Consider the following 72,089-nt stretch of genomic DNA (forward strand, 5'->3'; position numbering starts at 1 on the left):
CCTGTTAGGAGGCCCATGCACTGCCCATGCCAGTGGCATGGGCAGTGCAGGGGCCGCCAGAGGCCCCAGGACTCCCCTTACCACCAGCCTCTTCCTGGTGGTGCAAACCGCCAGAAACAGGCTGGCGGTAGGGAAGTCATAATCCCCAGGGCAGCACTGCTTTCAGCGCTGCCCTGGTGGATTATCACCGCCGGGGCTAAAACGGCGGGAAACCGCCGGCCCCGGCGGTGCGCCCGCGGCGCTACCGCTGCAGTCGAAATATGGGTCTCCGTACCGCCAGCCTGTTGGCGGTACGGACGCCACTTTAGCCCTGGCGGTCTCAGACCGCAAGGGTCGTAATGACCACCCTAGTCTTGTGAAACCAAGTCAAAGTAAAACAATATGGCCGATCGCAATGGAATGTGAGTCAAACACAAAAAGTAGATTGGGCCTAGTTTGGCCCTTACCTTCAGACTTAGAAGAAATTTGAAGAAAAAGTCACTGAGAAGGTAGACGTTTAGTGGGGCAAGGTGGTAGGTGGTGTCCTAGGAGGAGTCTCATTGAAGAGCCACTGGAAAAAGCTGTGGTGAAGATTTTTTTGTTTGGATTGAGCCTCTTTTCTGGAACTCAAAAATCTACTGTGGGTCAAGGCTGGAGGCTGTAGTTGACAAGAGTTCCATGAGGCTGGATTATGAGTGCTCTTTGACAGAAGACCACTGAACAAGATTTGCTGCTGTGGAAAAAAAAGTAACAGGAGCTGCTGCGAAGTCAAGGCCCTCTGACAATGCACCTTGGGAGATGGACAAGCAGGTTGGTCCCAGTCATCTTTCAGAGCAGTTTTTAGCTAAAACATTTTTAAGTCCCTAGATTTGGCTTTTGCCATTCTGGGCACCTTTCACAAAGAGATCTAGGAGTGGAGTGGCACCACGTGAGGGGTTGGGACTCACTCAGGCTGGTTCCAGGTGCGGGATCAAGATGGTTGGAGCCTTTTCTGTCATTGAGGGTCTGATCAGAAAACCAGCTAACTTGCCATTGGAGTCACTCTGGTAGTTCTGGGTTCAAGAAGTGGAACAGAGTTCAAACAGCAGGACAAGCATCTGAAGGTTCAAGGCAGGCTTCAGTCAGCAAATCAGTTCTTTCAGATACAGCAAAGCAGTCTTCTGAAGTACACAGCAAGACACAGCAGCAAACCGTAATCTCTAACTGCTAAATTAACTGAAGAGTGGGTCTGGAGGTCCTGTTTTTATACCTGGTGAATTCTGTAAAGTAGGAGAAGTTTCTAGAGAATTCCCTTTGAAGTGCTTGAAGTTTCCTCTTTCTCCTGACCTGGATCCTGGCTGTCTACATGAATAATGCCAAGGCAACAAGTCATTTGTGTGAAGGTAGGGTACAGCCTATTTAGTTGTAGGTTGGGCTGCACCCAGATCCACCACACCCATTCTGACAGTTGATGGCCCATCCAGGCAAACCTAATGTGGCTGTCTGGAAGGAATAAACAAAGTCCATCTGCCAACTACACCCCGTCATGTGACCCAGGTACAGGCTGCGGGCACCAAATGGTTAGGGCAGGAAAACTCCAACTTCTTAAATGTAGCCTTTTCAAAATTGTAACTTAAAATCTGACTTTAACACTAAAGTCGACTTTTAATTACAATTACTCAGACACCAAGCAAGGAATGTTTACCTTTTCCCATTCAGAGGTTAGCACTTATAAAATGCAATAAGGCAATCCAATGTTTTCCTATGGGACTGATATGCCTCACACTATTAAAAACAAATTTAGGAGTTTTTCACTACCAGGACATGTAGAACCTAAAAGGACATGCCCAACCTTTTACATACAATGCACCCTGTCCTATGGACTCCCTAGGATCCACCTTAGCAGTGATATATATGCAATAAATGGGGAGTTTAGGACTTGGCAAGTGGTTGTATTGTCAAGTAGAATTGGAAGTTTAAAACTGCATTCAGGCTGCAATGGCAGGCCTGGGACATGTTTTAAGGGACTATTTAAGTGAGTGGGTCAATATGTGCTGCAGACCCACGAGTACCATTTAATATTTAGGCCCTTGACATAGGATATTCCACTCTACGAAGAACTTTATAAGCAAATTATATGTGTAAATCAGGTGTAAGCCAGTTTTATCATGTTTGAGGGAGCAAGCATAAGCACCTTGGCACTGGTTAGCAGTGGTAAAGTGTTCAGCGTCCTAAAGCCAATAAAAACAAATGTCAGCAAAAAGTGGAAGCTAAAGGCAAAAAGCATGGGAGAAGACCACCCCCCGGCTGGCAGGTCCAAGATTGATCATCTGTAAAAAAATATGATTCCATTAAGAAAACGTTTTTTCACTTCCATCTGTTTGGAAAGCACAGATTATGGTGAAGTTAGATATATGCTTGCAAACCTTTTGTGTGCCATGGTAATCTTGATTATGGCACAAACAGAAGGTTTCTCCAGAACAAAAGATGTGAACAAATGTCAGGTGTTTTCTGAGTTCAAAGTTTGCCATTGACATCATGGTGAAATGTGTGCAGAAAAATACTGAAGTATTCTTACATTTGCACCCTAGAACACAAATCGTCCTCGTTTTTGAGGGGCAGAACTTGCAATGTAGAGGTAACATTTTCCCTACCTACTGCAGCCAGCAGTCACAAAATCGAAGGTTTAAATGACAGCATTAAATTAAACATTAGAAATAGGTTGTATTTATACATGGTCCTACAGGTATCCACGTTTTATGTTTAACTAGAAAAGGAAAAAAAGCACGTTGGGAAACAATTTCCTCCTTTACCTACTTTTAAATGCCTTCGCAAATTGATCCTTTTTTTATACCCATTTTAAATACATTGGGTCCCAATTCACAAAGTCCTGTAAGAGTAGGTAAAAAGCACCACAGGAGTACTACGAATCCCATAATTTTAAAGAGCTGGAATTGAAACATTGCATTCTCCTGTCCAGCCATCAGTAATGTCGCCCATGTTCCACCACTGTACCAACGTTTTACACTAGTGGGGAAAAAAAACACACACTCAAACCTTCTGAAATGTGTTTTCTCTTGAGAGGGGTGATAGGATGTTGGCTGGTGGTGTTGCCAGCCATGCTTTCCAGAAACAAAACCAAGTCTTCTAGTTTGTTTATGACCTCTGGCAGAGAGATCAGTCCAGCAGGAGATAATTGTGTGAAAGTGCCACAAATACCAGTTGTGTGGCTGTTCACAGACTTCCTCGTTACACGCGTTTGCAAGCGTTTTTCTGAATTTCGAAAACACGTTGGAACAGCATTTGTTCATGCTCTGTGTGATCACAGTAAATGTAACATTTGTTTTCTCCGTCAACAAATGGGCGATTCGCATCTTTGAACATGGAAATGTTTTTGCATGTGGAGCAAGCAATTGGTTTTGCACAGCTAAGTTTTTCGAGGGATATTTGACATGCAAAGAGAGCATTGCAGTGCCTTCAAATGCGCGTAGGCTTAGTGAATTAACATAATCATGTTTAAATCTAACCTTTAGCACGTTTGCTTTTGATCAAATGCGTTTTTGACAGAAAAATGCTGATTATTAATAAATACAAATGTGGCTGGTTCACCTTTCTGAAAACACATGTCTTTTCCACACACATCTTGGATATCCTGACAATGAAAGGGACAAAGGGAATTCCGGGGTGTATACAGATTTCAAATGAGTGTATTTTTTGCACTTTTCAGATTTTTATCCATAAAAAAGTATTTTCTTGGAAAAAGTTAAGTGTCATTTTGGCCTCCAACTGTCAACCCTGGTCTGGTCAATTGACCAGTAGATGTTTTGTTACAATAGTAATAGGTTTTTTTAATTTCTCAATTTTGTTGATGACTTAGGGCCTGATTTAGAGTTTGGGGGATGGGTTACTCTTTCACAAACATGACGACTACCCTGTCTGACAAATTACAATATCCAGCTGAACCATCACAAAGCAGGAGAAATGTAAAGCATTTACCATTGATAACAAGTGATTTTTGACAGACAAGCGCACGCACAAGTGAGAGCTTTGGGCGTGAGGTGGGCATGGTTAAAAGCCTACAATTCTTAGAACAGGTCAAAAACGCTTGCGTGCTCGACCTAAAAAGGATTCATTTCAAGGCACTATGCAAAGCTTATCAGGCAGTGCATAAGAAGGGTCCCAAGATACAACACCATTTCATAAGACCTGATAGCCCCAGAAGATAGAGGATTATGATCCTCCTCCACAGCGCTACTAACAATCCCTAAGATTAGGAAAGCAATAAGTGAAAGATTATCTTTCCCCTATTTGGACCCTAAATTATGGAATGCACTACCTGTAACTCTAAGAATGTTTGACTAAGTGCATGGGTCTTTTTCTGCAAGTCTAGTTCTGGTCAACCTAGTGCTGGGAAGCCCGTTGGGTAGCAATGCACTTTAGAAATGCCAAGAGTAGAATAGAATAGAATAGAATGTTGTGAATTCTTGATTTCTTAATTTACTTTTCAATAGTGCCACCTGCCATCATGGAAAGGTAAATTAAAAACAATGCTTTCAAGATGGCCACTCTGTGTGAGCTCACATGGTCATGCATGTGCACCATCAACAACCATTATGGAATGGGTTTTGCCATTTTATAATCAATTTATGGTAAAATTACCATTATGTGCGCACTTGCATTTTACTTGTGATAGCCATCATGTGATTATTGTTTGTTATACTTTGACAAACAAATTCCAAGATGTCTGCCTCTACATCCATGGGTAAATTCACATATTGAGGAGCAACACTTTTGGTCATAGGGTATACCAAAGCAAGAAGCAATTGTAAATCTGAAATGTCAGTGACCGTATAATAGGATCAAGATCTATTTGTTTGCTGGTGATTGTGGCAGGCAGGTACCTCTCCGTGGCCAACATTTTAGTGACTGCAGCACATGCATTTCTCTGCTTCCAATGGTGACCCATTTTTGTGCTCTGTCAACATGTATCTTTTGAAGTCCTAAATGAACTCTGCTGTTTCTTAAACTAGTCCTGAGTTTACTAAAACTTGCAAACTTCATTATGCAAGTTAACCGTTTCCTGTTTTAGGGTTTTTAGGGTAACTCTATACAGCCTATGACAAAACGTTTACTTTAGTATGTTGTAAAAATATGGCATTTGGGTAGTGGACGAATTAGGGCTAGATGTACAAATCCTCTGATTTGCTAAAATGCAAGGTTTGCATCATCAAAAACCCTTTTGTATATGTACGAAACCAATTTTTCAATTAGAAACGGTTTTCTGAATTGCAAAACTGGTTTTCTAAATCTTTACAGAATTGCATTATCAAAAGGGCAGGTTAGGAGACATTCCATCTAATTTGTTATTTAGAAATCTACGCATCTGTGGTTTGCAACCGTAACCTCAGTCACAAACTATTGACCAGTTAACATCTCCCATGTTGGTGTGGTAAATTATTTGCACATGGGACGGGATCACTTTTGGACTCCTACCCCCTGGGAATCAGGGGGCAGATTCATGATGGGAAGGCAGTGGTATAGGGGACAGTGTCGTCTTTCACAGGTACATGGGTTGCTTTTAAAAGGAAAGGTTTTCTGTTCTGGAACACAATTTCAGGTATGGTGATAAACTGTTCCTTGCAGGTCACTACCCCTGTTATTGTAGTGCATCCCAACGGAACCACAGTTTGTGACTTGCTTAATGAGTTTAACTAGGCAGACCTCTCTATGATTATTTTATGAACAGACTTATTATTACTTAGGTCGTTTCACAAAATAAAATGTTGATCGCTAAAAGTTAGTGCTCAATGTGAGACCGCTTTATGTGATCAGTTTGTTAGGACATCAGAGCTCAGTTTTGCAAAACTCTTCAGTACTGAAAAGCTTCACAGGTAAACGGTTTGGCTTCCGTCTTGGTGGTTCCTGAGACTTGCAAAGTGTATGCAAGCTTGTTACTGCCTACGCACCACTCATTTTTAGAGTCAATGGCATGCCTGTTGTGTGCGTCTTTGGAGAGTGAGCGTATAAACCTGAAGTTAGGATTTTTAGTCCTCGAACCACAGAAGCCTATCCATCTTTAGCCAACAGTGCGTGATCATCTCTACGCACGCCTCACAGACGAATACTATTGCAGAGGTTAAATAATATCACCACCCAGGCCTGACTCAGATTGACCACTATGCTCAGAATTGGCATTTTGGGTTTCTGGGATTTTCAGTAGATGGAGTATGGCGAAAATCACACAAGCACAAGACCATTTGAAATTCTTAAAGTGAGCTCTGATTTTTAAAAATGTCTCACTACCATTAACTTTTTACAGTAGAAGCCATTCTAGTTTTTAAAAAGCTGAACAACACGCAGCGGTGGCACGGGCACAAATGCAACAATTAAAATGGCCCCGGTTCCTGGTTTCGTAATGAAAAATAATTTTAATTAGAGTGTAGTGGGTCCCGGTGCCACTGCACAGGCTGCACATTGATAGCCACGCACCTGGAAAGCTGTCTATTTCATTCAAAACCTTGCTCTCCCTTAGGTCTTTATTGGGAAATTTGAAAACTACTGATTAAAAGCTTTGCAGCGGCAGTCCAGACCAGGAAAAAGAACTGCAGGATATTCATCCTTAAAAAGGGGATACTGAGGTACTTACACCATGGCCCAATGTCCTTCAGGCCGTCATCTTAAGTTTCCACTGGAGGGGCCACAGGAGAGTTCGCCTGACTCTAATTAGAACGGGCGGCCCATCAGGTTGGACGAGAAGGTACGCTGCCACATTTGTCGCAGAGAAAAGTCATATTTGTGAAGAACCCTATAAAGTGGGCAGATTAGAAGCCTATGAAAATCAATCAGTATATCAATAATATGATGCTGGATAATTGCAGGAACAGTGTCTTAAACGTACTACCTAGGACACATAGCTAATAGTGGAAACTGTGTAAAAGTTGTTGCAAAGGAAGTCAATTCACCAAAACATATAGAGTAGTGCAGTTGGGAAGTTAAAGTAGTAGAAGAAGCTTGAAGGGATGTTAATAACTACATTTTGATGGTTTTAATTGATGGGGAATCAATGTCATACTGTTAAGTAACACTGGCTTGCTGTTTGATAAATATGTTAATGGTCTCCTGATCTCCATATATCCTTGTGGGCAAAGAGAGTGTGTAAGACAGATGTGGTGCCGGGGAAACCCGGGTCCTAGTGCACAAAGGACCTGGTTGCAGTGCAGTCACGCCCCTTTGATGGGAGTAGGCTCTGCAGGTGTTAAACAAGTCGTGCTTTATAAGTGCAAAAATGGTATCTGGGATGACCTTCTACTACCCTGTCACTGCCTCTTTTTTTTTGCAATTTGCAAGGGTTTGTTATGAGTGCATTGTGATTCTGATGTCTTGTCAGGGGTCTGTGGGGTTCAGTTGTACTGGCTTCAGTGATCGGTGGCCCATTGCAATAGCTATGGGTGAAAGAGGTGAATGAATGGTCAATTAGGGGCGAACCCGGCGTGGTTAGTGGTAAACTGAAATGAGGATGAAATTGTACCCACTCAAAGACTATAGGAACCCCCTACAGATTTAAGGGATGAGAGTGACATGGAGCATTACTATAAACCTATATCTGTATACCTATGCTGCACAATTTCAGGGATTACCCCATGAGCACAGTGCCACCAAAGTTGTACATTTATCACCTTGAAAGGAATATAGTAATGAAAAAATCCAGACAGTTTTATCCAGCCTCGCATATTACATTCAGAGGCACCACTGATTTTGTGCGTAAAAAGAAGTGTGAAGTAAATGTTCACATTGATTACCAAATAACCACAGAACTTACAATAAAGACTTGCTACAAAATAACTACAGAACTTACAATAAGCACTTGCTATCCTTTACCATTAATCAATGAATTATCACATTATTGCAAAAAGCTAATACATAAAAGACTAAGGGGGTCATTACGACATTGGTGGGCGGCTACCGCCGCCCGCCAAGCGGTAACCGCCGTGGGGAACCAAGTTTGCGCCCGCCGGCCCAGCGGGGATGAGGCAGCAACTTAGGAGCCGGCTCCTAATGGAGCCGGCGGTGTTGCGGCCGTGCGACGGGTGCAGTTGCACCCGTCACACTTTTCACTGTCTGCTATGCAGACAGTGAAAAGCTGGCCGGGGCCCTGTTAGGGGGCCCCAGGACACCCCTTACCGCCAGCCTCTTCCTGGCGGTGCAAACCGCCAGAAACAGGCTGGCGGTAGGGGTGTCATAATCCCCAGGGCAGCGCTACTTGCAGCGCTGCCCTGGTGGATTATCACCGCCGGGGATAAAACGTCGGGAAACCGCCGGCCCCGGCGGTGCGACCGCTGCGCTGCCGCCGTGTTCGTAATAAGGGCCTCCGTACCGCTAGCCTGTTGGCGGTACGGACGCTACATTACCCCTGGTGGTCTCCGACCGCCAGGGTCGTAATGACCCCCTAAATATTTTCCCAACACACAAGGTCAGCTTGTTGGGTTACTATCAGGGGCGAGTTAAAGAAAACTTCATCTATCTGTTTAGAAGACAATATTGCGTCTCAGGGTATTTAATCCTGTCATAGCTTTTGTAGCATGTTACTGTTCTATGATACCCTTAGTGTTTGTGGTGTATCATAAATCTGGTTACATTTATGATATTACCAAAGATAATGGATTATTATTAGCAGCTTTTCAAAGAGGTACTGTCACAGTTACATTACTAAATGTAACTTTCTATCGAGCTACAGAAATTTAAATTTAAATTTCATTCTCAATTTGGAACACATGATTGCATCAGAATTACAGACTACAGCTTGACTTTAGGCATCACTAGAGTTGTTAATGCCTTAGAAAATTAAAGCGAAACAACGTTTTTTAGAGGGGTATAATGTTTATACGAAGAAGAAAAACTGTAATAATACAATATTTGATAAGGGCATGGCCACAATGAAGATCTTTAAGTCTCGGTCACAGTCCCTACTTTGTGCTAAATCAAAAGTCAAGGAAAATTTCATTTCATATTCATCCAAATGTTATGTGCTTAAGGATTGTGAAGAGTTCATATCAATGGCAAGCAAGAAGGATGTTTATTTCCTCAAGGTTACATTTTGCATGTACCTTCTGATAACCGGCAGACTAAGGGCCTGATTACGATCTTGGCAGATGGGATACTCCGTCACAAACATGACAGATAGCCCGTCCACCATATTGCAAGTTCCATTACATCCTAGTGACACATGATTGCATCAGAATTACAGGCTACAGCGGGACATGCTAGTATTACACGGGACAGGCCAGTGAGCACGAAGCCTGAAAAAGCAGCTTTTGCTGCCTATGGCCATCTCCTGAATGTGCCTGACCTCGGAAGTGCTAAGCAGGGTCGGGCCTCGATGATCAGACCCAACCCTGCTTAGTGCTTCTGAAATCAGGCGCATTCAGGACTCTGCGGGTCACAGAACTCCCCCTCCGCAGAATTTCATAGTTCTTTTTCAACTCCGCGAAATTCCTCAGAGTTGGACTATGTGAACTCCACCCATGCCTAACTATAACCTGCCCTAAGGTAACTATAGCTTGTGCCCCCGCCATGCACTGTTTTCATCTAAAAGTTTACTGCAAATATTACATTGATATTATCAATGATGTTATCAAGGATGTCTGAGTGCCATAATTTGTGGGGTAATTAGCAGTGGATGTTGAGGGTATGAGTTATAGTTACCTTAGGGCATGAGCTAATTTGTGGGTAATTAGTAGTGCATGTTGACGGCATGAGTTATAGTTACCTTAGGGCATGAACTTGGTACTTGAGATAACTCTAACAGGTGAATTTCTATGGTTTGGTACGTTTAAAATGCGAGCTTAACTTTAAATTCCCTGTAACCTTTGGTTTTTTTTAAGTGAATTTCCATGTTTTTTAATTCTATGTCCTAGCTATAACGTCCCTGTAACCTTTGGTTTTTTTCATTGAATTTCTAAGTTTTTTTAACATAAAGTAATTTTCATTACTATAAGTTAATCCAACCACCATTTGGCATGGCTACGGTGGTTGCCCTGCGGCCCACCCTTATAACCACCCAACCCTATGCTGCACACAGCCTTTGGCAGCCTTTGGCTGTGTGCAGCAGAGGTTGGCCACAAGGCCTGTCCTAGAGCGAGGCCCTGCGGCTAATCCCTATAACTACTCAGCCCCACAACACACATAACCTTTGACATGCACATTAGTAATTGGCTGCAGGCCTGCATGCCCTCCCTCCCCAGGTGAATCTTGGACCCGGGGGGGGCATCCCCAGGGGGACAGTCTACATTATTTTTTTGGGGAGTGGGCTGTCCAGCCCAGCTCCACATGCCAATCTCAGCCCCAGGGACTCAATCGCCTGGGACCAGGCCTAAATATTCAATTTTCTTTTGCAGAGGGGGGCTGCAGTCCCCCTCCCCAGGCCAGTCTTGGCCCCAGAGACCCCATTCGCCCAGGGCTCAGCATAAATATTTAATTGTTTTTTGGTAGAGAGGGTCCATGTGGACCCCCCCTCCAGCCTAATCTAAGCAATGGGGACCCCAACCCCTGAGGCCTGGCCTAGATATTTTCTTTTGGGGGAGGGGCCAAGTGGCCCTCCTCCCCAGGCCGATCTTGACCCTAGGGACCCCATCTCCCCGGGGCCTGGTCATGTGACCTGGGTGCCCACCAGGGCACCCAGACACAATGATAAGGGCCATGGTGGGAAGCTGAAGGCCCCCATGGTCCCAGCCAGCTCCCACTTCCTGAGGGAGCAGGCATTGCTGTCACAAAGAGGGAGACTGGATGCCCCCCCGCATTGAATTACAAATATGTGCACTGGGGAAGTGGCAGTCCCCAGGGCTGCAGGGAGTCCGGGCGGCCCCCCACATTGAATTATGAATATGTGTCCCACGGAGGTGGCGGCCTGCAGGGCTGTGGCGGGGCCAGGTGGTCCCCCCATATTGATTTCAAATATGTGCCTTGGGGAGGTGGCGGTCCCCGAGGCTGTGGGCGTCCCTGATACCCCCACATTGATTTCAAATATGTGCCCCAGGGATGTGGTAGTTCCTGAGACTGCAAGTGGCGGGCAGCCACCTCAGCACCAGAGCTAATAGGTCAGTGTGCCCCTACCCTGGCCCCTTTTCTTTTTTTCATCTTTTTTTCTGGGACTCTGCTGAAGCTGAGTCCCAACAAGGCTGCCTACATTTCCTTGCTGAAGTGTTGGCAGCCAATCAGATCTCAGATTTTCTTTAATTTCTAAAAAAACACTGAACGGATTTACACCAAATAACAAAAAGGGAACTTTCTGAACTAAGAGCTACCATTCTGCCAAATTTGTTATAATTCCACCCAGTGGTTCAGGTGCTTATGCTATTTAAAATCCCTAAGGGAAAATGCACCAGGAAAAAGGTTTGGAACCCGCCCCCCCTTTTCCCAGCCCCTGTTTGACAGATCACCCTGAAACTTTCCAGATATAGGCGGAAGTGAGCGTCGTATTTCTTTTTCAGAAAGTTTTGTGACGCTTCAAACAGCTCCAAAGTTATGTTTGTGAACAGCAATGGACTTACTCTTGTGTGAGTGTGTTTTGTTTTTTGCTTGTCCCTCCTTAAACCCCTCCTTAGCCCCTCTAAACTCCTCTCATTTAGGTTCAAGTCTTCCCCAGTTTTCAACCACTCCCCCATCCCTTCCACATTTACAACTAAAACATAGACCTTTGTGTGTGGAGATCACTGCACTTGTGGTAGAGATCGCTGCAGAGAAAAGATAGGAGAGGCAGAGATCTTTGCATGTACGTTTGTGATTTGAAATGTGCAATAGCTAAGTAGTACTAGTATAATAGCACTAAACATCCTACAAAATGCAATTTGTGAACAGGCCCTCACAGTCTCAAATACAGGAATCTGCATAGAACGTTAAATTACTTTGCTGAGTGTGGCAGCAAGGGTATACATCCTTTCATATTTTTTGTTTAGTGCTCAGATACAGAGGCCATCCGATGCCAGCATTATTCCCTTAGGATGTATGACAGAGAAGAGATTTCAGGAGAGATATGAAACTCTGATCATGAGTAGTCTCCTTACCTCTCTCTAGGAAGATGACATTCTTCTTTTGATTGTAACCATTGTTTATGAGGACACCTATTTATCTCCCTTACACCATTTTCATCTATAATTATTAGATTATATTTTCTTCATTTCAGACAGAAATTAATTTATGAAGAAACCATCCATTTCTCAGTCCTAGAATAATTTGGTATGTTTCGACATTTTATAAACATTCTTCCATATGTGGGATTTAATATGGATTATGCTACTTGTTCTCACAATGAACATTTATTGGGTTGCAGATTTATAGTGCATATTTGAGTTCTAAGCACAAATAGTATGGTTTAATTTTCTTGTTTTTCATTTTAATTGATTTTTTGATTTGCATTTTCTTACATGTGTATTTCCTTTAAAATATGTCCTCTAACTTTTCTTTGCATTTCTATTCCACTAAAATTCTCTTTCTTTGAAATTGTTTTTTCCTTGACCTGATTTCTTCCAGAATAGTTTTTCTTTTGTCTTTAGTCCCCATACTCTAATGTAAAACCTGCTACAAATGTTTTCTTTACAAGTTCAGTTTCATAACCATTGCATAGGGAAAATCATTTACCTATGAACTGGTTGTGTGGGACAAAATATGGACTAAAGTTCAGGAAACCTTTAGCGCTACAACTATGAAATAAACATTATTTTTTATTTATAATAGACTATTATTTTCACCACTGCAGTTCCAAGGTACGTAAGGCCCCTAATTTTTTTTTTCGTCCTGACATACAGAATACAGTGATTTGGTGTGTGTATATTTTTGTGAGACAAGTTAGCAAATTACATAGCTTTTAGCATGCAGTCCTCATATACAGTCATGCTTCCTCAATGACCAGAAGTTCCTTGTGGCTCCCCATGCAATGTAAGCCCTTCAGTCCATCTCTCGATGGAGAGAAGGTGATGCAAAGTTCCTGATGCTGGTCCTGCGTCCCAATGTGGGTATGTGGGGGATACCATGACACCTCCCTTCTCCAGTAAAGCTATCAGTCAGGTCACACTTCTTGCAAATTCTTCTGACGCCCTCTGGGATACAGGGTCACCATACTGCCTCTTTACTAAGGCACCAATCCGATCGGCACAGCAGGTGCTTGTACGGTGCCCCCCCCCCCCAGCAAACAGGGACTCTTCACCACACTAGGGCTACAGCCCCTCCACATTGCAATCTGTCCACAGCTGCCCCTCCTGACATACAGGGTCACTGAATCCTCACTGCACATGGGCTCTAGCCTGATTGACATAGTGATAAAGATATTTCACTTTGCAGTGGTCCCTCCTGGCATACGGAGCTGTCAACAATTCTCTACCTGTGGGCTCCAGCCCGATCAGTACTTCAATATACACAGCTCTATTCATGGCAGCCCTCATTGCCATACGGGAGTTGCAGAATTCGTCCTGCACAAGGGCAACAATCCGATCAGTGCAGCTTCTGTTTCCCACACCTTGGTCGGGGAATCGATTCGAAAGAATTCCCCACTGGACCTTGCTACCTCCATACTTCCTGATTCCTTACAAGGAACACTGGTCTTGGCAAGCAGGCAGGTGCTGGTGGTCCAGGTTCCTGGGCAGGTGGTATTGGGTTCCTTGGGTGATGTCCCCTCACTCAGCAGGGAGACCAGCAAGCCTTGGACCCCAGTCCTGGTCACATGTAGAATTCTTGGAGAGCTTCTTCTTCTCCCACAGCCCAACTGGCTGCTTGACAGTTGACAATTTTGGGGGTCTCAAGCTCTCCTTCTTACAGTCCATTTGCAGTCACCAAAGGTGATTTTGAGCCTGAGTCTTGAAGTTTATCTTGTGGGTCTGCTTCCTTTTGAAGTGCCCACCCTTTTTCGTTATGAAAGCAATCTTGCACAGCAGGAGTGACTTAAGTGCTAGTAGCCTCAAATCACAGGCTACAAGAGTGACAAGAGTTCACATCTCATCTCTTTCCTGAGATGTGCCTAGGGCCCTTCTATGTGTCCTCCCTCTGAATCAAAGATCATTCTTTGAAGTGTATTGGGGAAGCCAGGCTCTCCCCTCTCCAGTGCGTCCCACCCAGCTTTCAGGAATGGATCAATACACAAATTAGCCTGGGGATTCCTCTACCTTGACATGTTTTACCATGTATGCCTGGGCCTCCTAAAATGGAATCCAAGTCTGCCATGCCCCTGCCACTCACAGTCACATATACACGTTGCACTGCACTATATCCTTTGTGTACTGTACCACTCAGAGGCTCACAAACACCCAGCATATACATTTACCATGCATGCACTGCACACCACTATATCCTTCATGTATTGTACCACTCACAGGCATACATGCATCCAGCACATGCATTTATCATGCACATACTGCCCAGTACTACATTATCCCTGTAGAATACCCTTTGCAGGCATACATACACCTGGAGCCGATACACTTCTCATGTGCTGCCCAGAACTTCACAACAAACCAATGTGAGCCAAGGACTGAGCTAAGCACACAGTAGTGGAACTTTAAAGGGGCATATTTATGATTCCCCTAGTGCCACCTTGTGCCACATTTGTGTCATTATTTTTACGTAAATGTGGCATTAATGTGGGATTTCCCATGCACCATATTTACAAAGTAGTGCAATGCAAGCATTGTGCCACTTTGTAAACCCTTGTGCCACATTATGCCTGCACCAGACATAATGCATGCAAGCGGGGGCATTCCACATAGAGAGGTCCAGAAAAATGGCATAGTGAAATTTATTAGATTTCACTGCGCCATTTTTTGCGTCATTATTGATGCTCCTATTGAAAACAATGGGCCTCCCTTTGCTTTGCTGCATTAGCACCATAATTTAGGACACTCAGTCACATTAGCACCATAAATTATGATACTAATGTGGACACGACCCCCATGGTCAATACAATATAGCGCCTACATGGTGTCATTAGGGGGTTGTAATGGGACACTATAAAAATGGCGCATCATGAATGATGCACCACTTTTCCATAAATATGCCCCTAATTGAGTGAGTCTGTAGACCTCACTTCAGTGACACAAGTTAAAGAGGTCCTGTTCACTTCTACTGAACACTACACAGTATGGTACCACCACTGAGATCATACTGCTTAACGCCCAGTAAAGGCAGTAGCCTTTCACCACTATGAGGTACCACTTTGGGCAGCCCTCCTGGTCCAAAAAGACCACAATCCATGAGACAGACCTATGACATGGTGCACACACATGATCCATGTTTGCCTATCACACCAAAAATCAGCGTTAGGGGTCCAGACATCAGTACAGTTGGGGCAGGAGTACACATCCATTACCATAAGAGGACTTTTCTGTCCCAGCATTGCCTAATGCCATTTTCACTGTTTTTATATGTGTAGTCTGAATCACTTTTTGAATGAAAAACACTCAAATCCCTTTTGCCTGAAACAAATGGCTCCTATGCCAATCATATCGCCTTCCATATGAGAAAACAATTGTTTTACTACAGAAAAGAAATGTAAAAAAAAAAGACTCTAATACATTAGATGTTGTTTTTAAAACAGTTACTTCCCATGGCAAGAAGTCAGCAGTCAAAGCAGCTGTTCCTTGAATAAAGAAAAATTAAATGTGTGACCTCCCCAGCATGTTTTGTAGAACAGCATTAAAGCGCTTCCGCATTGTACATTAAGTTGGCCTAATGATGCCCACTTGAACATCACCACCTGTCTCCTGACGAAACTCTGTTCAAGCTTCAATAGCCTCCAATGTGGATGCTGGCAAAGACGTGCGCCTTAAGCATGGCTACTGTAATGGAATGAATCAAGCCGCTATGCCAAGCCCATTGTGATAAGCCCAAACAATGGTTATGGAGGAAAGAAAAATGCTTTGTGCACACCAACGTCTTCACAAACGACAATAAAAAGCAGGGTTCATAAAGGAAAGCTTTGAAATACAGAAGGATAAAGATAGAGCTTTGGAAGACTATCTGGCCATGTTTGCCTCGATGGACCCTTACACTCGTTATGTGCTGATGTGGACAAATACTAAAATAACACTGTTTTCTGGTTTTGAGATACAATTCACTGGCGGAATTTCCTCTACCACTCGACGTGTCTCAAAATATGGCGCTTCTATCAAAAATAATAGAAATGAAAAGAAACGTCCTTTTGCCTCCAATGCTAAATCCGACCCTGAATGTTCCCATTTTCTTACTTCTGTAAGACTTGGGAAAAGGCTTGGAGTGTAGGTTTTGACCCAACAGAGTATTGGGAGAAGAAATGAGAGCATTGTACATTTATGGTGGTAGTTTATGCACACTGTTAGTATGTCCTTTCTTTGAAAGTAATCTATGAGCATGTTTAGCTCAAACAGTGGCAATAAAACTGCATACCAACTTGATTTAGATACACTAGACTGAAAGTTCACCCCACAGTGATAAAACATGAGTAAGACTATCACTGCACACAGTCCAGTCTCACACAGATGTATTGTGTATATATGTACAGTCATGGTACCATTGTGAGGCTGAGTACCGAGGCCCATATATCATATATAACAGATGTACATTAAGCCACCATGCGCTCCTCAGTAATGTATAACGTGTAGATGCGATTGCAGTGAAAATGTACTCGAGTGGGTATCCACATCACACACAAATAAGGGAATTCCCATCGGGTGAGTGTACCAGAGGATGAAGACCTCTCAGGTGCTAGGGCAAAGGGGTTTGAGAAGAAACATAGAGGTTCCAAAGGACCCACCATTGCCCCCTCAATCCCATGTTATCCTCGCAGTGCCATGCTGATGCAAACTGTGACACAGAACTAGGCAGCATGGATGGGGCTACCAAAGTGGCTCTGTCAAGAAGTGACCAATCTGAAGACTACTAAGAAACGTGTTGCAGAAAGAGACTACAATGGTGTGTACCCGTATGCTTCCCCTCAAAGACCCAGGGTGCCCTATTACAAACTAGTAAATAAACCAGAGAGTGAAAACATTCCACTCTCATGGTTGGCAGGGCTATGGGTGCACATGATCACACTGGTACAATGGTTTTCAGAAGACTAGGAGGTTGGATTAGTTGCAGTGCTGTTGGGAGAAGTGACTAGGAACAGCCACTGGAGGACTATGGGCCTGATTTATACTTTTTTAGCGCCGCATTTGCGTAATTTTTTGACGCAAAAGTGGCGCAAACTTACGAAATTCAATTATATTTTGTAAGTTTGCGCCGCTTTTGCGTCAAGAAATGACGCAAATGCGGTGCCAAAAAGTATAAATCAGGGCCTATGTCCTTTATGGAGGATTTGACTAGTGAGGTATTTAAAAGAGGGTTTAGATGTGGGAGTGTCACTTGATTTTGTGGCTGCCTTGCCATATCTGTGTTTTCTCTCCTTTATCATTTGTGTCAATAATATATTGTGATTTTCCCCTCAGGGTGGCTTTTTATCCGATGATGATTAGCTGCAAAATGATTGGCACTTGTACTTGTGGTAGCCTGAGCTGAGCCAAATCAATGCTGAAAAGCAATAAATACCAAGGGGTGGTGACGTCTGTAAGTAGGCTGGGCGTTCGCAAATTGGCCCTTCTCTGAACATGTGCTGCTGAATTAAATAATTGTTCCTGTATTTCAAACTCATTTTACCCTTATAACTCCCTTTTAGATGAATGGGCTATTCAGCTACAGAATGAGTTCTTAAACTGAGGAGGAAACCCAATGACTGGTCTCCTCCAGGGCTCATCATGCGTACTCATCAGTTTGCTTCACAAACTACTGTGCTACTACCTTTACTGCACCTTCTACTTATCGGATAACTTTTCACTTAAGGTGCCATGTCGGAAAACTCTACAACGACTCAACACTCTTTTTTATGAAAGTCATGTCATTTGATGCCATTTGAGTGCAAAAAAATGCAATCTTTATTGTTTTAAGTATGGTTGTACAGTAAAACTGTCAGATGTGTGTCTTTTCCAATGAACAGTCTCTGGAACTGCAATGTTCAGCTGAAGATAACTTTAAAATGTAAGTAAGAAGTGGATGTTTTCTTAAACTTTTAAGCTGCAACAATTTTGACTGATCTGCCCTTCTTATAATTGAATTCGCATTGGTAACGGTAGTAGTTGCACATGACTGAGTGGTGCATGTTAGAGTATTGGGATGTACAAGCCACATACAAAACAACAATTGGGCAGTCATATGTTCCTAAGACCAAAGAAAGAGAAAGGTTTATCGAGAAAATTCACAATTCATTTTCTGCAGTGGACATGCATTTACTTGCATTTGTATACAAAATGCCCAAGTTAGAAATTTTACCACATATAGTTGAGGGTGCACCCTCACAAGTGTGCCCAAAAATGCTATGACTATTTGTGAAGAAAACGTGAGCTGTGAGCATGCTTTGCACCAACATTGGTAAATCATAAACAACATAGATGTGGTGACACTGCACATCCCATGGAAGTTTACACCTGCCTCCAAAGGGAATTTGAAGTAATGCAGATCTTTGTGCAGGATCATCAGTGCAAAATCATACGTTATGACATCATCAATCAATCGATTGTTAGATTTATAAAGCGCGGCTTATCACCCTGGGGGTGGGGGGTATCCAGGCGATGTGGGTTGTCTCTGCAAATCAGTAGCTACTCCTCAAAGAGTTATGTCTTGAGCTTCCTCCTGAAGTCAAGGAGAGTGTGAGTGGTGCGCAGGTGGTGGGAAGATCGTTCCAGACCTGGTCGTGTTGTAGAAGAAGGAGCACTGCTTGCTGCAGCAAATTCTTGGGACTTGGGCGAGGGTTGTTGAACGGAGCTCCCTGGTGTACCGGTGGAAAGAAAGTCTGTGGTTGATGAAACTAGGTTCGATGCTGTGGAGGGCTCTGTATGCGATGATGCGAACTTTGAATTTGTACCTCTTATGCACAGGTAGCCAGTGGAGACTTCTGAGGTGGGGGTGATGTGGGTCCATTTGGGGAGGTCCGGAATGAGTCTTGCCACAGTGTTCTGGATGGTCTGGAGGCGGTGGAGGGGCTGGGTGGGGAGTCCAATGTAAATGGCATTTCTGTAGTCCAGTCTGCTGGTGATGATGGCTTGGGTGACAGTCTTTTTGGGTTCAATAGTAATCTATCAGAAGATTTTCAGCAGCAAGAGGAGGTTGTGGAAGCTGGAGGAGGCCACTGCATTTATCTGTTGTTTGTAGGTATGTTTGCTTGTGATAATCACGTCGAGGTTGCGGGCATGGTCAGTCGGGGTAAGGGTATGTCTAGCGTAAAGGACCACCAGGAGTCATCCAAGGGGAGGAATTGCCTCCAAAGATGATCACCTCTGTCTTGTCCATGTTCGTTTCAAGCAGTTGACTTTCTTCAGTTTGTCAACAGGTGTCATGGCGTTGCTAAAATTGTCTGTGGGGGTAGTGTGGTCTTCGGAGAAGGAGAGCATGAAAACTATATGGTGAGAATAGATACCATACTACTGTTTTGATCAAAATTATTGTGTATCTTCTATGTGTAGTGTTAAAACTGTTTCTGTGGGGACATGAAAGCTCCCAAACATCCTCACATCTTCAACAGAACCAGCAGAAGTATGTACTTCTGCACAGCAGTAACAACTGTATGGCTGTGTATTTATGGAACACATGGACTTTCAATTGAAAAGGCATTTTTGTTTACTAATAACTTTGGCAAATTCAACCGAATGTGCACACTCTTGGTTTATGCTACTGGTTTCAGATTGTAATGTTTTGTGCACATCCGTTCACGATAAGAAAAATAGAGGCAGGTCATAAAAGAAGCATTTGCTATTTCAATCCCCACAGAAAGCTCTGCTATCTACAGTAGCAAAAACCATGGAACGGAATTACTCCAAACTTTACATGAAGGTACGTCACTCACAATGCAGGCTTTTTGAGATTTGTTGTAAATCTGTTCAGTATTTAGTTTTTTGCTTTACCATTACAGAAAGGTTTTGGTGTAGTATTAAAGACTTCGATAAATCTGTCAGCTGACTTTGCATGTGTGAAGTCCACGTATTCTATCACTAAAGTTTGAATGCTTAGAGAAATGTGATTGGCTGGTCAGAAGGCATTTATGTTTTTCCTGCTTTGGCAATACTCACAAATTAGCCGCGCTGGGAAAATTTCTTGTCAGCAATGGTGAGGCATTTTGAGGAAAGTCAACGGGCAAAGGGCGAGGTATCCATTTTGTTTTGAGAAAATACATTTTTGAGATGCCAGATTTGAGAGTTGCATTGAACTCGAGTCACCGTTGTTAAATACATAATGATGTAGCCAAATTGCAGTTTTAATTGGAAGCTTTTTTTTTATTTCTGCCATTTGAAGCATCAGCACAAACTCATTAGCATGACTGAGTCACTCTTAGAATGACATGCTTTTTGCAGATCCCTGAAAGGAGGCAAACATATTTTCATTTGCAAATAATTTTGGCGCTGTGTGAATAATCTGCATGAAATTGGTAGGCAGTTATCAAGTCAAGTTAAGAAACTTTGGAGATCTGTAAAGGAAGAGGATAGCAGCAAAGTTAAAGAGGGTGGAAAACACCTGTGACTTGATAATAACTTTGGTGTTACTTGATGCTTCTCCACGAAAGATGAAATAACTGAACTGGGCATATTTTGCACAGCAGGGGGTTGTCCACATGGGAGATTGGGCATAAAGACTGGACACATTTGAGGCCTTGCAGAGAGCTCCTTCTGCACACGCCCAAACGTTTTGCAGAGTGGGGAATTTCTGTACAAGAGCTAGGGTTCAGTACCTGGCTGTAAAATGCTGATCTACTGAATAGGTGTGGGTCTTACTTCATTTGGGGGGTGGCTTGGAATCCCATGCAGAGGTGGGGGTGGCGATAGAGGATTTCCAGTTGGCCACACAGATGGTCCAGAGAAAGAGCTGGCCTGTAGATAAATCTGAGTATGACCACAGACCCTGTGCAGTGGGGCTGTGTTCAGGTCTTAGCCACAGTCCCTGTGATAAAGCCTGCAGTGCACTGCCAAAGCTGTACACGGCAAAGGCTGTCCACATGGGAGGTTGTGTACAAGGTCTGGCCTTGGTGCAACAAGAGCTGCACATAAATGAAGACTGCGTGCAGCTCGGAACTGTTGAAAATTACTCTTGAGTGTACAAAAAATGTGGTAGTCACAGGATGGATCTGGGTTAGTTTCATTATATAAAGTTTCGTACAGTTTATTTGAGGGGAGACAAAGTTGTTAGGGGTTATCTAAAAGTAGTGCTCTTATTTTAAGTTCGATAGGAGCAAAGAACATACCCTCGTGCATGAAGATAGCACTTTACTGAGCCCTTCTTGTGGTTTTGCATAAAACAATTTAGTAGTTTTCTAAATAGGTCAATTGCAAGAAGGTGACTAGAGAGGTTTAAAGGAATAATACTTTGGTACATCTGTACAATTAATTAGCAAATTATCAATGCATTTGGATCTAAATAGTCTATAAAGATGAATGTTTTGAAAAATAAGCAAATATCATTGGATTAAGGACCATTTATTTTGCGTCGGACATTTTGGTATCCATGACTGAATTTTTTTTTGCTGCTGCCAACATGCAACGCAAAAGATGTGCACTATTGCAGATCCCATGATGTGAAAATAGCATTTGGGGAGACATAATGGGGCAAAGGAAGCATAGCCAACCCCAGCGAATTTTCTGGGGGAAAGCCAAAATGCATGAACTGCACTCAAAATGAGAACAAAATATTGCTTTCCATCATAGGATTTACATATTCTGGAAAAGAGTCTTGGAAATGTATGGTCCACAATTTGTGAGGTGTCAGACCTATGAATACTAATGGACTTGACATCACACATAAACAAGGAAGGTATACGATGACGTAATGGGAATCCTCCAATACAAGTAGGATTTGGCATTTATTTAGGGATCAGGCAAGCCACAACATACCACTCAAAATAAGATTCAAAAGTTACATGTAGGTCCTGCATTTCCAAATGGGGACCAGCAGATTTAAACGAACTGTCTGGCATTGTGTGTCTATGGATGTCTTGGGGAGTCATTGTTTTTTATCAAATGATTTTATTTGTAGAAAAAAAGCAAAAGGAGCTAAAATGGGCACAGAGGGCATGAAGACCCGGCTGCCATCTGTGTTCATTAAAACAGCTCAAGGCATAGGAGATGGGTGCAGAATGTAACATATAAGGCCATTCCATTCATTCAGGGCCCACTAGATATGGTCAAAGACAATGTTCACTCTGAGGGAGGAAATGGTATTGTCCCTACAACTGGAGATTTGGAGAAAGGCAAGTTGACGTTTTTTTAAACTTATATTTATTTAGGGAGAGTGTTCTCACCGACTTTAGAATGCAGTTCTCATTTCTCCCACATAGGGCTCAAGGCTTCTGCCCATGTGGGTGCTTTAAAAAGATTCTTCTCTGCCTCTGGCAAGAGACACTTTAAAATCCTCCTTGATATTTATCAAATGAAGATGCCTCCTATCCTGTCGTATGTCCTTGAATATATTACCACCAGGAAATAGTCATGTTTAAACATATTTGAAGGTAGCCTTCTCCAAAAGATTATGGCCCTCAGTATGACTTTTGCGGTCTTTTTCATAGACCGCTGAAGCCGCTGTAGCCAACAAACCGCCAGTGCTGGCTGTCTACTGACCACCATATTAGGAGTTGTTAGAGGACTTCCACCCATTTATGGGCAGAAGTCCGACTCCGTCGGTCTGGCCAAGGAGTTGAAGAGGCAGGTGCATTGTCAGCACCGTCACAGCAGCAAGACTCCGCCCACCGTATTACAAGCCGTGATATGGCTTGGTGGAGTCTTGTTGGCGTGGTGGTGCTGGTGGTGCAAAACAGCCTGGACCCATCCCCTCCCAAATGACCAGTTCGCCGGAAAAGGTAAGGCGATCGTCTGAAATGAGTGCATGTATGTGTGTGTGAATGTAGGTGCCTGAGTGCATGTATGTGTGCGTATGTGGGTGTCTGAGTGCATGTATGTGTGTGTGAATGGGAGTGTATGAGTGTGTGGTTGTGAATGAGTGAGTGGGGGTGTCTGTGTGCAAGTCTGTGAGTGAGTGGGGGTGCATGTGTGCAAGTGTGCAGATGAGGGGGTGTGCAAGTGTGCATATGCAGAGTGGGAGTGTGTTAATGTATGCGTGCGTTGAGTGGGTGCAGGTGTGAATGATTGTGGATGGGGGTGCGTGTGTGAGCGATTGTTTGTGGATGGGGCGGGGTGAGTGAGTGTTTGTGGATGGGGAGGTGGGGTGTTTGTGGATGTGTGTGTGCCTGTGCATGTGTTTGTGTAAGTGGATGGGAAGGGGGTGCATGTTTGTGTAAGTGAACGGGGAGAGTTGGTGAGTGTATGTATGTGGTGCAGGGGGAGTGAGTGTATGTATGCAGTGCAGGGGAGGGGGTAGTGAATGTATGTATGTGGTTGAGTGGGGAGGGGAGGTGGAGGTGGGAATGTTTACGGAGGGGGTGCGTATGTGTGAGTGGGGCTGTGTGTATGTCAGTGTGACAGCGGTGGGGGTGTTTGGATGGATGTATATTGTTGGAGGGTGTTTTGGAAGTGTGTGAACAGTATTACTATCTGACTGTGGACTTTTTTTTAACTCATCTGCCTTCAACTGGAATTGTGTAAGAATTCCTTCAGGCTTACTTTTCTTGGAATGCCAGGCACAGGTACTATATCTCAGTTCTGCTTTTGCACATACTATTAATAAGTAATTTGACTTTGTTATATAACTGATATTACCTTACAGTTTGCCTATGAATTGATGATTTATATCATAAAATGGGTTGCGCCATATGACAATTTTTCTTGGTAGGTTCGGACTTAGTTGGCCAGGAACCTCATTCATATCCTTCGAGACAGTTCTCTGCGTACCTCACTATAGTGCCTATAGTTCACCCTCTTTTTTTTTTTGGCACGATATTACAATTTTTCTTTATTTGGTTTTCCAGGGCCTCTCTCTTTGTCACGACATTCAGGTGCCCACATTTTCATATACGGTGGATGCACTGTTCTTTACTCTTCCACTTGTCCATATACGGTGGAGGCACTGTTCTTTACTCTTCTCGCAGGGCTTTAATTACGGTTGGATGCCATGTCCTCAATAAACAATAAAATTTCAACTTGATTGTTTGTCACTCTTTGTACTTTACAGCCTTGAAAAAGTCACAGTAGGGATGAAACACATGTTGGCTGTTAAGGAGTAAATTGTCAACAAAGGACTGTTTTACATTAATGAAATTGTTAACAAAGGACTGTTTTACATGAGTGAAATTGTTGGTATTACAAGTGATCAATAAAGAAGAACTTATCTTCCATGAAGGACTGGTCTGGAACTTCTGCAACTTTTATTACATTTAGAGAATACTTGTTGGGACTAAGTTTGAGTACTGTGGCTCAACTTTGGTGTTTGAAATATGGCATGGTGAAAACTATTGATTTGATAGCGCTAGAAAGGTCCCCCCGGGATGAATTTGTGTGTAATTTATTGTATATATTCTTTTTAATGTTTTTTATCTTAGTACTAATTGAAAGCATCTGTAGTGCTGGTCATGTTTTTACATTTTTTCAGTTTTTGCGATATTTATAGTCTTGTCTTTTGTTGACCTTGGTTGAGGTCTAAATCAGTCAAAAAAATTGAATTTTTCTGAGAATAACAGTTGCATTTGTGGCAAGTTGCTTGAGATCATGGGCAGTGTTGTGTGGGATTTTTGGTTGAGTTGCTCAACATAAATTCCCAATTTGTGTTTGTTAGATATTGCATTGTAACCATAATTTGCCTTTAATTGTCAATAGCTATTCAGCATGTGCAATTCAGATGGTTCATTAAATAACATTTGTCTATTTTGGAGTCTAGTGAAGCACTCAATGATGTTCAGGCTGCCTTCCACCCTGGACCCTGTCTGGAGGCAGCGATCATTTCAGTATTAGATGCTCTGCATTTTGCGGCTAATGTTAACAGTGTCAATGCAATGAATATTGTGCATTCATCAATGGAATTAACACTGTTGAGTATGAATTCCTTGTTTGTTGAGCCACACAATGACTATTTATGCTCATTTGGTGCCCTTCCTTTTTCTAAGAGCCAAACAATACATCTAGCTAGTCTTTTGTCCATCAATGACCCCAGCCATTACATGAAATGTCTCTCAGTGTTGTGCACTTTCCTCACTCCTTTTAATCTCTCTGGTAAGGGACTTGCTATCCTCCTGAGCCTCCATGCCTTCCAGCTATATGCCTACACAGAAGAATCTCAACTTCTACTTAGAGGTGGCTACCACACTATCAGTGATCCTGCCCTTCTACAATGCCTTCTGAATATCAGGGCATGGAATGGGAGACAATGGCTTAAGCTTAATGCTGAGAAATGGAGTGATTGAGGTTGGTGGAAGCGCAGACCTTCAAATCCCTCTTCTTGGCTTTATTCATGTGGCCCTTGCCCTGTATCATCTTTGTTGTTTAAGAGCCTGGATGTGAAATTAGACTCATCTTCTCCGCTGGAGGTAAACGTCTCGAATGTCACATCCTCCCCACCTTTCAAATGAAAGATTTCCCACTACTTACAACGGAAGGCCATCCTTATCAATGTCACCTCTCAAAGGCTCCATTTTGGATTAGGTTGGATTGCTTACATATTAAATGCTCTCAAATGAATTCTATTCAGTTTTTACAGAACCAGTATGTTCATCTTGCTGCATCTGCTGCTCAACAGTTTCCCATTCTGAAACACATTAATTAGCGCCTGACTCAGACTAGAGTTTCATTTAAATTTCTCTGTATTGTTCAATGCTCTGTGTATGGAGCTGCCCAAAGTTGCAGTCTATTCAGAAACCTAAATATTTACATTCCTGATCCTTACCCTCCTGGAACAAAAAAAACCCATAATCTATCATTTTTAATGTGGATGTCACATCTTTTCTACTTTTGTCCTTCCTCGTGGAATTTACTGCCTGTGTATATCAGGAACATTTCTGCCCATTTTCTTCTTAGGAAGAATATTAAAGTCTAATGTTCTGTCAAAAAGTTTAACTCTGTATGCTGCAAGTCAACATTCCCATAAAGCCTTTTTTTTGTTAGCATTAGAGACCGCATGGGTAGTAAAACATTTTATAACTCTCATAGAACATAACATAACATAACGTAACATAACATAACATAACGTATTTGAAAAATCGACTAAGAACGTTCTCAAAGATGTATTCACGTAAGATTAATCTTAAAAGCCTTTGTGCAGAGTGCTAAATGGTAAAAAAAGAAATGGATGGGAGGCATTGCATTTTTCATACACTGCTACAACAAAATACACAAGCTGATTTTATCCCCAAGACAGCATCTCAGGGTTGTTTTTATGTGAAAACATTCAGTATTTTGGGAGAAAATGAAAAACGAAGTTTATCAAATGTAATGTGTATACGATCCAAGTACATTTAGGCCCTTATATCGACCCTGGGGGTGGGTGATAAAGTGTCAGTAATACCTCCCACAGGCTAGCAGTAAGTACCACCAAATTATGACCATGGAGGTGATATCTCCCATAGACAGCCAATGTACCACACCAACCGCCAGGACGGAAAAAAACAGCCACCACAGGGGAAGCGGCCTATAGCCAGGCAGAAGTCAAAGTTACGCCCACCATATTAAGACCCTGCAAACTGCCACCTTTTCCAAGGCGGTACCAACGCTATCAAAAGCCTGGCAGAAGCAGAGCACAGAAGTGAAAGGACTCACCATTGGAGACACAGGGAAGAACCACGCCGCCATGGAACCCGAACTGCATGTCTTATCGATGACCTCCTACGTTATGCTCCTCCTGGAACACAAATGAAGATGACGACGGTGAGTACATCCGCCTAGCACACAAGGGAGGGTGGGAGGAAAAAGAGAGTGACCCACACACATGCACAAAACACACCCAACACACACCATACATACAGCCAGTTGCAATACAAAAAAAATTGACCCTGAAAATTGGCAGAGTAAAGAAAGGACAACAGGAATTGTCGAAAGTGATTGTAATCAATTTAGCATCAAAATTAATAATCTGATTTGGCCATGAAACAGATATGTACACTTGTATAGAAAATAGACACAGTCCTGTCCAAAGTTCACACGGACCACATGGACACAGGGCACAGTCCAAGGGCCAACTCGAAACCTGACCACATCCGGATAGAACACTGCAGGGGCATCAGTTTGCAAATAGGCAGGCACCTCAGGGGGTGGGGGGCACCTCAGTCGGATGCGGGTACAAGCCCACTGGTTTTGGAGAGGGCAACATGCCCTGTACTATGTCCTTGGGAGTGCAAGGCCTCAGTCTCTCTAGTGGGTGACTTGCCCACTGGTTCTGCAGGGGGCAACATGCCCATTGCTCTATCCTGGTGAGAGCAAGGCCACAGTCTCTCAAGTGGGTGGCGTGCCCACTGGTTTGGAGGGGGCAGCCCGCACAGTAGCCCCTGGAGGGTGGACTACATGGCGTCCGCTAGTGGTGATGGCTGCATGCTTGTGGTGTTTGGGGGGGTTGCTCCTGGGCAGCCCTTGAACTCTGTGATGGCTGCATGCTGGCAGTGGTTGGGAGAGGCTCCTGGGCAGCCCCTGCACTCTGTGATGGCTGCATGCTGGTAGTGGTTGGGGGAGGCTCCTGGGCAGCCCCTGCACTCTGTTATGGCCACATGCTGGTGGTGGTTGGGGGAGGCTCCTGGGAAGGCCCTGCACTCTGTGATAGAAGCACATCCACGGCTGGAGGTGGGGGCCCTGTGACAGCTGTTGGTGGTGGCGGTGTTTGCCTAACAGCTTCCGCTGACGTAGAGTTCCTTTTCTGCTCCTGGTCATGGGTTGGGGATCTTACCCTTCCTGGCAGGGGTGGATGGGCTCTTTCCCTCTCTGCCTGCTGGTGCAGGCTCCTTCCCCTTTTTCCTAGCTGGTGCAAGCTCCTTCCCCTTCATTCCAGCTGGTGCAGGCTCCTTCCCCTTCTTTCCAGCTGGTGCAGGCTCCTTCCCCTTCTTCCCAGCTGGTGCAGGCTCCTTCCCCTTCATTACAGCTGGTGCTGGACTCTTCCCTTTCATTCCAGGTTGTGCTGCTTCCTTCCCCTTCAGTGTTGTTGTTCTGGTATCCCTATCACCATGAGTAGGTGGTGCTACCATTGGCCCCGTGGACTGTTTGGCTGAGGTGCTGGGTTGTGTCCTTGCTACCCTGCCATATGTGCATGATGGGGCAGGAGGGGCAGGAAAGAGGTCAAAGGAAAAGCTTTTTAGGGACTATGGGGCGGGCGAGGGAGGAGTAATGGGAGTGGAGGATGAGGGAGTGGTTGTTGGAGGTGTATGTCTGCTGGATTTGGGTGCAGGTGTATGGGCTGTATACTTGTGGTTCTAAAAATTCTGGACCCATGTAATTTACTTTGCCACAGCAGTACGATTTTAGTATCAAAAGACCGATAATGACTAGTACACTAAGCATGAGCATTTTCGCTCAATTCCAGCAGCGTTTTCACCTCGAAATCGCCATTTTCGTCCTGCACTCGTGGCTCCCATTTTATACATGGCAGCCATTTTTAAAAGTTGCCCTCACATAGGCTTATAATACAGTCAGATTTGATTCCAAGGACACGTACACCTTGATTGACTTTTCTCTGACCTGGGCAAGCTGGAACCATTGCCTCAGGCCATACCTGTTTGGTCAGTCCCTCTCCCAGTGGCCGAATCAGATAGCATCAAGGCACACCATGCCATAAAACCCTTATTATCGCTCACACACCCTGCCTAATCTTGCTCACACCTGCACCTGCTCTTTTCTTCTTCTTACTTTACGAGGGGGAGGTGCCCGTTTTTATTGGGGGTCCACACTTATCTGATGTAAAATACTAGTCCTTGCCGGGTAATTTATTATGGGTTGGATGACATGAAATATGAGGTTTCATCATGACACTGTTTTTTCCTTTGTAGTGAAAACATGTGAATGACCAACCAAAATGTCAAGAATGTTTGCCTGAAGCTTAAAAAACTGTATATAAGGAAACCTGACTTTGCATTTAAACACAGTCTCCTGAGAACATACAAACCGTGCTGTTGTACTTCTAGGACGCTTGTCACTTGGTTGCAGCCAATAAATTCGATCTTTGACTTCACCTAGAAGACTCTGAGTTTCTGTGGTCTGAATCAGGAAAGTAACCGAGGTCTTTGGGTGTACCCTGGCACCACTGGGTTACCGGATCAGTACCGGTTCTGAAAAACCCAGTACCTCAGGCTGTTGTGATATGGATGGCTGTTGGTTGTCTGAGTGCTTGCGTTTGTGTCCTTTAGGAGGGGGTGGACAGACACGGTGGGAGAGGACACAGGGGATGCGTGCATGTTTGTTGTGGAGGTGTCTGCCAGTATGGTGTGTGTTCTGCATGGTGTGGTGATGATGCTGGTAGTGGATATTGATGTAGTGCATGCAGGTGTGAGTGTGGACGTAACTGGGTGGGAGGTGAAGGAGGGGGGGGAGACAGTAGCTGTTGTCGTGCCTGCAACTGAATGGTGTTTGTGTGAGTGCCTGTGCTATGAAGTGTGGTGCTTGTGTTTGTCTGTGCCACTCTTGTTTGTTGTCTTGTGTGCATGCTCGTCTGTCTGTGTACCTGGGATGGGTTGGGGTTGAGAAGTATGGGACTGGGAATTGGAAGTTGGTGGGGGGACGGGTGAAACAGGGACAATGGCTGCCATCAGAGAGGAGGCCAGAGCCTGAATCAATCTCTGTTGGGCCGCCAATCCATTGTGAATGCCCTCCAGGAATTCATTGCATTGCTGTATCCGGGTTTGTCAGTCCCCTGGATGGCATTCACAATGGTTCATTGCCCTACAGAGATGGAACTCAGGGGGTCAATAGCCTCCTCATTCAGGGTAGCAGGGCTCACTGGGGCAGGGCCTGAGGTGTCTGGGGCAAGGGAGGTGAGGGGCTACTGGGAGGGTGGTGCTGGTACGGGACCTGCACCCCAGCTGTACCTGCAGCTGTACCTGCAACTGGGGTGGTCACAGAGGTGATGGCTCTCCTCCAGTGAGCTCCCATCAGAAGAGGTATCAGAGTCTGCGTTGTCCCCTTCAGTCCCCGCCGTGGTGCTTCCCTCGCCCTCCATCCCACTGGTTCCCTCAGCGTCAGTGGACTCTGCCAACAGGGTCCTGTCGGATGCAGCTCCCTCTGTCGCCGTTGCCTCTACTCCTCCGCCAGATGATGCTAATGCACATAAGTACATGATGATAAAACAAGAAAGAGGGTGAGAGAGACAAAGGATACACTGGGTCAATGACTGCACCAACATCAACGTAGGCGTACACAGCACACTCACACACAGGGAACAGGCCTACACACTATGCATTGCACTACCAGTGAAATGGCTAGTCACCAAGGCATGAGGAGGGGCACACGCAGCCCTGCCCAGAAGTAAATACTAACAAGCTAGGTCAGCAGTATTTTCCATTCAGCCCTTAGCCTCCAGAGGACCTACGCTGCTATGTCTGGCCTGGCCTAGGGGCACCCAATGACACACAACCACCACCCTGAAACCACCCCACCAGCCGTAAGTTGTAATTATAGCCACTGTACTCACCCCCTTGTGGCTGCTGTGATACCCTCAAGCACCCATCCACCTCAGGGTAGGCCACCGCCATTATGCGGGCCATCAGGGGGGTCAGGGTTCGACGGGCACCCCTTCCTCGTTGGGAGGCCATCCCCAGCTCGACCTCTTAGTCTTTCATGCCCAGTGTCTCAGGTCCTCCCACTGTTTGTGACAGTGGGTGCTCCACCTGCCATAGACCCACAGGGTCCACACCTCTTTGGCGCTGGCATGTCATATTCTCTTCTTTTGATGGGCACTGACCTGCAGAGGCAATACAGACAGGAGAACACCATTAGACAAACAGTCCAGCCTCTCACACAAATGGCCCACTGTACCCGTTTTCACCATTGGCACACACATAGCCCAGCGCACTACATGAACACCACCAAGAGAACATCCACCCACCCCTCTTACACCATGCCTTCACACACATCTCCATTCATTCATGCCACATGCATCGTGCCTACAGTGTACTCACCTGTTGGTCTGGAGGCCCATACAGCAGTCCGTACTGGGGTAGGACCCCATCCACCAGTCACTCCAACTCCTCTGAAGTGAGGGCTGGGGCCCTTTTCCTGGTCACACTGGCCATGGTAGGTTCCAGACACAGGTCACAGAAGCACATGCAGTGTAGTCCCTCTCCTAATGAAGGACAGGAAACAAGTGAGGAATGTGAAAAAAAATTGTGGTCAAGTCCGTGGCGGTGCATACCGTCACTCCTGGCGTAGATCCCCATTGCACATGGTACCCCATGGGGCAAAATATGAACTAATGAGTAATTGCACTGCGGTTCACGGCACACAACGTCGGTGGCATTACCTCACTTCCACCTGTCCCTCCACACAGGACGGGCAGTCGCCATTTCAGAGGGGGTGAACAGGACTATCAATAATTTCTGCGTCCCAGGATGCAAAGGCTCATACATTTTAAATTACACTGTCCCAAAACATGTTTGCATGATGTGGACTGCTGTTGTGGTATAGTTCTTCAAATTGTGACAGCCTACTCACTCTTGTGTCCCTTACATACCTACCGCTGCGGATGAATAGGAGATGGAGACACACCCCCCTGTACAGACTTCTGGTGGACCTGGCTACACTGGAGAACAGGCACATTATATTCACCTACACACTTGACAGGGCCACAATCACAGAGCTGTGTGCCCAGTTGTAACCTGACCTGGTCTCATCTATCCATCATCCCACTGGGATCCCCCCTCTTGTGCATGTTCTATCAGTGCTCCATTTCCAGGCAACTGGTTCTTTCCAAGTGACAGTGGGCTTGGCAGCAGGAATTTCACAGGCAATGTTCTCAATCATGCTAGCAAGATTCGTTTCTGCCCTGATCAAACACATGTGCAGCTACATTGCTTTCCCCCAGGGGGAGGATTTGGCCACTGTGAAGGCCAAGTTTTATGCAATGGGACATATCCCAAATATAATTGGGGCGATTGACGGAACACATATTGCATTTGTCCCTCCCTGCAAAATGAACAGGTGTTCAGGAATAGTAAGAGTTTCCACTCCATGAATGTGCAGATGGTGTGTCTGGCAGACCAGTACATCTCCCACCTCAATGCTAAGAATCCTGGGTTGGTGTATGATGCCTTTGTCCTAAGGAATAGCAGCATCCCAAATGTGATGTCCCAACTACACAGGCACAGGGTGTGGCTAATAGGTAAGCCTTGGTTACCACCCAGTACATGTTGGTGTTTGCCTATTGTTAGAAATGGGGTCTTTGGTTGACAGTCAGGTTACCCCCTGTTCAAGCAAGGACCCTCACTCTAGTCAGGATAAAAGAGAATCACCCTCAGCTAACCCCTGCTTACCCCTTTGGTAGCTTGGCACAACAGTAGGCTAAACTTCAGAGTGCTAAGTGTAAGGTATTTGTACCAACACACACAGTAACTTAATGAAAAAAACTACAAAATGATGCAACACCAGTTTAGAAAAATAGGAAATATTTATCTAACCAAAACAAGACCAAAACAACAAAAATCCACAATACACAAGTCAAGTTATTAATAAAAATGCAAAAAGAGTCTGTAAGTAGTTTTAAACACACACTAACACTGTTAGTGTGAAAAAGTACCTTGGGTGCGTCAAAAATAACCCTGCACTGGCGAATGTGCGTCAAGAAGGGCTTGCGATGCTTCAAATCCACTCACGAGTGGGACCTTGCGTTGTTTCTCCTTTCGTCAGGTCGGGGCGTGTCGTTTCTTCTCTCCACAGGAGAGCGGTGCGTCTATCCGGTCACCACCCTAAGATCCGGGCAGGCCTTGCTTTGTTTTTACACGCCCAGCGGTACTTGCGTCAGAAATCCAGCCGCACGAAGATCCGAAAACCACGCAGCGCAGGTTGCGATCTCCCAGCCTCCGTCAGCGATGCTGCATGTTGTTTCTCCAGCTCCGTGCGTCGATTCTTCGGTCGCGTTTCCGGCGAGCGGCGATTTTCAGCCACGTAGCTGGCGGCGCGTCGTTTCTTCAGCTGCAGATCGGAGTCACGTCGATCTTTTCTCTGCACAGCGCCCTGTGCGTGGATTTCCTTTTCTTTAGGCTGCCAGCTTCTCCTTTCAGGGTCCCAGGAACTGGATGGGCACCACAGGGCAGAGTAGGAGTCTCTCCAGAGACTCCAGGTGCTGGCAGAGAGAAGTCTTTGCTGTCCCTGAGACTTCAAACAACAGGAGGCAAGCTCTAAGTCAAGCCCTTGGAGATTTCTTCTCAAGATGGAAGGCACACAAAGTCCAGTCTTTGCCCTCTTACTCTGGTAGAAGCAGCAACTGCATGAAAGCTCCACAAAGCAAAGTCACAGGCAGGGCAGCTCTTCTTTGTCAGCTGTTCAGCTCTTCTCCAGGCAGAGGTTCCTCTTGTTTCCAGAAGTGTTCCTAAAGTCTGTGGTTGTGGGTGCCCTTCTTATACCCAATTTCTCCTTTGAAGTAGGCCTACTTCAAAGTAAAGTCTCTTTTGAATGTGAAATCCTGCCTTGCCAAGGCCAGGCCCTAGACACTCACCAGGGGGTTGGAGTCTGCATTGTGTGAGTGCAGGCACAGCCATTTCAGGTGTGAGGGACCAATCCTCCCCTCCCTCCTAGCACAGATGGTGCATCAGGATAGGCAGGCTATACCCCAGCTCCCTTTGTGTCACTGTCTAGTGTGAAGTGCATCCAGCCCAACTGTCAAACTGACCCAGACAGGGAATCCATAAACAGGCCGAGTCACAGAAATGGTATACGCAAGAAAATGCTTACTTTCTAAAAGTGGCATTTTGAAATACACAATCTTAAAATCAACTTTACTAAAAGATGTATTTTAAATTGTGAACTCAGAGACCCCAAAGTCCACATGTTCATCCGCTCCCAAAGGGAATCTACACTTTAATCAGATTTAAAGGTAGACCCAGTGTTAACCGATGAGAGGGACAAGCCTTGCAACAGTAAAAAAGGAATTTAGCAATATTTCACTGTCAGGACATATAAAACATACTACTATATGTCTTTCCTTAACCATACACTGCACCCTGCCCTTGGGGCTACATAGGGCCTACCTTAGGGGTGTCTGACATGTAAGAAAAGGGAAGGTTTAGGCCTGGCAAGTGGGTACAGTTGCCAAGTCGAATTTACAGTTAAAACTGCACGTACAGAGACTGCAATGGCAGGTCTGAGACATGATTACAGAGCTACCTATGTGAGTGGCACAACCATTGTTGCAGGCCCACTAGTAGCATTTGATTTACAGGCCCTTGGCACCTCTAGTGCACTGTACTAGGGACTCATTAATAAATCAAATATGCCAATCAGAGATAAGCCAATTACATACACATTTTGTAAAGGAGCACTTGCACTTTAGCACTGGTTAGCAGTGGTAAAGTGCCCAGAGTAATAAAAACAGCAAAATCAGAGTCCAGCACACATTGACAACATGGGGAACAGAGGCAAAAAGTTAAGGGAGACCACGCCAAGGATGAAAAGACTAACACCTATGCTGTTGGCCATATAGGATAGTGTGTGGCTAAATGTTGTCACTCAATATTTGCAGGTGACTCTGGTTACCCAAACCTATCATGGCTGCTGACCCCTGTGAAGAATGCCAGGACAAGGGCAGAAGAACGTTATGATGAGGCACATGAGCGAACCAGAAGGATCATTGATAGGACTTTGGCCTCCTGAAGGCCAGGTTCAGGTGCCTCTATCTGACAGTGGATCCCTGTGCTACTCCCCCGAGAAGGTCTGCCAGATAGTAGTGGCATGCTGCATGTTGCACAACCTGGCCCTGATACAGCATGTACCTTTTCTGCAGGAGGAGGAGACTGGAGATGCCCTGGTGGCAGCAGCGGACCCTGAGAACAGTGAGGATGAGGAGGCAGAGGATGTGAATGTGGACAACAGAACATTGGTTATACGTCAGTACTTTCAATGACATACAGGTGAGACAGTACTACGTCACATTTCTATGACTATTGGTGTATTTTGTGTGGCATCGGCATGCTGGCATGACCCACTTCTTTCCCGTACTTACTGTTACGTATGGATATTCATTTTACAGATGTTGGTGATATGACAACATTCTCCTGATGTGATCACAGCAGCCAGCTACAGGTCATTAATTTGATGCTCATATTATGTGCAGTTCATTAGCAATGGTTGTAGCTGTTTCAATCAGTACAAATTTGCAATACATGACATACTAGTAGTCGAGTTTTATCCGAGGGTGTTTATTGTTGTGCTAAGATATAGAGAGAAAAGTGCAATGGAATGGGGTGATGATGGAGGAAAGTCCAGGGTATTGTTCCTGTCTGTTTGTAGCACAGATGCATTGTCCATGGGGACATAGGAAGGGGAGCAATGGCAGTTCAAGGTGGACAAGGTGACTGTGTGGGACACCAGGCGGACAATCAGGAGAGTCTCATTTCCTGGCGGTGGTCTTGGCAAGTGTCTCTGGCTTCTGTCTAGTTCGCAGGGAATGTTTTCAGGGTGGTTCACCTTCTGCAGGGGAAGGGGTGCTGGTGGCATGTTGGTCCTGTGGGGGGCCTCCTGGCCACTAGTGGCAGTGGAAGTGGATGGCTGTTCAGATGACTGGCTAGTGGCAGGGGCCTGCTGGTGTGCTGTTGCCTCCCTCATGATGTTAGCCATGTCTGCCAGCACCATTGCTATGGAGATCAGGGTATTGTTGATGGCCTGCAACTCCTCCCTAATCCCCTGATACTGCCCTTTGTGCAGCTGCCTGTTCTCCTGCACGTTGTCTAGGATCTGGCCCATCGTGTCCTGGGAATGTTGGTAGGCTCCCAGGATCTTGGAGAGTGCCTCCTGGAGAGTTGTTTCCCTGCTCCTGTCCTCCCCCTTGCGCACAGCAGTCCTCTCAGTGTCCCTGCTGGCCTGTGCCTCTGTACCCTGAACGATGTGCCCACTGACCCCAGGTCTCTGATTGTCTTGTGGGTGAGGTGTGGCCTGGGGTCCCTGTATCGGTGGGAACACTGCTGATTGATGAGTCCTGGGGACAGAGGTGTGGGTACGCTGGGTGGGTGCTGTGTTGTTAGTTCCTGATGGGGAGGCTCTGTGGTGGTCTGTGAGTGGGCTTGGGTGACTGGCTGTCCAGTGGCCCCTGATGGGCCAGGTAGATTGTCCAGATCCTGAAGTCCAGAGTTACTGTCATCACTGTGGGCCTCTTCTGTTGGGGGACTGGATAGTGGTGGCACCTCCTCTCCAGTGACATTGGATTGGGTGTCTGTGGGGATGTAAATGATGTATTATGCTTCAAGTGTTTGACATTTGTACTTCTGTAGCTTCCCCTCTATGGTTGTTGTTCCCCTGCCAGCTTTTGCTTGTGTATGTTGGTGTATTGTGGGATTGTTAGTTTCCCTATGCTTTGCATGCTTTGCATGCTTTGCATGCTTTCATGATGAGTGTCCATGCAGGGCTGTGAGGGGTGTCCATGCATTGGTACAGCATGCAGGCCCTGGCATTGGGATTAGTGAGATGTGATGGTGGAGTGTGTGGGATGTGGTGGAGTGATGGGAGTTAGGGTGACGGTGTGTGATGGCATGCAGGTATGGGGGGTGATTATTGTTAAAAGTTGACTTACTAGTGTCCAGTCCTCCGCCAACTCCGACAAGTCCCTCAGGATGCAATATTGCCAATGCCTGCTCCTCCCATTCAGTGAGTTGTGGGGGTGGAGGTGGGGGTACACACCATTCATCTGTATGGCAAGCTGGTGTCTTGCTGCTGTGGAATGTACCTTCCCCCGTGGGTTGCTCCACCTCTTCCTGACATTGTCCCTTGTTCTTGGGTGCTGTACCATGGTGTTGACCCTGTCCACGATTCTCTGCCATAGCTCCATCTTCCTTGCTATTGATATTTGCTGCACCTGTGCTCCAAACAGCTGTAGCTCTACCCTGACAATTTCCTCTACCATGACCCTTAGCTCCTCCTCTGTGAAATGGGGGTGTCTTTGTGGTGCCTTGGGTGTTATGTGAGGTGTGTTGGTGAGGGTGTGTTGGGTAATGTGTTGGGGTGTGTGATGTGGAGTGCATGAGTGGTGTATGGGTGTCAGTGGCATGTGTGTCTAGTTGTCTCTGTGCTCTTCTTCTCAGTCTTCTGGTGGCAATAGTTTTTGGTAAAGGGTTGTGGGTAATGTGGGTGTGTGTTTTATAGTGGTGTGGGTGAGGTATGTGTATGAGTGTCAGGTGTGTGTTTTTTGTATTGTCCAATGTAGGGCTGTTTTGTATGTGGGTGTCCATTGTGAGTGCGGCGGTATGTACCGCCAATGGTTTACCGCTGTTGAAAGTCCGCCGTGGTGATTTGTGGGTCATAATGTGGTGGGCGTTGTTCTGTTCTGGCGTAACGGTGTGGGGTTTGGGACTGCCACTTCATGACTGACCTTTGGTCTGGCCGATTTGTGTCTGTGGCTGTATTCTATCAGATTGGTGTGTGTGTCATAATATGGTGAACGGATATTCTCCAACGCAGCAGTAAGTTGGCGGCCGTCAGCACGGTGGGATTTACCACCAATGTCATAATGAGGGCCTTAGTGTTTCTCTGGGCTCACAAACCACTTTGTGAATCATATTGTGCTGCAGCCATGTGAGGAAACTCAGGGCTACCACGAAACACCACAGAAGGGTCAGAAATGCCTTTCATTCATTGGAAGAGTCAAAATTAAGAAGCAATGTCTGTAAATAATCTATCTGATTTATGAATTATTAGTTAATTTTAATTTCTGTTTCATTTATTTTTGAAGTTTTCCATAGCGCGAACTGGGCCCAGGGGCATTTGAGAGCTTTAAAGAGAGGAGTATTAGTGAAATATATTCATAGGTCAAATACACATTCGTACAATTGAAACAATAAACAATAAACCTGTACAGAGTAATGGAAATTAGATGATGGAATATGGACAGTCATTAGCCAGAATTACTTTCCAAAAGGAAGGTTCTGTGTCCTTTTTGAGGGTAGTCAGATTGTGGGTGGAGCATGGGCAAGAGAGTTCTAAGCACCTATTGCTCTGCCAGAGAAGGATTGTTTCATGTACTGCTTCTGCGTGAAATAAAAACTCTCCAGAAGGAGGGATTCTGCATTCCTAGACTTCCCATAGGCACCTGACCTCTTCACTCACTTAGCCAGGTAGTTGGTGTAGCATCTAGCATGATTTAGAACAGAACCTTTCTCACTCCACAAGAACTCCATATCACTGTGTGATGCAATCATTATGATAGATTCTATGTCTGTTTGGTTTAGAATGCTGGAGTCTACAGGTACACACAGGGGAATTAAGGCATGTGATTTGTAGCTCTGTGTATGGCCTAGTTATTCAGTGGGCACCAGGCTGGGGAAGATGCTACAACTGTGACAAGATAGGGGATAAGTAACCTGAAGACTCAAGTGCTCTTGTGGAGAATTTGCCTTGGTCCAAGCAAACTGCTTCTGCATTTCACGTGTGCCTTCACCAAATTGTCGAGTTGATGATTGGTGTATGTGGAATCAAATCGCAAATCCAGCCGGTATGAAGCATGTGAACAGAAAGAGACCGTCATGGAAAAGTCAAGAAATCGCTGGTCAAAAAATTATGATGAAGATCATTCAAAAAGATACTGTGCTGCCACGCCAAATAAAGTTATACAAAATACGGAGTGTTAACGTAGAAGATGGATTCAACCAAGGTTACAAAGTGCCTTTAAAGACAATTATTAGATACCAAACAGGGCTGACTGACAGAACAAGTGAAAAAGAAACATACTTTTAGTACTCTTACCTGAGTTTTGATAAGTGGAACATTATGACTTCAATACCAGGCAGGGAGACCCAAGGAGAATCACTGAGGTTGTGCTTACTGGGATGCTCCATACCTGAAGCAGCATACCATCAAAGCTGTGGCTCAGAACAATTCCAGAGGTCTCCAGAAGTGGTGGGGTTCTGATGGAGGCCAAGGAGAAGGTCAAAATTTCAAAGACTGTATTGGGTGATCCAGAGACTGAAACATCATCTGGCCTTAGTGATGAGGCAGATAGGGACAGTTGACAGCGGTTTACAGAACTCAAACGGATGTCTACATGTAAAAAGAAGTTGTGCTTCAGGTGTGGATTTGCAATTTCGCACGTAGGAAAGTGTTCTGCCATTGGTCACATATGCAAAGGTTGTGGTAAGAGAGCCATTTTGTGATGATACGCAGAGTGAAGGAAACAGTTAATGTGTCATGGCGCGAAGACATGATGGCCACCAGAATGTTTATTATTTTTTTGAGGGGTTTTATGAAGCACGAACATGACCTCTAAGGGTATCAGAGTGATGTACATGAAGCAGATGAGTCAAACAGGAATTATGTTTTGAGTGTGTTGAGCATAAGGTGATTGTGGGTCACCCATTGAGGTGTTTTCAGTGAGGTTTTCAGTAAGGTGAAATTCATAGGAAATTTTCAAGTACAATTGTGTATCATGTGGCATTGAATTTGTGAATGCTTCAGAATTTCAGTAAGAGGTTCAATTTGAATAACGTGGTTGACAGCGTGGATCCTTGAGGTATTCCTATTTAGACCGGGGTAATGCCAGAGAGGGTTTTGTTGTTTTTGTTTCTTTGAGCTCTATTATGTAGGAACAATGGAAACCAGTTTATAACAGGACCAGATAGACCTACCCTATTTTCCAGGAGGTTGATCATTTTGTCATGTTTGACCATATCAAACGCAGATGAGACATCCAACAGAATAATCAGGCAAGGCTTGTTCTGGTCAAGCAATCTCAGGGCATCATCTACAATGTGAGTTTGATCTGTGTCAGTGCTATCTACCAATCTGAAGCTGAACTGGCAGTGGTTAAGGAGACAAAACTCCTCAATGTGTTTGCAGAGTTGCATGTGCACACATTTCTCTAGTAACTTTGCTAGTGTTGGGATGTTAGTAATTTGGTGTAAATTGTTAAGGTCAGAAAAGTACACATTTGTTATTTTTTTTAGGTTTCGGGTGACCTGCCCTATCTTTAAGAAAGCACAGAGAGAGAGAGATGTATTAACAATCTTAGTCCAAAGCGGGAGAATGGAAGATCTAAGCTGCTTGGATCATTAAAGTTATGAAAGGGTTTTATTGATGTTATTGTTTTGAGTATATCAGCTTCATCAGGAAGTTTGAAAGCATTCCAAGTAGCTTTAGATTTTGTAATATAACCAGAATGAGTGAATCTCTTCAGGTGCTGTACTGGGAGGAGAATGAGCTGCAAATTACGTTGTAGACGCTGGGAAGCAACTTGCCATTCTAATTCCAACGTCCTAGTTTTTTCAAAGAAATATGTGAGAAGTCATCTCCCCTAGGCAGTGATCCACAATCCCACGACTGGTGGTTAGATTTGCAGATAGTTTGTTGTTTGATGATTTCAAAAAGTTGTTTTGGTCTATTTTTTGGCATTGTCAAATTGGGCACGAAAGTATTCTGCTTTTGAGCTTCTGATGTGCTTTTTGTAAGCACTTTTTATTTACCTTAGGTGCTTGAGGTGAGCAATGGAGGGAAAGCTTCCCCATGATCTCTCAGCAAATCTCAAGTGGTGCCTTTCCTTGTTAAGGTTGCTGTTGAACCAGGGTTCAGAATGTCTACTGGGTATTCTTTTTAACTGTATCAGAGCAATTGTGTCAAGTATGCTTAACATTGATTGCAAATAATGTTCAGTAACATCATTCACATTCATCAAGTTTGTGGGAGGAAGTAGGAGGTTGTTACTCATAGAGGTTAAATTGGTTATATTAATATTTCTCATGTCTCTGGACCATTGTCTGGCCTCAGGAGGATAGCCCTGTTTAATCAACACTATTTCCAAGATGAGGAAGGAGATTAGGTGGTAATCTGACCAATCCCAGGGTGATATGGAATCCAGTTGTATGGCATTGTTCTTGGTGATGATTAGGTTGAGGGTGGAGCCTCTAGAGTGTATTGGGCCACTACATGACTGGATAAGGTTGAGGTCAGAAAGGAAGATATTGAAGATGTTAAGTAAGGGGTCATTTGAGTTAGTCCAGTAAATGTCGAAATCCACAAGGAAGATCTGGTTGGGGTGTTCTCAGAGTTAGATGAGATGGTCTCCATTAATTGTTTGATAAAAGGTAGGTTATTACCCGGGGCAGGTAAATTGCAAGGAGTTTGCACACAATCTTGCCATTATTCCATATTTCAATATCTAGTTATTCACAAGAAGTAATTGTATAAGTTTGTGCTTGTTTCAAGGTGAGCAAGGAGTGTTACATGCATGCTGTGCCATCCCAACTCTTGCATATCTAGCAAGCCTTATAATATCATAGTTCGGAAGGACTAGAGTGTCTGGAATGTGTGAGGAGGTATCATTAAGCCAAGTTTCAGTTAAGAGTAGGAGGTCAAATCCTTCTGTGAGGATGAGATCAATGATGTCCGCTGCCTGACCTGTAATTAAGAAAAACCCTCAGGTACTCAGGGACCAAGGGTCAAAGTTTTTTTTTAATGAAAGAAACAATGGTCCCTCAACTGAAAGTATATAAGTTAATGGAACATAGAAACACAACAGGGTATATGCTTAATTTCCAAATATATGGTATTGTACATTTATCTAAATTTTTAAGACATTGCAGTGAGAGAAAAAAAGACTGATAATCACAACAAGCAGTTGAGTGCTCAGGCAGTACATATGTGACAGAAATTGCATTTCAAGAGAGAAATCACAATACTCAAGTACCCATGCTCATATCAATCTAATACAAAATACAATGTATTAGTCAAGGTACTACAGTCAATTACGTTTCGATCCCTTAGTCCAATGTCCTGATCATCACCAGGGTATAAGAATATGCCTGAGATAAGGGGGTTACTAATTGCGTAACTCAATGCCTGTTTTAAATAGAAAATAATATAGGGAGAGTCAGGAGAAGCGAACAGAAGAGAAAAGAGGGAAACTTGCATTAATTAATATTCCTTCATACGTGTATAATCTGTCTTATGAACATGTCCTACCAAGCTAGTGAATAGTACACATTGAACAGCATGCGGACTGCAATCAGCAATCAATGAGACAAATCAATCACATGGAGACGACAAGCATCGCCACTCGTGAAAAGTAAATGTTAGCTTATGGTGATAGTGAAACATAAGAAAACAAAAGTACAAGCACCAATCTATGTACTTCAAGGTACATTGGCAAGTGCCTTCTTGCTCTTTTTCAACACAGCTGTTGACGTGGGATGGATTTCAGCAAATTACAACATGAATGCTCATCACGAGTAAGTCAATTTCCTTCATTGTTTTGCGGATTAGGAAAATTAAAGACTATGAAAGTAAAACCGGTAATTAGGATTACATTTTCATGAATGAGCTCAAAAGAGCCACTAGGTTTTTGCGGAGAGACAAACTTCAAGATGTTGTGTGGAAAGTAGATAGAGTCATTTAAGGAGACAGGTGCTAATAAGTAGAGAAAGTACATTACCTCAATTTTCGGGGAGTTAATCATGAGACACTGGAAGCAGTCCACTGGCAGATGTCTGTGAGTCGGTTAAACTTGAGTGACTGAAACATGGGTGAAAAAGCAGACAGTGCGCATTTACTTCTCTGACATTCTATCCTGCTACCTCTACCCTTCTGCTAACCTCCATGTCCTAGTTATACCCAAATTGCTTTGTGTTGTCTCTGAATTGTGATCGTTGTACCAACCAGACCCTCTTCAAGGAACTCTCTTTCATCAGGCCTTCATTATGAGTGGACTGGTAACTGGGTTGTATTTTCCCAAACCTCATAGTTACCAAACCAGTGGATACCAGTAATTTCAGGAGTTAGGAAAATCGCCCGATTAAAAGTTGGACCCTAAGGATCCATTAAGAAATATGGAATTATTAGGGGAATCAGTAATTCAAGGTCCTATTGCCTTGCTATTCCTTCTTTTCCCCTGTAGTTTCACTTGGAGATTTCAGTGATTTTCAGCAGGCCAAATCTCCTCATGAAAGTAAAGGGATCTACAGTGTTTCTGAAGATCTCATAATTCCAATACAGCTAGTAATTAATGTAACCAGCACCATCAGAATTAACCAGACCCAAGATTTAGCACAAGGCATTACAAAGGTGGAGAAGTGGAAACATTACAGACAACCACTTCCGCTGATCCAGAATCCAGAAAACAATTCCCACAAATCAAGTGGAGACATCCGACTGCAGGCAAAAGTACAAGTTAATGGACCAACTCCTGAGGGCCACTACCAGTCTCAAAGGGAATCCCACAAACGGACAAGAGTTGGACTCAAAACCCAAATATGGAAAGTGAAACTCTGTACAGTCCAGCCAGATAAGGAACCACAAACTGCCACACAATATGCCACACAGCCCCACAACCAAAGCAGAAAGACAATCAAGCTAGCCTGTCAGAAGGAGTTGGACAACAGAAACACAGAAGCCTCAAGCAAAGCAGACAGCAAAAGACAAGCCACAGTGCCCTGAGACCTCCAACTCTTCCCAACTGACCTAACAAAAAGGTACAAGGGAATGATGTGACCAGATGGATGTAGCCTTGAGGAGAGAGAAACAACAGGAAGCCACTATCACTCACTTTCACCCCCCATCCCAGAAAAACATTCTGGGGCTCTGGGTACTTAGAACTAAAACCATGAAGAAAACCAACACAAAAACATCCCCCAAAGCTTACGCTGGAGCAGAACCAAGAAGGAAAAGCAGCTGAACTAAACACAGAAACTGCATGATGCCACACCAAAGCCAACTTCAAATATTCAAATACCAGGCACCCGGAGACGCCTGCAAGGACCTATGAGAGATACTTGCAGGACTCATATCAAGGCCAAATGCAAAGACGGTATGTGGATAAAATAATGATATAAAATATCAGGAGACAGAAGCATCTGAAAATATAAATATTATAATTAATAACATTTTCAATAATATAGTGGTTAATATATTGTATTTTAATTATTTGAATGTGTTTTTAAGTGTATATAATTCATATAAATGTTTTTTTTTTAATATAGCTAGCAAATTACAGTGATTCAGAATTTTTTATATCATTTTTATAGTAATTTGTAGTGTTGTTGCCGGCTGTTGGCTTTATAGGGGGATAAGGTAAGAAGTTAATTAGTTAATAAATAATTATGAATTACTTAATATATTTTTTTAATTATAGGATGTTATTTCTTTTGTATATATATATTATGGAACGTATGTAAAATTGATTTATTTTCATTATATGTTATCTGTGGGCTGTAGGGGTATGGGGTGGGAAGTTAATTAAGTAATCAATTAACAATGATTTATTAATTGTTAAATAATTATTTAATTGATTTGTAATTATGTAGCTGTAAAAGTCTGGCATACTTATTTATTTTATTTACTTTTTAGTTGAGGGCTGCTAGGTTTTTAGGTGTTTAGGTTGAGAAGTGTAGTAATAATTAGTTACCAATTTATTAACAAGTTTTAATTATTATTTAATCAATTTTAATTAGGTAAAATATGGAATACTGATTTATTTGATGGATATATGAGTTATGGGGTGAGAGATTAGTAGGGGCATATGGTGGGATGTTAATTAAGTAGCAATTAATTAATTATGAATTATTATTTTAAAATTAATTATTGAATTGATCTTTAAATATTTAAACTATGAAATACTTATTTTAATTCATCATCATCATCATAAAATCTTTATTAATTTGTCAAAAGCAGCCATAAAACAATACAGTACATATAAATATCAAACCATCTCAAAAAAACATGTACGCCTACAAGTACCAATTGAAAAAACTAATCAGGTTGTGATCTCCTGGACATCAAGGCAGCATGTAAAAAAACCAAATCTAGCACACATAACAAGTTCATTGGAGAGCATCTTCAAGTAAACCAGGGGTGGTCTTACTTTGGGGAAATTTGATTACTTCAACATGGGGCCAAAAAATTGTTTTCTGGGCCTGCTAAAATAACTACAAAACATAACAAAATGTAGGGTCTTCTTTGAAGACCTAGTGTCACAGCTGCAGGGCAAACCTACAGTCAAGTGAGGCCTAGCCAGAAGGAGAGGCCAATAAATTATGAAGCAAGTTGAATCTAAACCTAGCCAACAGAAACCTATCTTGCTGTTGGTGAACCTACGATAGATGAGGTTCCATGCTCTCAACAGTCTTCTGATGCATGTGATCCCCACTGTGGGTTTCTGCAGCTCCCGCTGTTCTGCTATTCAACTGTTCCAGCTCCATGAACAACCACTTGATAGATTTCAGATCACAGGAGAGCATTAGATTTGGGTCGGCAAAAATATCTGGTCTCCCAAGGGAGGCAAAAGCTGCCTTTACATGTGCTACCCAATGTATTATAAGCAACTACTCAAGGGCTATACGGTCGGCAAGGATCAAACAGTTACACTTCAGATCCTCCCTGGTCCGACTTTTATCCAGCACAGAAGATGGCTAAGGGCCACTATGTCCGACACGTGACTAAGACCCAACTCCTCATGCACTGACATTGCAGGCGTCCAATAAGGAATGAGGAACCTGCGCTACTTAATGCAAAAAAGTGGTTTTCCACAGTTTGGATATTATCCAAGTTTGCATATCCCCAAACCTCACTTCCATACCTTAACTGGCACACATATTTTGCCTGGTAAATCGTAAGAGGTTCCCTCGGACCCAATGCTGCACGCAAAGTTAAAGATCGCCCTGTGGCTTTAAGAAGCTCAGATCTTTTAGCCTCCAATAATGGCTTCCAAATATTTTGTATCTCAACTAAAACCCCCAGGTAAGGAAGGCTGAGATTTTACCCACGTGAGATATCTGCCACATTAAAGGTCTTAGAGCTGGTGGACTTAGGGCCAACAACCATAATGTAAGATTTTGGAAAGTGAACAGAAAACTTCAGATCTCCCATGAATGAAACAAACATCCAGTAGTAATTACAACCACCTGAATGTGCGGACCATAAGGACTGCATCATCTGCATGTAACAGAACTAGAAGGAATCTCGCACCTTCCCTAGGGCAGTCCGCATGAACAGAGAGGAGGGCAGACTCCAGTTCATTTACATACAAAGTAAGGAGGAACAAAGAGAGAATACACCCCTACTAGTGGGAAAGGACCAGGTACATGCAGCATCCTGTGAAAAATTCACTGAGGCAGAAGTATTACAGTGCAGGTATGCTAAAAGTTCCACGATATTCAGGTCAACCCCCTTCTTAGTGAGCAGAGCCCATAATTTGGCACGGTTCACCCGATCAAATGTGGATGTGAAGTCCATAAACACTAGATGCAGACCTGGCCACCACGTATTTATTGATTATCAGATACAGGTTCAATCATTGGTCAGAGGTAGACCTACCCGGCCTAAAACCAGCATCGCTCAAAATGTTCCCATTCCAACAGCCTATTAAGAATTACCCTCCCCAAGCTCTTTATATCTGAACTGCATCTATTAGCAATATTGGGTGGTAACACTGGGGATTATCCTTGTCCCCCATTTCAAATATTGGCACTATAGCAACTGTGGACCATAAGTGCATGACCCCCACCTGGACGGCCGCATTCAAAACTTCAAGTGTCAAGAGAGGTCCCCACACCTCCATTTCCGTCCTGAGCAAGCCCAGGGGAATTCCATATGGGCCAGGAGCCTTATTACAGGATAATGCTTTGATACCCTGATTGACTATCAGGGAAAAAAACAGTGGGTCACTAACTGGGACCCCTGTTTCCCTGTCATTGACCTTGCTCCCCCCCACGGTTATAAACACCTTCAAGGTAGTTAATCCACTGTTGCTCCGGGCTATGATGACACAAAGCTGATCCAGAACCATCTTTAAAACATGGCCTGCTTACCACTTTCCAAAAGAGGGAGCTGTCAATGCTCTCACGTGTCTGACAAAGCTCCTCCCAAACCAGCTCTCTTAGAGTGGATTTACAGTTGGCTAAAGTTTTATTATAGGCCTGCCTGTATACCACAACCAGGCACCTATCCCTCTGGAATTTTTAAGCGAAGCCTCTAGCTGCTGAAGTGACCTCACACCATCTTCATCAAACATTTTGGGACTTGAGAGCCCTTCTTGGAAGTAGCTATAGTCAAAAGGTTATGGGCACCCTAGACTATACCATCAAATGCTTGCAAGACCGCCCTTCCTGTAGCAGGTATATCCAGACATGTAGCAAACTCATCATTACACTTAGCAAAAAAGTGAGGCTTTAAAGCACTGTGAATCCACCTGGGACCAGTTAAGCCTTCTACCCTGATCCATCATAGAAAGCCCCCTGAGAACCTCCCCCCGCACAGGCCGAGCAGCCATAGGAATGTCCGGAGTCACATTCAGGGGATTATGGTCACTTAAGAGGCTATGAGTAATGATAAAATTGAGCTGAGGTGAAGATAAAGTTAATAATTGACATGGAACCCCTTCCCTTAAAGGTAGGGACAGTAATAAGATTGGAAGAATAAACCAGCTTATCCATGGCAAAAACAAAATTGTGGAAGTCCAGGAATGCCCCAAGCTCAAAACCCTTATTCGAGTGGGTAAAGTGAAGTCCCTCAGAAAGCAAAGATTTAGGTTTCAAAATGTCAGAATCAAGGGGAGAGTCACGTGTCAATTAAAATCCCCCATAAGCACCAATAATTCTTTCCCTGAACTCCTCTCATTCAATACATTCAGGGTCAAACTTAGATGAGAAAGACCAGTGACCATATCATAGCCCCCGGGCATTGTAAAAACTGATTAAAGCTAACAGAAGAGAATCTGGGTTTGAGATCAACGGTCCCTTCAACATCTGTGCCCTCCAAAGCAGATCATGGATAAACCCACTCAACTTCACTGCAATAAATATGATCAAGCCCCTCCAAGCCCTCCCTGCAACTGACGGCTCTGCTGGGAAAAAATAAATAGAATAACCCTCCAGGAAAAAGTTGTTCTTAACCTCCCAAGTTTACTGAAGACTTATGATTTGGTAAGTTTTAATAAACTGCACCCAGATCAATAAACTCATCTGAGAGTCCTGCGATGTTCCATGACAAGAGATTCCACTCATTAGATAATAATGGCATAGCCACTCAAGTTGTGCTAGCTGTTAGAGAGGACATGGGCGATCGGGAGAACCCAGTCAATCACACAGCTCTAAGTTGCTCAGGGGAGTAAATCTACTAGAAATGCTCAAGATTGAGGGTAACACAGCTACAGCACACACACTCACTTGAGGGACTCTACCCCCGGGGGGCCGGAAACACAGAGTCAGGGTAAACCTTACCTAACTTATAAAAGAAACCCAATGGGAGAGCAAATATGTCAAGCAGGTTACCGATCCTCGAAGGGGGCAAAGCAATCAAAACAACTGCCACGTTTCAAGGGTTGTTAAAAGTAACTACCACTTATTTTAATTATATTTCAGCAATGGGCTGCTAGGTTTGTAGAGGTTTAGATTGGGAAGTTAATTAAGTAATCATTATTTAACAGTTAATATCAATTGCTAAATATTATTTAATTGATTTTGAAAATGTAAATTATGGAAAACTTATTTTTTGAGTTATAATTTAGGTACAGGCTGCTAAGGGTAGAGGGTGGGAAGTACATTAATGAATATCTGAATAACAAATATGTAATAACTGATAATTATTTCATTGAATAGTAATTATGTAAATCGATTAATTGTTTTTTTCTTTTTATTACATATAGATGATATGTAAATTAATATTTGTTATATTGAGTTTAATATTTTTTCTATATTCGTGATGTTACTTATATATGTCATGTGTTTGAAGTGAAGTACTTTCCCTACTCTTGTTTATACTGCAGTATGAATAGTAAAATTAATATTTTTTGCACTTTCCTAATGTTGCGCTGTTTCGAGTAGGAATAGTAAATCTGACCCATCTGAAATCCAATGCTTTTCCAACCCTTCTTTTCACAGACTGGAGTGGGAATATTCAATTGTTTCCCTCTAAAGTCCTACACTTTCCCTACTATTGTACTGTTTTGACTGGGGGTCAATTTTACCCCTCTCAAATCCAATGCTTTCCCTACTTCTACCCTATTGCAGTGGGAACAGTAAATGTTACCCCTCCATAATCCAATGCTTGCCTTACTGTTGCCTTGTTTGGAGTTAGAATAGTACATTTTACCCCTCTGAAATTCAACACTTTGCCTACTGTTGTGTTAGTTGTAGTGGGTATAGCCCACACTAAACCCAAGAACTTTTCCACAGGGCACTCAATCTCCAGGTCCAGCTTAGGGAAAGCCGAAGTCCCATGTGCATCCAACATCAAGTAAGGACTCAGGGAACAAGACAGTGGCATAAGAAATAGCCCACACAGTTTTAACCAGTCAAGCTGGGAGCCAGGGTAACCCAAAAGGTTGGCAAGCAGGGACTAGATTGCAAAAATTAAAAACAATAGTCCATCCAGAAAGAAGATGTTTGAAGAAGACAGCTGGTGTTTGATCTCTAAACCTCAAGTTGAAAGACAGAGACACTAACCATAAGGCCATGAGAGCTACTTTCTACAAAATATCATGACACAGTCACCAATCAACAAAGCCAGGTGAACAAAATATCTAAACACAGCATGTTACAATAAGTGCTCACTCCTCTTAGGCACAACAGCATGGAATGCCAATGGTCCAGGCAGCATCCAAGAGAGATGGCTATAGGAAAGAGAGATTAAGGCTTAGCCAATCTCAACCTCTCAATGTTTCTATAAGCAAATAGCCAAGCAAGGATAGTGAAGGAAAAAAGCAAGAGTGTGCACTGGTCACACACACCACAAGCTGATCCATCCATCTACTGGCAAAAGAGAAGCACAGCAAAGTACTGACAAGAAGCAGCCACACAGAGTACCTAGAGGACCAGGGCCTACCGGTTGCTAGAACAGAGTTAAGCTGGCATTTTAGTAGTTATGGGCCTATAACATCAGAGAGACTTGCACACTCAACTTATGAACTGAGAGTCAGAGACCTTAACACTTAGGTGGTCATTCTGACCTCGGCGGTAAAAGGCGCCTACCGCCGGTCAGAAATCCTCCATAATCCCGCCGCGATCGCGGAAACCCGCCACGGTCATTCTGACCCGCAGAAGGCAAACCTCCGAAAATCCGACCGCCACAACAGACCGCCAGACCAGCGGTCGGCGGAAAAGTGGAGGTGACAAAACCTCCACCGTCACGCCAACAGAAATACGCCCATGCCATTACGACCCACGAATCCACGCGGCGGTCATTCAAACGCGGTATTCCATTGGCGGGACACACCGCCGCGGTCAGAATACACACAAACGAACAAAACTCAGCCACATTGGACGATTTGAATCCCACACACCTGATACACATACACACACCACTCCCACACACACAATACAATATAAAACACCCACCCACATCACCCACAAACCCCTACGCTAAAAAATTCTGAAAGAAGGCCAGAGCGAGACACCAGCATCCACAAACTAACAGCCACAGCCACTCAACACCATCACCCACACACTATCCACACACAAAACAACACACACCACCACACTCAACTCACTTAAATACACATACTCCACCCCACACATCATCCACACCACCCCATGGCACCCCAAAGACAACCCCGCTTCACAGACGAAGAACTCAGGGTCATGGTGGAAGAAATCGTTCGGGTAGAGCCCCAGCTGTTCGGCACACAGATACAATACACCAGCATTGCCCGGAGGACGCAGCTATGGCAGAGGATTGTCGACAGGGTCAACGCAGTGGGACAGCACCCCAGAAATCGGGAAGACATCAGGAAGCGATGGAACGACCTACGGGGGAAGGTGCGTTCCATGGTATCCAGGCACAACATCGCCGTGCAGAAGACTGGCGGAGGACCCCCACCTCAACCCCCACAATTCACATCATGGGAGGAGGAAGTCTTGAACATCCTGCATCCTGACGGCCTCGCAGGAGTCGGCGAAGGAATGGATACTGGTAAGTTGAAGCTTCAATACTGCTTCCCCCCCACCTGCATGCCAAATCATACCCCAACCCTCACCCCCATCCTCGAACCCCACCCTCACCCCCACCCCCATCCTCACCCCCACCCTCACCCCCACCACCATCCTCACCCCCACCACCATCCTCACCCCCACCCCCAGCACACCTATTCCCCGCCAATGTCTCACCATCACAACCCACACATCCCAAAACCTAGGCCTGCATGCGTCCACTAAGCATGGACACCCATCACCAAAGCATGCCCAATGCATATACACATCCCCCCCACAAGCCACCCTCACCAAAGCCCCCACACACGAATGCCAGCACTTGGGGACACGAGAACCCATAGATACACCCATATTCCACACATTGAAACTATAACCATACCTCTATACCCCTGCAGGACCCGACCGTCAACACACCGCGGCGGAGGGGCCAGAATTCTCCACACCCCCCACCCAAGAGGCCGTCAGCGATGACAGCAGCTCTGTCGACCTGGACACCGATGACCAGCCCGGACCATCGGGGACCTCTGGACAGTCGGTTCCCCTCACACAGGCACAGGCCACTACAGACCCAAACCCCTCTGGGAACACCAGCACAGCTCCCACCCAGCGGGCCCATGCCTCTGTATCCAGGGCGCGTCAATCTGCGGTGTGTCTACCACTACAGGGCACCCAGGATAACCCACCACCCCAACAACAACAGGGACCTGGGGGCAGTGGTAGTGGGCACACCGGCCAGGGGGCAGAGGCCCAGGGAAACAGGGCAACTCGGAGGGCAGCTGTGCGACAGGGGGGGGAGGAGAGGCCCAGGGAACCCACTCTCCACGAGGTCCTCACCACCATCATGGGAGCATACAACCGCTCCCAGGAGACGATGGTGACGGTACTGGCCCGGTTCCAGGAGATCCAGGTACTGCAGGAGGAACACTATCGGGGGTACAGGGAGGACATCAGAGCCATCAACACCACCCTGGTTACCATGGTAGGGCTGCTGCAGGACCTCGTCAACACCAGGGCGGACACTCAACAACACCCAAGGGCCCCTGCCACTAGCCTGGACCAAGAACAGCCAACCACCTCCGCCGGCGCTAGTGGACAGGAGGCCCCCGCACAGCAGCAGCCCACCAGACCCCCACCTCCTGCAGGAGAAGAACCACCCCGCAAGAGGGCCCTGAGATCTCGCAAGAAGACAGAGTAGGATGTCAAGACCCCCGCCAGCAATGGATACCACCTGATGTCATCCCACTGTCCCACATTGTCACCCTGTCCATCCTTGAACTGCCCATGCTCCATCTCTCCACAGGCCTCTGGACAATGCACCTGTGTGACTGTTACTCTGGACTCTGCCATGGACATTCCTTCACCATAGCCCCCACCCACTTGAAACCACCCATCCCATTTTGAGCACTTAAATAAACACCTATTTTGCACCAAAATATCTGGAGTCTGGCTGTGATTTCAATATATTGTAATTGACATGACAGTGCAAATATGTCCTTGTACATGGTGAAGTCAACAAACAGCTGCCACAAAGCTGTAGTCCATGGGGAAACGAAGCACAGGACTCGTAGTGGGGACCCCAGATCTGAAATAGGGAGGGAAAAGCCAAAACTCAGTCATCATACACTGGGGCAAATAGACAGGCAGCAGAGATGCAGGAGAGTAGTTAACATTTACTAAATTATCTTTGAAATGTTACCTGTGTCCTATTGGAAGTACTGTTCAATGATTCTGTCCCTGTTGTCTGTTTCAGCCCCGTCGTCTTCCTCCTCGTCACTCTCCTCAGGTTCCACCGCTGCCACAACACCACCGTCTCGACCATCCTCCTGCAGGAAAGGCACCTGGCGGCGCAAAGCCAGGTTGTGAAGCATGCAGCAGGCCACGATGATGTGACACACCTTCTTAGGTGAGTACATTAGGGATCCACCTGTCATATGCAGGCACCTAAACCTGGCCTTTAGGAGGCCAAAGGTGCGTTCGATCACCCTCCTAGTACGCCCATGGGCCTCATTGTACCGTTCCTCTGCCCTGGTCCGGGGATTCCTTACTGGGGTCAGTAGCCACGACAGGTTGGGGTACCCAGAGTCCCCCACTAGCCATACACGGTGTCTCTGTAGCTGTTCCATCACGTAAGGGATGCTGCTATTCCTGAGGATGTAGGCGTCATGCACTGACCCTGGGAATTTGGCATTTACATGCGAGATGTACTGGTCAGCCAAACACACCACCTGGATGTTCATTGAATGGTAATTTTTTCTGTTCCTGTACACCTGCTCCCTGTCTCTTGGGGGAACCAAAGCCACATGGGTCCCATCAATGGCACCAATTACGTTGGGAATATGTCCAAGGGCGTAGAAATCACCCTTCACTGTAGCCAATTCGCCCACCTCAGGGAAAATGATGTAGCTCCTCACGGATTTCATCAGGGCAGACAACACTCTGGATAACACCTTCGAAAACATGGGCTGAGACATCCCAGAAGCAATTCCCACGGTTGTCTGAAATGACCCACTTGCCAAGAAATGGAGTACTGACATGACCTGCACCAGAGGGGGAATCCCTGTGGGTTGGCGGATGGGGGACATCAGGTCGGGCTCCAGCTGGGCACACAGTTCATGGATAGTGGCACGGTTAAGACGGTAGGTCAGGATAATGTGGCGTTCTTCCATTGTCGACAGGTCCACCAGCGGTCGGTACACGGGAGGATTCATCCGTCTCCTCGCCCAACCCAACCCAGCGGACGGTGCCTAGGAAGGACAACATGGAGCACACAGTCAAGCAACCCACAGGTACGTACTCACAGCTAGCACAGTAAACGATTCTCTATGCAGTGAATGGCGTGTCTGAGTGGCTATGCAAGGCCTAGGCCTGTGTGACGCAGTTAAAATTGAGCCATGTGGGCCCTGGAAATGGCGGCTGCCTGACCTGTGAAGTGTGACAATGGGATGTGAGGTCAATGCGCTGGCGTGGCACACCGCGGCGGGCGGCGGGCGAAGACCGCGGCGCCAAGCCGCATTGGTTAACATTGAAGCCTATGGGTTTCAGGAGCCAATGGCGAAGGGCGCCGGCGGTGGTGGGACGCACCGCCGCGGTACGCACCGCCGCGGACGTGACCGCCATTTTCTATCTACTTATCCACTTGCGACTTGAACTTTCACAGGAGAGGACCTATACTGCAAGTGTTGCTGTGACCTCGGTCTGGAAGGGACAATAGCTGCTGCGCCTGGGGAAAGGGCCCCTGCCTTCACTGGAGAGGAGTTGGAGAAACTTGTGGATGGGGTCCTCCCCCAGTATGCGCTACTCTACGGTCCTCCAGACCAACAAGTGAGTTTAATTCAATCTGGATTTGGGGCCACTGGCTGGCTTGGGGGCCTGGCGGGGGGCCTGGCGGGGATGGGGGGCATGTTGGGCCTGGCGGGTGGCATGGCGGGGATGGGGGGCATGTTGGGCCTGGCGGGGGGCATGGCGGGGGGCCTGGCGGGGATGGGGGGCATGTTGGGCCTGGCGGGGGGCATGGCGGGGATGGGGGGCATGTTGGGCCTGGCGGGGGGCATGGCGGGGGGCCTGGTGGGGATGGGGGGCATGTTGGGCCTGGCGGGGGGCATGGCGGGGGGCCTGGCGGGGATGGGGGGCATGTTGGGCCTGGCGGGGGGCATGGCGGGGGGCCTGGCGGGGATGGGGGGCATGTTGGGCATGGCGGGGGGCATGGCGGGGGGCCTGGCGGGGATGGGGGGCGTTGGGCCACTGGCAAGGAAAATGCTGACAAACTTGAACGTGGTATTTCTCCCTCCCTGTACGTGCCCATGAGAAGATCGGGATTTGGCGTGCCATCGCCAAGGAAGTCCGGACCCTGGGGGTCCACCATCGACGGGGCACCCACTGCCGCAAGAAGTGGGAGGACATCCGCCGCGGGACCAAGAAGACCGCCGAGTCTCTGCTGGGGATGGCCTCCCAACGTAGGCGGGGTGCCTGCCGTCAACTGAGCCCCCTGATGTTCCGGATCCTGGCGGTGGCCTACCATGATTTGGATGGGCGCGTGAGGGCAGCACAGCAGACACAAGGGGGTGAGTACAAGCATTATCTACTCTGTTGTCGCGCAGTGGAGGTGTCTGGGTGGGGGAGGAGGGCTGGGGGTCCCACTAGGCCAGGGCGATATCTGTAGGCTGGGCACCCCCGTAAGCCCCTGTGTCCCCAGCCACCACCCTCAGTAGTTTGTCAGTACAGCCATCCCTGGGCCGTGTCATCCATGGGTGCAGTTGTCAACTCTAGGCGTGTAGGGCATGTTCCACGGAATCCGTAGCGGACCCCAAGTGCGCAACTTAGTGCAGGGGGCATCTGTGTCTGTCATGTCCGCTAACTGTACCGGAGATCCATGTAATCAATATCCCTTTATTTCTCTCTCCCCCCCCCTTTTTGTTTGTCTTTCTGTGCTTGTGTGCATCAGCATCATCAGGCGGAGGAGAAGTGGCATCGGGGCAGGAGGGAGCTGCATCTCACATGGCCCAGGAGGGCCATGCCACAGAGTCAGACTGGACCAGTGAGACGGAGGGCGAGGGGAGCTCCACGACGGGGACGACTGGACCCTGCAGCGACACGGACACGTCCTCGGAAGGGGGCTCCCTTGCGGGGGTGGCACCATCCGTGCCCCCCGCCATTACAGGTACAGCCGCCACCCAGCGCACCATCTCCGCCCTCCCAGCAGCCCCTCAGCGTTCGCCCCGTGCCCGCTCTGCCAGGAAGCCGGGCATCTCCTTCGCCCCAGGCACCTCAGGCCCTGCCCCTGTTACCCCCGCTGCCCTCAGTGAGGAGGTCATTGACCTCCTCCGAACGCTCATTGTTGGGTAGACTACCCTTTTGAATGCCATCCAGGGGGTGGAGAGGGAGGTTCATCGCAGCAATGAGTACCTGGAGGGCATTCATTCGGGTCAGGCTGCCCATCAGCGATCGTTCCAGGCTCTGGCCTCAGCACTGACGGCAGCCATTGTCCCTGTCTCCTGCCTGCCTCTACTAACTCCCTCCTCCCAGTCTCCTGTTCCTCTGCCTGTCCCACCCACACCATCAGACCAGCCTGCACACACCTCAACACCCAAGAGAAGCTCATCCAAACATAAGCACCACAGATCACGCAGACATTCACACACGCAACATTCCGATGCAGACATGCCAACAGTCACTACCACCTCTGTGACCCCCACCTCCTCGTCTCCCTCCTCCCTCCCTGTGACGTCTACACTCACACCTCCATTCACCTCACCATCAGCCAGTGTTTCCATCACCAGCACACCCTCCACTCCAGTCCGCACACGTGCAGTCACCACCCCCACTGCCATTTACACGTCCCCTGTGTCCTCTCCCACTGTGTCTGTCACCCCCTCTTCCACACCACACAAACGCAGCCACCCACCCACCCAACAGCCATCCACCTCACGACAGCCTATCCCTCCTGCACCTGCACCCAAAGACAGCAAACGTGACTCACCTACAACCACATCCTCTCCCTCCACTCCCATTCCCACTGTACCTACCACTCTCCATTGTCCCAAGAAGCTCTTCCTCGCCACTACTAACTTCTTTCCTGACCCTGAGCCCCCCCCTCCTTCTCGTCGGGGTAAGAAGAGCACCTCAGCCACCACCAGCCCTGCAGCCCCCTTGACAAGGGTGCAGGGGTATTGGAGCCCGCCAGCCCGCATGTCTGGATCTTCGCCCAGCAGCAAGGGGACAGCCAGCCCACCCCCTGGGAAGAGGAGCAGAAGGCGGAAGGGGCGCCGCAGGAGCCCGCCTTCTACATCCCCCCCGGACACCACCCAGAGACAGTCACCAGCCACAGCTCCAAAGGGAGGAAAGGGCCACAGGCCCACGACTAAGGAGGGCAAGGGCAGCAAGTCGGAGAGGTCAGGCAGCAGGCCTGCTGCCCAGGAGGAGCCCACAACCCCCATAGCCGCTGCCCCGGGAGGAACCGGCACAGCTGCCCCGGGAGAGCCCGCCACCCCCATAGCCGCTGCCCAGGGAGGACCCAGCCCAGCTGGCCAGGAGGGCCCCACCACCCACAGCCCAGGTGGGCATTGAAGGAGCACCATCCCCGCTGCCCAGGAGGGCACCACCAGGCAATTAGCAGTTGGCCATAGACCGGCCGCCGTCTCCAGAACCGCTGAACTGGGCCCCGCCGTCTCAAGAACCGCTCCGCTGGGCCCCGCCGTCTCAAGAACCGCTGAACTGGGCCCTTCAAGGCAAGGAGCGCTGAACTGGGCCCCGCCGTCTCCAGAACCGCTGAACTGGGCCCCGCCGTCTCAAGAACCGCTGAACTGGGCCCCGCCGTCTCAAGAACCGCTCCGCTGGGCCCCGCCGTCTCAAGAACCGCTGAACTGGGCCCTTCAAGGCAAGGAGCGCTGAACTGGGCCCGCCGTCTCCAGAACCGCTGAACTGGGCCCCGCCGTCTCAAGAACCGCTGAACTGGGCCCGCCGTCTCAAGAACCGCTGAACTGGGCCCCGCCGTCTCAAGCACCGCTCCGCTGGGCCCCGCCGTCTCAAGAACCGCTGAACTGGGCCCTTCAAGGCAAGGAGCGCTGAACTGGGCCCCGCCGTCTCAAGAACCGCTGAACTGGGCCCTTCAAGGCAAGGAGCGCTGAACTGGGCCCCGCCGTCTCCAGAACCGCTGAACTGGGCCCCGCCGTCTCCAGAACCGCTGAACTGGGCCCCGCCGTCTCAAGAACCGCTGAACTGGGCCCCGCCGTCTCAAGCACCGCTCCGCTGGGCCCCGCCGTCTCAAGAACCGCTGAACTGGGCCCTTCAAGGCAAGGAGCGCTGAACTGGGCCCCGCCGTCTCAAGAACCGCTGAACTGGGCCCTTCAAGGCAAGGACCGCTGAACTGGGCCCCGCCGTCTCCAGAACCGCTGAACTGGGCCCCGCCGTCTCAAGAACCGCTGAACTGGGCCCTTCAAGGCAAGGAGTGCTGAACTGGGCCCCGCCGTCTCAAGAACCGCTGAACTGGGCCCTTCAAGGCAAGGACCGCTGAACTGGGCCCCGCCGTCTCCAGAACCGCTGAACTGGGCCCCGCCGTCTCAAGAACCGCTGAACTGGGCCCCGCCGTCTCAAGCACCGCTCCGCTGGGCCCCGCCGTCTCAAGAACCGCTGAACTGGGCCCTTCAAGGCAAGGAGCGCTGAACTGGGCCCCGCCGTCTCAAGAACCGCTGAACTGGGCCCTTCAAGGCAAGGAGCGCTGAACTGGGCCCCGCCGTCTCAGGAACCGCTGAACTGGGCCCTTCAAGGCAAGAACCGCTGGCCCTTTGGCAGACGTGGCAGGGCAGGATCTATCTCGGGCAGGGCTGCAGGATGTCCTCTGGCCAACTTGCCTCCTCCAGTGGCAGTGGGGTCTGTTATGGACTGTATGGACTGTGGCTTTGCTCTCCCCAGGATGGCCCAGTGGGCAGGCCACCCACTGTATGGACTGTATGGACTGTGGCTTTGCTCTCCCCAGGATGGCCCAGTGGGCAGGCCACCCACTGTATGGACTGTTTGGACTGTGGCTTTGCTCTCCCCAGGATGGGCCAGTGGGCAGGCCACCCACTGTATGGACTGTATGGACTGTGGCTTTGCTCTCCCCAGGATGGGCCAGTGGGCAGGCCACCCACTGTATGGACTGTTTGGACTGTGGCTTTGCTCTCCCCAGGATGGGCCAGTGGTCATGGAGTCCCCTCGTGGATCTGGCGTCGTGTACTCAAGTGGCTGAGGTGCCCCCCCTTCCCTTCCCCCTGAGGTGCCTGTCCTATTTTCTTTCTGATGCCCCTGCAGTGTTCTCTCCGTGGAGTTCTTGTCGTGGGACTGGGCCTTGCCCCTTTGCACAGGACCCCTGTGATCCACGGACAGTGGTTGGACTACATTTAGTAGCTGTATATATTTTGTATAGTTTATTTATTTATTGGGATTACTGGTGTACATATTTCAATATATCTGCCCGTTTATGATCTCTTCTTTTGGTCTTTGCATTATTTCGGTGGGGGGTGGTTTGTGGGTTGTGACAGTGATCTGTGGGAATGCATTGATGTGTGTGTTGTAGTGGGTGTGGGTGGGTGGGTGTGTGCCGGTAATCTTTTCCCTCCCCTGTGTCGTAGGTGCAGTACTCACCGATGTCTTCCGCGCCGCCGGGCGTGCTCCTGGTATATGAGCTGGTATAGGAGTGCGGGGATGACCTGCAACTCTGGTTCCATACTGCCGGAATCTCGCGTGGAGTGCGTAGAGGTGAGCGTTTTCCCGTTCGTAGTCTGTTTCCGCCGTGTTCTTATCGGCGGTGCTCCCGCCCCGGAAAAGGTGGCGGATTGGTGGGTCGTAATAGGGTGGGCGGTACATTGTCTGCCGCCTGCCTGTTGGCGGGAACCGCCGCGCTGTTTGTTTGTACCGCCGTGGCGGGCGGAGTGTTAATACGGCGGGCTGTGTTGGCGGTTCCCGCCAGGGTCAGAATTGCATATTTTAGACCGCCGGCCTGTTGGCGGCTTGGCCGCCGCTTTATCACCGACCGCCAGGGTCAGAATGAGGGCCTAAGTCACAAACCACTCTTTATCAGAGAAAGGAGGCAAGCCAAGGGATGACCAAACACCTCAGAAAAAGGGAGGAAAGAGGGTAGTCAACAGGCTGAGTAACAAAAAACTAAAACATGAGCAGTGATAACATTAAGACCACAATGACAACATGAAAGAGAGCCTGCACAAAAGCTAAGTAGGCAGCACAAGACCACAAGTGCACCTCTTGCAGTACACCCCTACAGGATTCCAGGCAGCCAGTGAAAAAGGAAAAAGCCAGTGAACTACCACTAGGAGGGGACAGGGCAACGAGCAGTTGAAGGGGGGGTAGTCAGCAGATCTAAAAAACTACTAGGCCACATGGCAACAGCAGAGGAAATAGCTACCTTGCAATGCAGTGAGAAGCAACTCGGGAAAAAAAGCTGGCTAATGGGAACTGAAAATAAATGTGGTGTTCCTAAACAAAGCACTGAACCCAGAAGCCCAAAAAGAAAGGAAAGACTTCTCATTGGAAAGAATTACACAGTTCACTTAGTGGAACCACCAGAGGAACCAAGAACAACGCACAGAGAGCCAGCAAAACAAGTCATTAACTGGGATTGTAATGAGGCATCACTCACACCAGGCACAAGACAGGAAGCCAGGTCATTGCAGACTGAAAGACCTACAGTAAGGCCAAATAGGCAGGATGTTCCATAAACAGTCTCAGAAAACACCAGCGACCCACATGAAGGCATCAGGAAATCCAAAGCACACCACAGCTGCAAGTATGAAGTAGACGCTGAGCTCTAAAAGAGAGCTGTGCTCTCCACTCAACATATCATTGGCAGGGATAAAACAATTACCCACCCATACCTTGCCAGTACAGGTAGGAAACAATATATAATATATGTATGCACATGAAAAAGAAAGCAACTAGCCAAGCAGAGATCCAAACTCTCAATGCAAAACCCATGGCTTGAAGAAAAACTAAAAGAAAGGCACAAACAGGGCAGCATAGTACACGCTGCAGAAGTAGACTAACAGATCAGGAAGTGCTTGGGTTTTGTTCCAAATTATGGTCCCCTTTATTGAAAGACTCCTAACAGGGAGGATGGCGAGGAAGAGTAGAAGGGGGAACTCAGTTAATTGTAGCTAGGCCATGTTTTCGCTGTGGCAGGGTGAAACACAGCATATCATAAAGACTGTAATGAGAAAACGTTGTAGAGGTAATATGCTGGTCCTGCATATTCTTACAAGGTAGTTGTTTTTCCACTGAGAGGTAGCATCTCTCATGTTACCTGAAATGATGTGGTCAGAAGAACTTTAGTGTATTCATATCCCTTTCTGCTGTAGTTCAGGACCTGAATGTTAGTAGTATTCTGTAAAGCCTAGGCATCTTTAACAGCCAAAGCCTTGTTCTTCCTCAACCTCTTCTTTCATGTGTAAACAAAGGATGGACTTTAACTGACAATATTTAGATGTTGCCGTCTACAATGTTTTGGGTATACAGTGGTGAGCGGAATAGTGGACATTCTGAGCCAGATTTACAAGGCCCTTGCACCACCTTGCTCCACACTAGCACCATTTGTTTATGCTAATGTGGCGCTAAGGAGACAATTTCCCCAAGCAAATATTTACAAAGTAGTGCAATGCGACCATGCAGCACATTATATGTGCACCAAGTATAATGAATGCAAGGGGGGCGTTCCCACACAGGGAGGCTGCAAAAAATGGAGCAGTGAAATCTACAAGATTTCACTGCGACATTTTTTCAGTCATTTTTAACACCTACTCAGGGCAAGTGTTAAGGTGACGGGCCCATAGTAACCTATAGGCCTTCCTAGTGGTTGCTGCACTAGCCCTATAATTTATGACGCTAATCCAGCAAAGCAAAACAATAGCACCATTAATTATGATGCTATTGTGGAGAAGAGTGCCATGGTGCGCCATATTGTAAATACGGTGCAACCATGGTGTCATTTGGTGAGGCAGGGGAGGCACTTTCTTGTAGATCTGGCCCTCTGTGTCATGAAGCAGGCATATCTCTGATATGGGATTGCTATCACTATGCAATAATGAGTGATAATAGGGACAGACATATCCTGAAGTGCATTGTTACAGTTAATGTATCTTTCAGGCAGTCATGGAAATGATTTGTGGTGTAGTGTGCACCAGGTGACTTTGAGAAGAGACAGAATGATGTCAAACTGTCAATGACTGAAATTGTCTTGAAAGATTGAGTTTAGTGCATTTTTTTAAAATCTTTTAATACAGTGAATGCTGAGTGAAACTGGGAGATACATGTTGAGAGAGCGTAATCTGGCTGTGCCATTACATCTCTTAAAATATTAAATGAAGGGGTGGTTGTATTTGCTCAATGTAAGAATTTTTTATATTTAAATGTGGTGCCCTGTGAGAAATACGAGTAAAGTGCACTGATGAATGTAACATTTAATGTATGCCATATTTTATCATTGCTTTGAAAGAATGTTTTTGTTATAGTATTTCAGAAAAGGTATTCTTTATAATCATTATATATTTGACATACGAAACATATAGAATTTATTTAACCTGAAAGTGTATTTTTGCTAAATTAGTTTGGCCAGAGTAAAGGCCTATATATTTTGAGACCGAGTTAATAGGGAACTCATTGGTCGGGAAGATAAGAAGAGCCGAGAGTATCCTAGGTTGGCAGCTCTAACTCGTGTGAAATTCCAAAGCATAAGGGTGTACCAAGGTTGATGCTGAAAACCTCAGAAGGCTTAAGTGTCAATAAAAAACTTATGATTTGTGATTATTTTTTGAACTGGCAAAGGTATTTGCCTATGAGATCACCGTTGGAAGAATCAAGATTTAAGTGTGGTTTAGTTAGCTGAACGATCCAGATTCCCTCTGTCCTTAGCTGCGAGCTGACCTTACTGAGATACATCTCTAGAACTTTCATTTCTATGTGGCTTCATGCCGCCATACCTCTCTTGATCGGAACGTCTGCAGAAGTTCTGGTGTGGTGACTGCTTTTCTGAATCAATAGATATTAACATAGTTTGGATTTTAGATCAAATTGTTAGGCAGGTAAACTTGGATGATTCAAACTTAATGCATCAATTGTGTTTCCTTATTTTATGCATTATCGCTATTGAGTTAGTAGTCTTTATATGTTAGTTAAGTTCGATATTGTGCAACATTTTGATTCTCCTTTGATTATTCTATGCATTTACACTATCATTTTGAGACTCATACATGTAACTTTGACTTTGATTCTGAAATAAAGCCCTTTGACTATAAGTTGGTCTCTGTAATTTAATGTGTGACTATTGAGTTACATTATGATGCATTGTCTACTCATCCTTCGGAACAGAGAAGAAACATTCTTCAGATCCTGGATTTAGAAATAGGGCCCAGTACTGGATCAATGGCATTATATTAACTATTTCTCTTGTGTGTGACAAGTGGTGTGCTAGGAAGGACGCATGTGGGTTTGTTGTATATGTGTATAAGTCATATGAAAGAAGTTAGATGTATGGTAGCCTGGGTGACCTGATTATCTGACTGAATGAGTGCGTGTGTGTGTGTATGTGTCAATCGTTCAAAATGAGTGTTAAAAAAGCCTTGTTAACTCGAGCTCAGTCTGCAAGCCTGCAGACTGAGCTAAGAACATCGAGTTTCTTGCAAGACATCTACCAAAATGCATGTTCTTCCATTCCTTTAATCTAAAGAAAGGCCACCTAAAGAAAAGATACACTTGCTGTAACTTGACATCAGTATGCTAGGGTATTGCCTAACAACATAATCCACATTGAAACAGGCACCTCTATAAACGCTGAAGCCTTCCTATGGTCCCTCATCCAACAGCTGGAGCAAATCCCTAGAGACAAGGGGCCAGATGTATGAAATCTTTTTGCACTCGCAAACGGTGCGAATTGCAAAAATCAGCCGTTTGCGAGTGCAAAAACGTGGTCTGCGCTGCATGAAAGGCATTCGCAGACCAAAAATAAGAAATCGCTAAATTTAAAAATGTTTGCGTTGCGACCTGGTTTTGCGAGTCGCATTTTGCGATTCAGTATTTCCAGTAGGAAATTGCCAGGTGCAAATTGCGATTCGCAAAATCCAAGTCGCAAAGAGATGCATCAGAAAATCGCAAATTGCGATTTTTCGCAGAATTGCATTTTGCACATGCAAAATACCATGAGCTGAAACCAGGTGGTAACCAGGTGCAACCTACATAAAGAGGCCCAGAATGCCTCAAACTCTTTTCAACAATGGCTGCACTCTACGTCATGGAGAGGAGGATGAGCATCTTGGCAGGTTTGAGAGGGAGGAGGAGACAGGAGCGTATTTTCAGAGTGCGCATTACACTTTTTGACCTGACAGAGGAGGAAATATATGAGAGGTATAGGTTGAACTCAGCCATGATACTTGATCTGATGCCTGAGCTACAACCCATACTGCAGCGCAGAACACTAAGGACTCACAGCATACTCACCCATGTGCAGGTATTATGCTCTCTCCACCTACTCACCTCAGGGAGCTATCAAGGGGTCATTGCAGCAGCTGGAAGGGTCACACAAAGTACCCTCTCCAGATTTTTCAATGCATTCATCAACGCCATGCTGAGCAAACTACAACTGTACATCAGATTCCCTCACACCCCACAGGAATTACAGCAGACAAAAACAGAGTTTTACCAGATAGCACAGTTCCCCCACGACCTAGGTGCCATAGATGGCACACATGTGGCAATCTGTCCACCATCAGCCACAGAGTATGTGTATCGCAACAGGAAATACCAACATTCCATGAATATACAGGTGATATGCAATGCCTCCTACATCATTACTAATCTTGTGGCCAGGTACCCAGGGAGCACACATGATTCTTACATCTTTCGCCACAGCGGGATTCACACAAGACTGCTAGCTGGGGAGTTTGGTGAAGGATATCTACTAGGTAATGTCCCTCTGTACACTGGCGCATTGATGGCGTACCGATGTCAGATTGCTCAGTTACTCATCACACCCTCTGTCCCTTCCAGGAGACAGTGCTTACGCAGTGCGCACCTACATGATGACACCCTACCTCAATCCTACAACACCAGCTGAACGGAGATACAATGCAGCACACAGGGCAACCCGCAACGTGGTGGAGCGCACATTTGGACTGCTGAAGAGTCGCTTCCGGTGCCTCCACAAAAGTGGAGGGGCACTACAGTACAGTCCAGAGACAACATGTAGAATAGTGGCTACTTGTGCAATCCTGCACAATATAGCTACCACCAGGGGCATACCTGCAGAAATACGTGAATCTGAATCAGATGAGGATGACAATCCCATACCACCTCTACAGCCAGCAGACAGGGCCAGTGCATCAGAGGGAAGGCAAAGGCGTGCCGACATCACACACAACCATTTCAGACCTGAGTGTTAATGACAAAAATCCTCTGACAACTGTACCTGTAGTGAAATACATTTATTACCTTAAGTCAGGTAATGTACGTGTGAGTAATAACAAAAAACAGGTAATGTGAGAAACGCAAACCAATGAAGAACCAGTTATGCACTATTACTTCATATTGTCAACAGCAGTCCAATGGCAGCTAGAGTCATTTTTTGCGCCCACGCACACCACTCGGGTGCCCAGTTACGTCACTGGCACCTCTGTTGTCATCCTCAGTGGCAGTGCTGTGCCTGGCATTGCGCCGTCTGGTGTCCGCTGCTGGTACGGCAACACTGCTGAGGCTGGAACTGTCCTCAGTGTCCCCCAGTGCTAGCTCACTCGGAGTGGCTGATCTTGGTCCCATAATGTGTTTGATCACATTTGTGATCTGACAAGTCCATTGACAACGTCCCTGCTGCTGTGTGCTGCCTCCACTTGCGCAGCCACTGCATGACGGGCAATCAGTGCTGTAGAATTTGCCATCCTGTTAGAGGAACGACAGAAGCTGCCAAACATGGTACGGAATCTGCGCTCCTGTCTGCGCTGGCTCACCCTCTCATGGCGCAGCTCCTGGCACAGTTCACGGACAGCACTTGTAAGGTCCCTGGTGTCCTGTGATGCCTGCACCTGTCCCTCACGCAGCTGTACAATGTTACTATTGAGGGAGTGAAGTTGGAGATGCAGGCCCCTAATGTTGCGGTTATGTTTGCGCAGGTTTTTATCTAATGCAAGGATCCGCTTATTTTGTAGACGCTGCTGCTGCAACATAGCAGCTTACAGGCCACCAAAGAAGGAGGGACCCTCACCTTACTCATGCTGCTGTGCCCAGGAATCTGTTACAATCCTGCGTGGCGCTGTGGTTGGATGACACCTGCCCTCCTGAATCTGGCTGCGCCTGTCTGTTGCTGATGGGGTACTTGGCCCTTCCTGCTGCTCATCGGAGTCGTTGCTGAGCTCTGGCAGTGGCAGTGCCCTGGGCCTGTGTCATACAGTCGCTATGTTGAGGGACCCACTGGTGTTAGAATCTGAGGCCAGATGGGTGTTCTGTCTCGCCTACCCGTGCAGATGCTGTGGCTGCTGGGCCTGGCCCACCTGCAACAACAATATGCAGCATGTCAGTTATGTATGTTACATTTTCGGTCAGACAATGGCAATAAAGGTACAGGTACTTCTCTATTGTGTGTGTTCCTCTGGGTGTCACTCTACTTAAATACATTGTTGTGCTACTTCCAGTTCTGGGTTGTGGACTGCCACTCCCATAATGCATTGTTGTGCTGCTTCTAAGATGTGGACTGGACTACTTCTCATCCTGTTTAACATTACTTGCTAATTCCTAAGGGGCTTTTGTGCATACACATATAGGGTTACAAAACAATATTGCACTTACCTTGGCTGGTTTTTGGTGTGCCGGAGGTGTCGATCTCTGTGACCCCAGTCACAGCTTCAGGGAGGAGTGTGGACTCCACTAGGTCCTCCAATGGTGTTGATGGTGCCTCCGTGGGTGGACCGCCTCCTGTGCCCCTAGCCTCTGCAAGTCTCCTTGCCACCCTCTCCTTTGCACGGGACCGCAGGTCATACCACCTGTTTTTTATCTCTTCAATGGAGCTCTGTGCCACTCCAATTGCACAGATGTTGGACTGTATGTCCAACCATAGTCTCCTCTTCTCACTCTCAGGCACCTGGAGTGAGCTTTTTCCAAACAGGCGGTCATGGCTCCTCACCACCTCCTCAGTTAGTACCTCAAGCTCCTGCTCGCTGAATTTCAACTTGCGCTTCCTTTCACCCTTCTCCTGTGCTTGGCTTGGGGTATCCATCCTTGCTCAGGTGTTCTTGCTCCTTCTGAGTGCTGCTCTGTGTGGCTGGGCTGCTCTCTCTCAGGATGCTGGTTTGGGTGTGGCACCTGACACTGCCTGGGATGACTCATTTCCTGCTGGTGATGTCATCAGGCTCCTCCAGGTGTGCTTTCTCGAACTTTCTCGCAATTTGCGATTTTTTACCGAATCGCAAAAAAATGGCTATTTGCGAAAATGCAAATTGCGATTCGGTAAATGGGCCTCGCAAATCACAAATAGCGATTTTTAAGAAATCTCTATTTCCGAATCGCAATACTGTTACATGGCCAATTGCGACTCGGAAATAGCGATTTCTTAAAAATCGCTATTTGCGATTCGCAAGCTCCAGTTTTCATACATATGGCCCAAGGTTCTCCAGGAGTATGCATTCAGTGAAAGACCCTCAGGTAAGTGTGAGTATGTGTGTGTGCAGTGTTTCTTATAGGCCCTGTAAACGTCTTATAGTTAGAATGGAATCAAGACCTGCTGAACACATCCCACTCTGGCGAGCTACTTCAGGGGCTTGCAACCATTGACACCCTCCTGACAGAGACCAAAATGTCTTTGGTGTGTAAACAGCCACAGTTTATTACATATTGTATTATTTCTTGATTTATCAAACATCACTTAGTTTCAGTCATTCATATTCACCAGCACATGCAAGATTATTGACCAGACAGTCTGCACAATGTAAATCATATCTGACCCATAAATAATTTATGTTAGAGCTCACACCCTTGGCATGACTCCACTACCTTTTTGACTCTGCCTCCTGTATTTTTGATTGTGTGTGGATTTCATTTTAGCTGTTTTTTTGGTAGTCTGGGCACTTTACCACTGCTGACCAGTGCTAAAGTGCAAGTGTTCTCTGTGTAAATTGTGATTATGATTGGTTAGCCATTATTGGCATATTTGATTTACTAGTAAGTTGCTAGTATAGTGCACCATGTGTGCCCAGGGCTTGTAAATCAAATGCTACTAGTAGGTCTGCAGCACTGATGAGCCATCCACGAGTAGCCCTGTAAACATGTCTCAGACCTGCCACTGCAGTGTCTTTGTGGGCAGTTTTCAGCGTCAGTTCAACCTGCGAAGTACACCCACTTCCCAGGCCCAACCCTTCACCCCTAAGGCAGCCCCTTGTGCAGGGTGTAGTGTATCTAGAAGGTAGGACATGAACTGGTGTGTTTTGCCTGTCTTGATAATGAACTACTTCTAAAACCGGTTTTGACTATTGTAAGGCCTTTCTCTCCCCTAAGATAACACGTAGATTGCCTTGTGATATCTTTTAAATGTAGTTTCCCATTTGGATAAGATAGAGCTATGGAGTGTGGGGTCTCACAAATATAAATACATCTTTTGGTGAAGTTGGTTTTTAAATTGTAAGTTTGAAAATACCACTTTTAGAAAGTGGGCATTTTCTTGCTTGACCATTCTATGCCTCTGGCTGGCTACTGAATGCATGTCTGGGTCAGTCTGACAGTTGGGCTGTTTGTTAATCGCCTCTAGACGTTCACACAAAGGGAGCTGAGTTGTGTCCTGCATCTCCTGATGAGCCTTCCTGGGCTAAGGTGGAGGGAGGAGCTTGCTCTTGTGCCTGAATAGGGTTGTGCCTGTCCTTACACAAAGCAATACCCAACCCCCTAGAGTATGTCTGAGGCCAGGACAGGGAGAGGCAGGGTCTTGTTCACTACAAAGACTTCCCTTTGAAGTTTGCCTACTTCAAGGGCAGAAGTGAGTATAAGTATTGGACTGCTGACCCCCCCAATTTTAGAACACTTCTGGATCAAGAGGAGACTCTGCCAAGGAGAATAGCTGAAGAGCTGTGAGGAGGAGAACTGCCCCTTTGCTGTGTGTGCTTTGCTGGGTTGGCCTGCAGTTGCTGCTTCTGCTTTGGAGAGAAAAAATCTGAACTTTGTTGTGTATCCTGCTTGTGAAGTTTCTCCAAGAACTTGAGCTGAGCTTGCCTCCTGTTGTCTCAGGGACATCAAGGACTTCATCTGCCAGTGCCTGGGCTCTTCTGCTCAGGGTCCTTGTAGGAAATTACCCCCTTTCTGGCATGTTACCCCCAATTTCTACCTGATGTCAGTGTGTTTTTGACTGTGTCACTGGGATCCTGCTAGTCAGGACCCCAGTGCTTATGGTGTATGGCCTGCTTGTCAGTATGTTTCACTGTTTTCTAAATTATCATTGGAGTCCTGCTAATCAGGACACCAGTACTCATGCTCTCTCTGTTTCCAAATATGTCCTTACATACTGATAATTCAGTATTTCACTCTAAATTGGCATACTGGCCCTCCTTATAAGTCCCTAGTATGTGGTACCTAGGTACCCAGGGCATTGTGGCTCCAGGGAATCCCTATGGGCTGCAGCATTTATTTTGCCACCCACAGGGAGCCCATGCAAAGGCTTCTACAGGACTGCCATTACAGCCTATGTGAAATAGTGCATGCACTATTTCACAGATATTTTCACTGCACCAGGTCTCTTATAACTCACCTATTTATCAGGTCTTCCAACCCTGAAGCCTGGGTGCAAAGTACCTGTGTGTGAGGGCACCCCTGCACTAGCAGAGGTGCCCCCACGTCATCAGGCCCATTTCCCCCAGACTTCATAAGTTCAGGGACGCCATTTTATGTGTGCATCGGACATAGGTCAAGACCTATGTCCAGCTTCACAGTGGTAACCCCGAATATGGCCATGTAAGATGTCTAACAACTAGGAATTGTACCCCAATACTGATTCCAGTATTGGTTGCAGAATCCAATTCACTCTGGGGGCTCCACAATGGACCCTCAGTACTGCCATACGAGCCTTCTGAGGTTTTCCCAGCAGCCCCAGCTGCTGCCACTTCACAGACAGGTTTCTGCCCTCCTATTGCTAGAGCAGCTCAAGCCCAGGAAGGAAGAACAAAGGATTTCCTTTGGGAGAGGGGTGTTACACCCTCTCCTTTTGGAAATAGCTGTTCCAGGTATGGGAGGGGTAGCCTCCCAGAGCCTCTGGAAATGTTTTGAAGTGCACAGTTTGTGCCTTCCTTGCATAATCCAGTCTACACCAGTTCAGGGACCCCCAGTCCCTGCTCTGGCACAAAAATGGACAAAGGAAAGGGGAGTGACCACTCCCCTGTCCATCACCACCCCAGAGCTCCTCCAAAGTGGAGGATGGGTTTTGCCATCTTGGATTCTAAGGTGATGGGGCACTCTGGAAGCATCTGAATGGCCAGTGCCAGCAGGTGACACCAGAGACCCCTCCTGATAGGCGCTTTCCTTGTTAGGTGACCAATCCCCCTTTCAGGGCTATTTAGGGTCTCTCCTCTGGGTGTTTCTTCAGAATCAGATTGCAAGATTCCAGCAGGAATCCTCTGCTTCCTTTACTTCATCTTCTACCGATGGAACAACTGCTGACCACTCCAGGAACTCTGCAAAACTGCAACAAAGAAGCAAAGACGACTTCTGCAACATTGTATCTTTAGCTCCTGCCAGCAACTGCAACAGTTTCCATGTCGTGCACCCTCCGAGGACTGCCTGTCTTCAGCCTGCACCAGAAGAACCGACGGAATCTCCCGTGGAGTGACATAGTCACTTCCCTGCTTCAGCAGGCACCTCTCTGCAGTGACGACTGGTGGCTTGGGTCCCCTCTCCAGACAACAGGCATGGATCAAGCAACACGAGTGGTGGGCTTAAGTGACTCTGACAGTCCCAACGTCCAGCTGTCCAACTTTAGTGGAGATAAGAGATTGCCTCCCCGCGCAAGACAGTCCCCTGTGCACCACGTGACTTGCAGTTGCCAAGGCTTGTGTGCGACCTTCCAAGACGTTCTTCATGCATAGCACAGCTCATGCACCCAGCACTCCATCCTGCGACACACAAGTTCCTGAGTGGTTTTCTGGCGGCGTGGGAATCCTTTGGGTTGTGCTGCATGGGCCTCCATTTGCACTTTTTTTGTCCCCATGCTGTGGGACTCCTGTGTGCCCTCCTGGTCTTCTGAGGGATCTCTGAGTTACTGAGAGCCCCCTCTGTCTCCCCCTCATGAGTAGAGGCCACCAGGACCCTCCTGGTCCTGGGCAGCACCATTTTCTGCTAATCACGAGCTTCGCGTATGCCAAGGCTTGTTTACAGAATCAAGCAATGCAAACCAGACTGCATTCATCCATCCGGCGTGGGACATCTTCTACACCAATCAGGAACCCACATCTATCTTCTTTGGTGCAATACTGACTTTGGCACTCATTACGACCCTGCAGTCGGCGGTAATTTGGGGAAAAGTACTGCCAACAGGCTGGCGGTACCTTTTCCCAAATTATGACATTGGTGGTTTGGCTCAAGCCAAACTGCCAATGTACCACTTCGGCTGCCAGGGTGGTAATGGCTGCTGGGCTGGAGACTTCGGTCTCCAGCCCGGTGGCCGTCACAATCCCACCCTCGGCATATGACCCGGCCTACCGCCATGATTTTCTTGGCAAGCATACTGCCACAAAACCCATTGTGGTAAGCACTGTCAGTGCCAGGGAATTCTTTCCCTGGCACTGATAGGGGTCTCAGCCACCCCCTCCCCCTTCCAAGAGTCTTACCCCACCCTACCCCTCCCTCTCTTGCCCCCCACATTTACACACCCACACGTGCACACATACACAATCATACACACATGCATACCCACATCCACCCACGCTTGCACTCATACACTCACACATCACAACACACACCAACATGCATTGTCGCACACACACATTCACAACACACAACATACATGTACACTCACATTCAGTCATTCACGCATGCATTCAACGTGACTCACACCCACATGCACGCATACAAAAACAGACACACACCCTCACACACACACACAACACCCACACACACCACCCCCCTCTCCTGTCGGAGAACCTGACATACCTGCTTGCAGGGGGTCCTCTGGCAGGAGACGGGATGCGGCGCTGCTGTCAGGAGCAGCGTCCACCAGCAAAACACCGCCAGGCCGTATCATGGCTCATGATCATCAACGGTATTCCGCCAGGCTTCTGGAGGAATTCCGTCAAGGGTCATAATGCGGATGGGTGGCTGGTAGCCATGGCGACGGTATGTTGGTGGCCGTCACCGTGGCGGTAGGCGGCATTTGCCGCCAATGTCATAATGAGGGCCTTTGTCTTCTCACCGGTGGTTCTTCTGTAGCACTTTCATCTTGGTTAGCAGAGGCTCCTGTTCTCCCTGGACTCTTCAGTGCTTCTTGGACTTTCTCCCCTTCTTCCACTGGTCGTCAGGTCCAGGAATCCATTGTTGATGTCTTGCAGTCTCTTCTGGTTCTTGCATAATCTTCTATCACAACTTCTTGTGTGTTTCCGGAAACATACTATGATTTACTCCTGTTTTCCTGGGTTCTTGTGTGGGGTCTATT

The sequence above is a fragment of the Pleurodeles waltl genome, chromosome 2_2, assembly GCF_031143425.1.
Source record: "Pleurodeles waltl isolate 20211129_DDA chromosome 2_2, aPleWal1.hap1.20221129, whole genome shotgun sequence".
NCBI classification, from domain to species: Eukaryota; Metazoa; Chordata; class Amphibia; order Caudata; family Salamandridae; genus Pleurodeles; species Pleurodeles waltl.